At 43.2% G+C, this 72,089-nt stretch overlaps 3 protein-coding genes across 5 annotated transcripts in view; 1 reads left to right on the top strand and 2 right to left on the bottom strand.

Annotated features, from left to right (window-relative positions):
• Positions 1-16,137: 16,137 nt before the first annotated feature.
• Positions 16,138-47,712, bottom strand: LOC115109723 (1-acyl-sn-glycerol-3-phosphate acyltransferase gamma-like). 3 transcript variants are annotated; one of them, XM_029634994.2, is made up of 10 exons: positions 47,469-47,712; positions 26,276-26,335; positions 25,755-25,980; positions 25,399-25,568; positions 24,695-24,856; positions 21,581-21,734; positions 21,371-21,473; positions 19,877-19,952; positions 19,487-19,685; positions 16,138-19,270 (listed from the first exon to the last, which is right to left on the bottom strand). In XM_029634994.2, the coding sequence occupies exons 3-10, from the start codon at positions 25,930-25,932 to the stop codon at positions 19,179-19,181; spliced, it is 1,134 nt and encodes a 377-aa protein (XP_029490854.1). In that variant the 5' UTR covers positions 25,933-25,980; positions 26,276-26,335; positions 47,469-47,712; the 3' UTR covers positions 16,138-19,178. The 3 variants fall into 3 exon arrangements, with proteins under 3 accessions (XP_029490854.1, XP_029490863.1, XP_029490872.1); XM_029635003.2 differs by lacking the exon at positions 47,469-47,712 and adding an exon at positions 35,122-35,565; XM_029635012.2 differs by lacking the exons at positions 26,276-26,335; positions 47,469-47,712 and adding an exon at positions 26,179-26,269.
• Positions 47,713-50,063: 2,351 nt separating this feature from the next.
• Positions 50,064-59,943, bottom strand: pdxka (pyridoxal (pyridoxine, vitamin B6) kinase a). The gene is made up of 11 exons (XM_029634983.2): positions 59,387-59,943; positions 58,924-58,978; positions 53,176-53,280; positions 52,882-52,965; positions 52,731-52,765; positions 52,477-52,562; positions 51,963-52,008; positions 51,683-51,794; positions 51,413-51,549; positions 51,238-51,304; positions 50,064-51,150 (listed from the first exon to the last, which is right to left on the bottom strand). The coding sequence occupies exons 1-11, from the start codon at positions 59,465-59,467 to the stop codon at positions 51,038-51,040; spliced, it is 921 nt and encodes a 306-aa protein (XP_029490843.1). The 5' UTR covers positions 59,468-59,943; the 3' UTR covers positions 50,064-51,037.
• An 8,459-nt stretch (positions 59,944-68,402) lies between these two features.
• Positions 68,403-72,089, top strand: part of fgf9 (fibroblast growth factor 9) — a 6,215-nt gene continuing 2,528 nt past the window's right edge. Inside the window, exons 1-2 of the mRNA XM_065012968.1 lie at positions 68,403-70,020; positions 71,862-71,993. Of these exons, the coding sequence (XP_064869040.1) occupies positions 69,867-70,020; positions 71,862-71,993 (286 nt within the window). The 5' untranslated portion in view covers positions 68,403-69,866. The remainder of the gene's footprint in view (positions 70,021-71,861; positions 71,994-72,089) is intronic.

Raw genomic sequence — 72,089 nt, 5'->3', positions numbered from 1 at the left:
TCAAACACGGAAATGGTTCCAATAATTTTTCCAACATACATTTTTCCATAGAACATAAATTGTTCTAAAATCCCCTATGTTTCATGTAGGTTTTGATAACCATGTAAATCTCTCTCGGACAAGGTAGATTATATGAAGCTTATATGAAATCCTCTTTGCCCTCCGACGAACAATCAAACAGGCAAATTGTTATAACAGGACTAAGATCGAATCGTACTACACCGGCTCCGACGCTCGTCGGATGTGGCAGGGCTTGTAAACTATTACAGACTATAAAGAGAAGCACAACCGAGAGCTGCCCAGTGACACGAGCCTCCCAGACGTGCTAAAAAACGTCTATGCTCAATTAGAGGCATCAGCTGTTCCGGACGACTGTGTGATCATGCTCTCCGCAGCCGACTTGAGTAAGACCTTTAAACAGGTCAACATTCACAAGGCCGCAGGGCCAGAAGGATTACCAGGACATGTACTCAGAGCATGCATGGACCAACTGGCAAGTGTCTTCACTGACATTTTCAACCTCTCCCTGTCTGATTCTGTAAAACCAACATGTTTTCAAGCAGACCACCATAGGACCTGTGCCCAAGAATACTAAGGTAACCTGCCTAAATGACTACCAACCCGTAGCACTCAGGTCTGTAGCCATGAAATGCTTTGGAAGGCTGGTCATGGCTCACATCAGCACCACTATCCCAGAAACTCTAGACCCACTCCAATTTGCATACGTCACCAACAGATCCACAAATGATGCAATCTCTATTGCACTCCACACTGCCCTTTCACACCTGGACAAAAGGAACACCTATGTCATAATGCTATTCATGGACTACAGCTCAGCATTCAACACCATCGTGCCCTCAAAGCTCCTCAATAAGTTAACTTCTTGATGACTTGGGGGGCAGTATTGAGTAGCTTGGATGAATAAGGTGCCCAAAACTGCCTGCTACTCAGCCATAAAAGCTAGAATATGCATAGTATATTTGGATAGAAAACACTCTGAAGGTTCTAAAACTGTTTGAATGATGTCTGTGAGTATAACAGAACTCATATGGCAGGGGAAAACCTGAGAAAGAATCCAACCATGATGTGGGAATCCAACCATGAGGTTTGGTCGTTTTCCAACTCATTCATGGGATATTGGTCATGTTGCACTTCCTACGGCTTCCACTAGATGTCAACAGTCTTTAGAAACTTGTTTGAGGCTTCTACTGTGAAGGAGGGGCTCATAAGGGCTCTTTGAGTCAATGGTCTGGCAGAGTGCCACGGGCTCGTGACGTGCGGTCATGAGAGTTAGCTCGCGTTTCATTGCTTTTCTACAGACAAAGGAATTCTCCGGTTGGAACATTATTGAAGATTTATGTTAAAAAAAACATCCTAAAGATTGATTCTATACATCGATTGACATGTTTCTACGGACTGTAACGGAACTTTTTGACATTTTGTCTGCTCCTAGTGAACGCGCTTCGTGACTTTGGATTTGTTTAGAAAATGCGCTAACAAAAGCTATTTGGACATAAATGATGGACATTATCGAACAAATCAAACATTTATTGTGGAACTGGGATTCCTGGGAGTGCATTCTGATGAAGATCATCAAAGTTAAGGGAATATTTATAATGCTATTTCTGACTAATGTTGACTACACAACATGGCGGATATTTCTTTGGCTGGTTTGGGCTCTGAGCGCCGTACTCAGATTATTGCATGGTGTGCTTTTTCAGTAAAGTTTTTTTGAAATCTGACACAGCGGTTGCATTAAGGAGAAGTTTATCTAAAGTTCCATGTACAATAGTTGTATCTTTTATCAATGTTTAATACTGTGAATTGATGTGGCTCTCTGCAAAATCACCGGATGTTTTTGGAACTACTGAACATAAATATATATAAATATGAACTTTATCGAACAAAACAGATATGTATTGTGTAACATGAAGTCCTATGAGTGTCATCTGATGAAGATCATCAAAGGTTAGTGATTATTTTTTTATTTTACCCCTTTTTCTCCCTAATTTCGTGGTATCCAAATGTTAGTAGCTACTATCTTGTCTCATCGCTACAACTCTCGTACGGGCTCGGGAAAGACGAAGGTCGAAAGTCATGCGTCCTCCGAAACACAACTCAACCAAGCCGCACTGCTTCTTAACACAGCGTGCATCCAACCCGGAAACCAGCCGCACCAATGTGTCGGAGGAAACACCGTGCACCTGGCGACCTTGGTTAGCGTGCACTGCGCCTGGCCCGCCACAGGAGTCGCTGGTGCGCGATGTAACAAGGATATCCCTACCGGCCAAACCCTCCCTAAACCGGACGACACTAGGCCAATCGCGACAGAGCCTGGGCACGAACCCAGAGTCTCTGGTGGCACAGCTCTCCTCACCCGGGAGGCCCCTTTAGCGATTAGTTTTATCTCTATTTCTGATTATTCTGACTGGCTGTGTTTATTTTGGCTGTGTTTTTCTGTGACTTGGCTCTGACCTAACATAATCGTTTGTGGTGCTTTCGCTGTAAAGCCTTTTTGAAATCAGACACTGTGGAGGGATTAACGAGAATTTTATCTTTAAAATGATGTAAAATACTTGTATGCTTGAGGAATTTTAATTATGAGATTTTTGTTGTTTCGAATTTGGCGCCCTGCACGTTCACTGGCTGTTGCGGGGTGGGACGCTACTTTCCCAAATATACCAGAGAGGTTAAGGACCCGGGGACTAAACACCTCCCTCTATAACTGGATCCTGGACTTCCTGACGGGCCGCCCCAGATGGTAAGGGTAGTTAACAACACATCCGCCACACTGATCATCAACACGGGGGCCCCTCAGGTGTGCGTGCTCAGTCCCCTCCTGTACTCCCTGTTTACTCATGACTGCACGGTCAGGCACAACTCCAACAACATCATTAGGTTTGCTGATAACACAACAGTGGTAGGCCTGATCACCGACAATGATGAGACAGCCTATAAGGAGGTGGTCAGAGACCTGACCGTGTGGTGCAAGGACAACAAACTCTCCCTCAACGTGATCAAGACAAAGGAGATGATCGTGGACTACAGGAAAAGGAGGACCGAGCATGCCCCCATTCTCATCGACGGAGATGTAGTGGAGCAGGTTGAGAGCTTCAAGTTCCTTGGCATCCACATCACAAAGAAACTAAAATGCAGACCAGCTGGTGTGTTTACGGACATATTCTTCAGCAGTACTGTATCATTTTAATCATTTTAGTCAATAAGATTCTTGCTACATAAGCTTAACTTTCTGAACACTCGAGACGTGTAGTCCACTTGTCATTCCAATCTCCTTTGCATTAGCGTAGCCTCTTGTGTAGCCTGTCAACTATGTGTCTGTCTATCCCTGTTCTCTCCTCTCTGCACAGACCATACAAACGCTCCACACCGCGTGGCCGCGGCCACCCTAATCTGGTGGTCCCAGCGCGCACGACCCACGTGGAGTTCCAGGTCTCCGGTAGCCTCTGGAACTGCCGATCTGCGGCCAACAAGGCAGAGTTCATCTCAGCCTATGCCTCCCTCCAGTCCCTCGACTTCTTGGCACTGACGGAAACATGGATCACCACAGACAACACTGCTACTCCTACTGCTCTCTCTTCGTCTGCCCACGTGTTCGCCTCCTCGCACACCCCGAGAGCTTCTGGTCAGCGGGGTGGTGGCACCGATCCTCATCTCTCCCAAGTGGATCCTCATCTCTTTCAAGCTTAACATCCTTATCATTTATCGCCCTCCAGGTTCCCTCTGAGAGTTCATCAATGAGCTTGATGCCTTGATAAGCTCCTTTCCTGAGGACGGCTCACCTCTCACAGTTCTCGTCTACCTTTGACTCACACTCCTCTCCTCTTTTTCCCCCTACTCACAACTCACAAGGCAGGAAATACGCCGACCTCATCTTTACTAGATGCTGTTCTTCCACTAACCTCATTGCAACTCCCCTCCAAGTCTCCGACCACTACCTTGTATCCTTTTCCTTCTCGCTCTCATCCAACACTTCCCACACTGCCCCTACGGATGGTATGGTCCCAACCTTCGCTCTCTCCCCGCTACTCTCTCCTCTTCCATCCCATCATCTCTTCCCTCTGCTCAAACCTTCTCCAACCTATCTCCCTGCTTCCTCAACCCTCCTCTCTCCCTCCATCTTCCATCCTATCATCTCTTCCCTCTGCTCAAACCTTCTCCAACCTATCTCCTGATTCTGCCTCTAACCCTAGGAAGCTCTTTGCCACCTTCTCCTCCCTCCTGAATCCTCCTCCCTCTCCCCCCCCCTCCCTCTCTGCAGATGACTTCGTCAACCATTTTGAAAAGAAGGTCGACGACATCCGATCCTCGTTTGCTAAGTCAAACGACACCGCTGGTTCTGCTCACACTGCCCTACCCTGTGCTCTGACCTCTTTCTCCCCTCTCTCTCCAGATGGAATCTCACGTCTTGTGACGGCCGGCCGCCCAACAACCTGCCCGCTTGACCCTATCCCCTCCTCTCTTCTCCAGACCATTTCCGGAGACCTTCTCCCTTACCTCACCTCGCTCATCAACTCATCCCTGACCGCTGGCTACGTCCCTTCCGTCTTCAAGAGAGCGAGAGTTGCACCCCTTCTGAAAAAACCTACACTCGATCCCTCCGATGTCAGACCAGTATCCCTTCTTTCTTTTCTCTCCAAAACTCTTGAATGTGCCGTCCTTGGCCAGCTCTCCCGCTATCTCTCTCAGAATGACCTTCTTGATCCAAATCAGTCAGGTTTCAAGACTAGTCATTCAACTGAGACTGCTCTTCTCTGTATCACGGAGGCGCTCCGCACTGCTAAAGCTAACTCTCTCTCCTCTGCTCTCATCCTTCTAGACCTATCGGCTGCCTTCGATACTGTGAACCATCAGATCCTCCTCTCCACCCTCTCCGAGTTGGGCATCTCCGGCGCGGCCCACGCTTGGATTGCGTCCTACCTGACAGGTCGCTCCTACCAGGTGGCGTGGCGAGAATCCGTCTCCACACCACGTGCTCTCACCACTGGTGTCCCCCAGGGCTCTGTTCTTGGCCCTCTCCTATTCTCGCTATACACCAAGTCACTTGGCTCTGTCATAACCTCACATGGTCTCTCCTATCATTGCTATGCAGACGACACACAATGAATCTTCTCCTTTCCCCCTTCTGATGACCAGGTGGCGAATCGCATCTCTGCATGTCTGGCAGACATATCAGTGTGGATGACGGATCACCACCTCAAGCTGAACCTCGGCAAGACGGAGCTGCTCTTCCTCCCGGGGAAGGACTGCCCGTTCCATGATCTCGCCATCACGGTTGACAACTCCATTGTGTCCTCCTCCCAGAGCGCTAAGAACCTTGGCGTGATCCTGGACAACACCCTGTCGTTCTCAATTAACATCAAGGCGGTGGCCCGTTCCTGTAGGTTCATGCTCTACAACATCCGCAGAGTACGACCCTGCCTCACACAGGAAGCGGCGCAGGTCCTAATCCAGGCACTTGTCATCTCCCGTCTGGATTACTGCAACTCGCTGTTGGCTGGGCTCCCTGCCTGTGCCATTAAACCCCTACAACTCATCCAGAATGCCGCAGCCCGTCTGGTGTTCAACCTTCCCAAGTTCTCTCACGTCACCCCGCTCCTCCGCTCTCTCCACTGGCTTCCAGTTGAAGCTTGCATCCGCTACAAGACCATGGTGCTTGCCTACGGAGCTGTGAGGGGAACGGCACCTCAGTACCTCCAGGCTCTGATCAGGCCCTACACCCAAACAAGGGCACTGCGTTCATCCACCTCTGGCCTGCTCGCCTCCCTACCACTGAGGAAGTACAGTTCCCGCTCAGCCCAGTCAAAACTGTTCGCTGCTCTGGCCCCCCAATGGTGGAACAAACTCCCTCACGACGCCAGGACAGCGGAGTCAATCACCACCTTCCGGAGACACCTGAAACCCCACCTCTTTAAGGAATACCTAGGATAGGATAAAGTAATCCCTCTCACCCCCCCCCTTAAAAGATTTAGATGCACTACTGTTCCACTGGATGTCATAAGGTGAATGCACCAATTTGTAAGTCGCTCTGGATAAGAGCGTCTGCTAAATGACTTAAATGTAATGTAAATGTATATTCAATCAATCCTTATCCCAGTCTGCTGTTCCAACATGCTTCAAGAGGGCCACCATTGTTCCTGTTCCTAAGAAAGCCAAGGTAACTGAGCTAAACGACTACCGCCCCGTAGCACTCACTTCCGTCATCATGAAGTGCTTTGAGAGACTAGTCAAGGACCATATCACCTCCACCCTACCTGACACCCTAGACCCATTCCAATTTGCTTACTGCCCCAATAGGTCCACAGACTGGAAACCCAGTGTCAACAGGTGGGTTTGCAGCCGACATTTTCTTTTGGGAAAGAGAAATGGCCCTGCATTTACCAGAAAAGGTAGCTCATCCACCATGGCAGAAGAGGAGGGTCCAGAAACATCAACCACGGCAGAAAAAGTTCCAGGGTCCTTGGCCGCTGAAGGATGTAGGAGGCTGCTGTCTTCAGTTGCAAAATGTTCTACATGAGAATCAGATGTATACCCGCAACAGGTATTTAGCATCACAGCTGACTGATGAAGTACTTCCAGACAAAGGCATGTCCAACATCGTTGTTGAATACCTGGAATGTTGCAAGGACTGCGTTGTCTACTTTACCAAGTAGAGGGTCGAGGTGCAACCATTTGAGGATTAAGTGTTTATGGCGCTTATGAAGTTGCGTCACAGTTCCACCAACTTGCACCTGGCTCAACTTTTCCATTGTTGTGCAAACACTGTCAGCAATGTTACCATCACTTTCATTCACATGATCCACAAGCTTTTTTCAATAGCATCATGAAGACTGTTCCAAGTCAGAAGAACCTAACGTGCTTGCCTGTGTCTTTTCAGGGTTCCAGCAAAAACTTCAGAATGGTCATTGACAGTACTGACGTTGAAGTTGCTACTCCAAGTCAGATGGATCTGCAGAAGCAAATATTCTCTGTGTACCGTTCAATGAACTCCATCAAGCTGCTCCTGGGAGTTGCACCTAATGCTGTGATAACATACTGCTGTGATCTGCATGCAGGATCTGTGTCAGACAAAGCCATTGTCCAGAAGTCAGGGTTTGAGAAGATCTTCATGTCTGGAGATATGATTTTAGTAGGCAAATGCTTCTTGGTCGAGAGCTTGAGGCCTGCAGGAGTCACTGTAAACATCCCACCATTCCTGAACCACAGAAGGTTCAGAGAGTGTGAGATACATCTCACAGAAGAGAGAGAGAAACAGGATCCATGTTGAGGGCAAATGCTTGACTAAAAGATTCAAGAATCCTGAGATTCATCCCACCTTATTGTTAAGAGAATTATGTTCTCAATGTTCATAAACTGAACTTCAATTAACTACTCAGTCTGCAACCCAGAATTTGTAAGATACTGGTTGAAATGAAAACAGACAGAGGCCCAGCCTACAATAGTCAAATGTTTATTCACGAGAACGTTCTGAAGTCCACAATACAAAGACATCCATTTTATAGCGGCGCACGTACTTCCACACAAACAGTAGGTATCCCAAACACATACTGTATCATTACCCAGCCGACAAAGATTATGGGACCGTGAGAAGCACTCCCTGTCCTCCCCCAAGATTAGGGAGGCCGTGAGAAGTACTCCCTGCCCTCTCCCAAATCTCTCAGTGGCCCCTAGCCAAGGTTGGCACCAAATTTAGCTCAGACAGTCTGTGTTTAAGATACTATAGAGACATATTGTACAGATATATTGTTTTACCCTAATTCTGACTAATACTACACACATCATTTATTATAATTTTACTGACTAAAACTACACACATTATTCATAATAATTTTATGATTCTAATCAATTCCATACAATTATATGGTTTCAGGGTGGAATATTCGAATCATTCATTTAAACATGTAAATTCCATCAACACTTATCTACAATGTTATGGTAATGTACTGGTGCAGACTTGCTGTGCACATGTAAGCCTCCAAGACAAACTCATCAGAGAAGTAGCTGAAACAATAACAAACTTTGAGGCATGAGGATTGGGTGAGGGACCAATTGTCACATTGTCCAAGGTGGGTTTGTGTTATGATAAACTATGCATTTTCTGTCCAGATAAATATGGTGATATAGCATTGAAAAAGACCTACCACTGACCAAATGTCTCTTTCAAATGTTTCATCCCTTAGGCCATCCGGTGCATGGACATCCTGTGCCAGTGTGATCCGAGCACTTGTGGAGTGCCAGTTGTCCAGTTGTGGAGACTACAGCACATCGAGCCTGTGGATGGACAGGTCAGTGACTCATCAAATATGATACATTTTTGCGTAAAACATTAAATGCATCAACATGTTGACTTCATGTCACCTTTTCCACGTGTTTTTGACATAAGGTGTGACATGCGGAACATCAGGCTCACCCCATGAGCAGCAGTGCATGATCAACGCCACCCTCAGCAAGAAAATCTGCTGGAAGTGATGGCTCTCCCATCGTTAGATTTACTCTCTCTCTAGTTAAACAGTCCAGATTTACGTAGGGTGTGCCCTATCCAACTCTACTTACTACTCACTTGGACTTCAATGGAGACATTAGAGTTCCAGGCAACGTCAGTTAAATTGAAATATTATCCGTTAATCATTCCACTTAAACTGGCTGTCTAGTTAGCAGACAAACTAACATACTGTGCAGAGATGAACTACATTACTTTAGTTGTCTGCTTTGAGAAAAACTTGTATGTAATATAACCTTTTCTGGGAGCTTAGTGTGAGTGTATGCACTAAGCAATTGTCCCTTCCAGTGATGTGGAGCTACCCTGGACCTGGTGCCAGTAAGGATGGTCTTCACAGAGGCGATAAGACCCTCCCTCCTCCTGGATATAGAAATCCTTTGACTTCACTGCCTCTTCAATGGTAAGGTACCTGGCACCATAGGGACACTTGACCTCCACCACTGCTGTGGTGCCCTCCAGATCATCCGGTGAGGCACCCAGGATCCCAGACCCCGTGACCCAAAGCCCTGACTCCTGCACATCCATCCCTGTAGCCATTTTGATTACCTTTTTATTATCTGTGCCCCACTTTACAGACAACACCCCATCCAACAACTATGATCTGAGAACCCTTTTTAGCAGCAATGGTGTAATGCGTTTGGCCCTAACCACTGCTCCATAATTTCTGTCCGTCAACCTTCCTCTCCTCATGGTGTGCCAGTTTGGGTTGGTGCGCTGTCAAACTGTTGCCTGCCGTATAGCCTCTTGCTGTTCAGATTACAGCACCATGCCAGCCAGGATGCCTGCATGACCCAGGCACACTTTTTTAGAAGTCCTGAATGGCATGAAGCTTGGTACCAGTGATGTATTGGGCTTTACCCACAACCCTTTGTAGTGATTTGCGATCGGAGGCCGAGCAGTTGCCATAACAGGCAGTGATGCAACCAGTCAGGATGCTCTCGATGGTGCAGCTATAGAAGTTTTTGAGGATCTGAGGACCATTGCCCAATCTTTTCAGTTTCCTGAGGGGGAATAGGCTGTCATGCCCTCTTCACAACTGCCTTGGTGTGTTTGGACAATGATAGTTTGTTTTTATGGACACTTAGGAACTTGAAGCTCTCAACCTGCTCCACTACACCCCCGTTGATGAGAATGGGGGCGTGCTCGGTCCTCCTTTTCATGTAGTCCACAATAATCTCCTTTGTCTTGTTCACGTAGAGAGAACCTGCACCGGAGACGGTTCGTAAGACACTGAAGATCCTCCTCTGTGTGCTCTTGGGACAGAGACTTGTAGTCTTTGGCCGTTTCTCCACTAACTGCACCTGGCTGGGCACGGCTGGCTTCCTCCACTTGCATTCCCCATCGTGCATCCGATATTGTAATCCGATGCATGGCTAAACTTGTGACCTTCATGGGGGCATTTGCATGTGGGAATCACCTGGTCACCTATAGATACCTGTCAAAAGGAATGATGTTACAGTGCATTCGGAAAGTATTCAGACCCCTTGACTTTTTTCACATTTTGTTACATTCAATCTAACACAGATAAAAAATAAATAAAATCATCTATCTACACACAATACCCAATAATGACATAGCAAAAACAGGTTTATACATATTTTTCCAAATCTATTAAAGATATAAACAGTTACCTTATTTACATAAGTATCCAGAGCCTTTGCTATGAGACTCAAAATTGAGCTCAGGTGCATCCTGTTTCCATTGATCATCCTTGAGATGTTTCTACAACTTGTTTGGAGACCACCTGTGGTAAATTAAATTGATTGGACATGATTTGGAAAGGCACACACCTGTCTATATAAGTTCCCACAGTTGACAGTTCATGTCAGAGCAAATACCAAGCCATGAGGTTGAAGTAATTTTCCGTAGAGCTCCGGGACAGGAAGGGTACCAAAACATTTCTGTGGCATTGAAGGTCTCCAAGAACACAGTGGCCTCCATCGTCCTTAAATGGAAGATGTTTGGAACCAACAAGACTCTTAGAGCTGATCGCCCGGCCAATCTGAGCAATCGGGGGAGAAGGACCTTGGTCAGGGAGGTGATCAACAACCCAATGGCCACTCTCCAGATTTCCTCTGTGGCAATGGGAGAACCTTCCAGAAGGATAATCATCTTTGGAGCACTCCACCAATCAGGCGTTTATGGCATTGCCTAGACAGAAACCACTCCTCAGTAAAAGGCACAGGACAGCCTGGAGTTTGCAAAAAAGCACCTAAAGGACTCTCAGACCATGAGAAAAAAAGATTATCTGGTCTAGTGAAACCAAGATTGAACTCTTTGGCCTGAAGCCAAGCATCACACCAGGAAACCTGGCACCATCCTGATGGTGAAGCATGGTGGTGGCAGCATCATGCTGTGAGGATGTTTTTTAGAGGCAGGGACTGTGAGACTAGTCGGGAATGAAGGAAAGATGAACGGAACCAAGTACAGAGTTCCTTGATGAAAACCTGCTCCAGAAAGCTCAGGATCTCAGACCGGAACGAAAGTTCACCTTCCAACAGGACAACGACCCTAAGCACACAGCCAAGTCAACGCAGGTGTGGCTTCGGGACAAGTCTCTGAATGTCTTTGAGTGGCCCAGCCAGAGCCCGGACTTGAACCCGATCTAACATCTCTGGAGAGACCTGAAAATAGCTGTGTAGCGACGTTCCCCATCCAACCTGACAGAACTTGAGAAGAAGAATGAGGGAAACTCCCCAAATACAGGTATTCCAAGCTTGTAGCGTCATACCTAAGACGACCTGAGGCTGTAATCGCTGCCAAAGGTGCTTTAACAAAGAACTGAGTAAAGGGTCTGAATACTTATGTAAATGCCCTATTTTAGATTTTATTTTATTCATTTTTGCAAAAAATTCAAAACACCAGTTTTTGCTTTGTCATTATGGAGTATTGTATGTAGATTGATGAGGGCAAAACAGAATGTAATCAATTTTAGAATATGGCTGTAATTTATCAAAATGTGGAAAAGGGGTCTGAATATTTTTTGAATGCAATGGTATATAGTCAGAACTAGTGGGTCTAATGACTTGTCACGTCATTGAATACCAAATCTCAGAAATGTATCCGTGCAAAAATCCTAGTCTAACGTCAAGTAATTATTGGGATGGTGTGCCTTCATATCAAATGGACTGCAAGAAGAAAAAATATTCAGCTTCGTCAAAAAGCTTTTATTATTCAGATTCAAATTCAGAGTGAATGTAACAGCTGTGCCACTGCCAGGCTGTACAATAATCCCGGAGTGAGAATTAACTGATTGCATGCTGTGCAAAAAGTAATAGGGCCTTGGCTAGTTAACAAATCATGATTAATTACGGTCATTCTCGAAAAATGCTTAACAAGCTCTCTCCTCTCGCAAGAGTTATTGCAAGACTTTCTTGAGATACAGCTGAAGTTTGTACCAAAGCAGCATACCACCCTACATTCCCACTGCTAGTTTGCTTCTGAAGCTAAGCAGGATTGGTCTTGGTTGGTCCCTGGATGGGAGACCAGATGCTGCTGGAAGTGGTGTTGGAGGGCCAGTAGGAGGCACCCTTTCCTTTGGTCTAAAAATATATATCCCAAAGCCCCAGGGCAGTGATTGGGGACATTACCCTGTGTAGGATGCAGTCTTTCGGATGGGACGTTAACCCTGGTGTCCTGGCTAAATTCCCATTCTGGCCCTCATACCATCACATCATTCTGGCCTCCTAATCATCCCCAGCTTACAATTGTCTCATTCATCCCCTGTAATTATTCCCCAGGTTGTTGCTGCAAATGAGAACGGGTTCTCAGTCAACTTACCTGGTTAAATAAAAATAAAAACAAAAAGGCCCGCTCCCTTCAACCTGCTTGTGCAAGAGATCTGTTGTTTTCCCCCCTCCTTAGTGAAAAATGCCATTCAGTAAAATAACAGCATGAGAGTTGATTCTCAGCCTTGTCTTTCAAAAGGTGTATTATTGCCAAAATATGGAAGCAAAGGTTCTGCTAAATACAATTATAATTTAAGTCAATATAACATATTCAAAATGGATTCAATTTAATGTATTAAATTATTTATATTATATACAGCTTCTCAGAGTTTGGGACACACGTAAGTAGTCCAAGTCTATGGTAGGACTTGAAAATAAACCATGGGTATATGTAACACATGGGTGTTGCATTGTGATATGGCTGTATGAAGGGGGTGACTGATATGTATATGTACCTGGTTAGTATACGGTCCTGAGGATGGAAGGATGATGTTGGTGATTCAAAGAGCCTCCCCTGTGCATTGCAAAAAGGGAAATCTTAACAAGTCTACAGTTAATATCTTATATTTACGCAATAAGGTACGTCAGGGGTTTGTATAATATATGGCCAATAAACAACGACTAAGGGCTGTTCTTATAAACGACGCAACTCGAAGTGCCCAGATACAGCCCTAAGCCGTGGTACATTAGCCATATACCACAAACCCCAGAGGTGTCTTAGTGCTATTATAGACTGTTTACCAACGTATTTACAGCTTAGAAAATTATTGATCGGCCCAAACACCAATCTCAACGTCTACAATGAAGAGGCGACTCCGGGATGTTGGCCTTCAAGGTAGAATTGCAAAGAAAAAAACAGATCTCAGACTGGCCAATAAAAAGAAAAGATTAAGATGGGCAAAAGAACACAGACACTGGACAGAGGAACTCTGCCTAGAAGGCCAGCATCCCGGAGTCGCCTCTTCACTGTTGATGTTGAGACTGGTGTTTTGCGGGTACTATTTAATGAAGCTGTCAGTTGAGGACTTGTGAGGCTTCTGTTTCTCAAACTAGACACTCTTGCTCAGTTGGGCCTCGCACTCTTTCTATTCTGGTTAGAGCCAGATTACACTGTTCTGTGAAGGGAGTAGTACACAACGTTGTACAAGATCTTCAGTTTCTTGGCAATTTCTCACATGGAATAGCCTTCATTTCTCAGAACAAGAATAGACTGACGAGTTTCAGAAGAAAGGACTTCTGGCCATTCTGGCCATTTTGAGTCTGTAATCGAACCCACAAAATGCTGATGCTCAAGATACTCAACTTGTCTAAAGATGGCCAATTGTATTGCTTCTTTAATTAGCACAACAGTTTTCAGCCATGCTAACGTAATTGCAAAAGGGTTTTCTAATGATCAGTTAGCTAATCCAAGTTTATCATTTTAAAAGGCTAACACAACATGACATTGGAACACAGGAGTGATGGTTGCTGATAATGGGCCTCTGTACGCCTATGTAGATATTCCATAAAGAAATCTGCCGTTTCCAGCTACAATAGTCATGTACAACATTAGCAATGTCTAAACTGTGGTATATATATATATATATATATATATATATATATATACACACACACACATACACAGTATCAGTCAAAAGTTTGGACACCTACTCATTCAAGGGTTTTTCTTATTTTACAATTTTTTACATTGTAGAATGGTGAAGAAATCAAAACTATGAAATAACACATACAGTTGAAGTCAGAAGTTTACATTCACCTTAGCCAAATACATTTAAACTCAGTTTTTCACAATTCCTGACATTTAATCCTAGTAAATATTCCCTGTTTTAGGTCAGGTAGGATCACCACTTTATTTTAAGAATCTGAAATGTCAGAATAATAGTAGAGAGAATGATTTATTTCAGCTTTTATTTCTTTCATCACATTCCCAGTGGGTCAGAAGTTTACATACATTCAATTTGTATTTGGTAGCATTTGCCATTGATTTTTAATTTTTAACTTGGGTCAAATGTTTCAGGTAGCTTTCCACATGCTTCCCACCATAAATTGAGTGAATTTTGGCCCATTCCTCCTGACAGAGCTGGTGTAACTGAGTAAGGTTTGTAGGCCTCCTTGGTCGCACACGCTTTTTCAGTTCTGCCCACACATTTTCTAAAAGATTGAGGTCAGGGCTTTGTGATGGCCACTCCCAACACCTTGACTTTGTTGTCCTTAAGCCATTTTGCCACAACTTCGGAAGTTTGCTTGGGGTCATTGTCCATTTGGAAGACCCATTTGCAACCAAGCTTTACATTCCTGACTGATGTCTTGAGATGTTGTTTCAATACATCCACATAAGTTGCCATCCTCATGATGCCATCTATTTTGTGAAGTGCACCAGTCCTTCCTGCAGCAAAGCAGCCTTTCAGGTTTTGCCGATAGAGGACTCGTTTTACTGTGAATATAGATACTTTTGTACCCGTTTCCTCCAGCATCTTCACAAGGTCCTTTGCTGTTGTTCTGGGATTGATTTGCACTTTTCGCACCAAAGTACATTCATCTCTAGGAGACAGAACGCGTCTCCTTCCTGAGCGGTATGATGGCTGCATGGTCCATGGTGTTTATACTTGCGCACTATATGCGTTTGGAAATTGCTCCTAAGGTTGAAGCAGACTTGTGGAGGTCTACAATTTTTTATTCTGAGGTCTTGGCTGGTTTATTTTTATTTTCCCTTGATGTCAAGCAAAGAGGCACAGAGTTTGAAGGTAAGCCTTGAAATACATCCACAGGTACACCTCCAATTGACACAATTATGTAAATTATTCTATTAGAAGCTTCTAAAGCCATGACATAATTTTCTGGAATTTTCCAAGCTGTTTAAAGGCACAGTCAACTTAGTGTATGTAAACTTCTGACCCACTGGAATTGTGATAGTGAATTATAAGTGAAATAATCTGTAAACAATTGTTTGAAAAATGCAAAGCAGATGTCCTTAACTGACTTGCCAAAACTATAGTTTGTTAATAAATTTGCGGAGTGGTTGAAAAACTTGTTTTAATTACTCCAATTAAGTGTATGTAAGCTTATGACTTCAACTGAATGTCGTAACCCCCCAAAAAACTGTTAAACAAATCAAAATACATTGTTTATTTCAGATTCTTCAAAGTCGCCACCCTTTCCTTTGCCTTGATGACAGCTTTGCATACTTGGCATTCTCTCAACCAGCTCCTCGAGAAATGCTTTTCCAACAGTCTTGAAGGAGTTCCCACATATGCTGAGCACTTGTTGGCTGCTTTTCCTTCACTCTGCGGTCTCTCACAATTGGGTCGAGGTCAGGTGATTGTGGAGGCCAGGTCATCTGATGCAGCACTCCATCATTCTCCTTCTTGGTTAAATAGCTCTTAAACAGCCTGTAGGTGTGTTTTGGGTCATTGTCCTGTTGAAAAACAAATGATAGTCCCACTATGTGCAAACCAGATGGGATGGCGTATCGCTGCAGAACGGAATGAGTAGGTGTCCGTACTTTTTACAGGTACTGTAGGTATGTATATATATATATAACTACGTGAATTATTATTCAATACAATATATAGGCTTGCTTAGATGTAACTTTTTGCAGTGTGTGGTTGTGCCATTGTCTGTATTGATAGTTCATGACAACCACAGGTCGCACCTTAATTGGGGAGGACAAGCTCATAGTAATGGCTGGAATGGAGTGAATGGAAAAGTATCGTACACATTTAACATGGTTTCCATGTGTAGGATACCATTCCATTCATTCTATTCCAGCCATTATGAGCCAGCCTCCCCTCAGCACCCTCCTGTGATGACTTGGTCTCATTAGAATGACATCTGGATTCTGCTGCAAACTGAGAAATTCATTCAGACAAACTGACAGCATTAGAAATAAACTGTGATTAAATCCTTTAATATTCTTAATTGTTTAATTGAATAAACAGATATTTAGAAAAAGGACAAATAAGTGGCACATCTTGACTCAACTTTTAAGCCAAAAAGGGTCAGATTTCAGTGTCGTATTTCTAACGTTACCCAATTCTTAAGTTTCGAAAACTTGACCAAAAATGAGAAAAATTCAAAGTTAGTGGGATTTTTTTCCCCAAGTAAAAACCCACAGGTTAACTTCTCTGCATGTTCTGTTGCACTGAAATATATACACCTTATACACAGAGCTGGACTGATAGATACCTGAGGGAGAGGTGGTACTGTAGTTTGGAGTTATGGGAAGTAGACTGGAGATGAGAACATTATTCCCCAAAACTTAGAACATATATCTCCTAAGCTACTGTAACAGTTGTATTGACAGATGTAACAGGAGTTGTAACAGAGGTATCGAACACAGAAGCATCACGGGACAGTAAGTATTATTAAAATGGGGCCCTCTTAACTATTACTGTAACTAGGAGCAGATTCTCATGGGGCCCTCATCTCTTCAGCTTTACAAATAGCTATACTTTAACTAACCCTAACCCATTTTTTCTGGAGTGTGAAATAAAACACGAGTTCCTCGTCATTTTAACAGAGGGCAGATTTATGTGAATCTTACTGAGTCAGTGTCCCTCACTACTTGCCAATCAAAACCTAATACTACTGAGGAAGTGTTGTCTAAGTTCACACACACACACAATGCAATGAAGCTGCACTCTGTCTGTTAAGGCTTGCATGAATCTGTCCTGGTTAAAAAAAACATTTAACGAAAAAAAAGGGGGAAAAAAGAACGACAAAAGACACCAACATAGGGAGAAAAGATGGTGACGGTGAAACCGAATGGTGTTCTTTAGACTAGTGATGACGTGTTGCTATCATGTTTGCATGTTGCACTGACAATCCTAGTTATAAAGGAGTCATCCGCCTCCCTATACACCAACCCCTCAGACCACAGATGTGGCGGGTCACCATTAAGACTACCATCAGTGTAAATAATTGTCCAGTGTGTAGAGATAAACAATGTAACATGTTTTAAAAGCAAATGCAGTTGCAGTGCCTGAGCCTAGGGTGGCGCTGTGCCGTACAATGAATTGCAGCAAAATAAAATGAGAATAAAAAATAAGAACTATTCCTTCCTGTGCAATTCAGGACCCAAAAGTAGCTTTAGTAACATCATGTTACTCATAGGTGGCTACTGATAATAAGATCCTATTGATCCTCGCATCTCAACATATACCTTGGCATAATAAACCCATAAACATGTCAGTACTACCCCAGAGAGAACTCAACTACCCACAGTGCACCATTATGGATGAAGGGTTGGTGGAGTGTGTCTGAATAGAAGACTGTAGTGGAGGGAGAGATGAGGTGGGGAGGGAACCTAGCAACCAATCAAACAATCACCCTAGCCTAAGCAAACTTGAATTAAGGCAAACATTACTACAGTCTAGAGCTGAAGAGCAGAATCAAATGTCCTTCCAGTAATGAGGTTACAAGTGGACAGTAGTAAGTGCTGGGTTTCCGTACACTAATGCCACTACCAACCCCATCACTGTTTTAGGAGAGAAGGGGTTGGCAGTGAGACCAGCAGCTCTCAGCTTCATTAGAAAAACTCATTCATTCAGTAAGTACTGCATTTCAATTATAAAGGGTGGCTGGGGGTTATCATTGTCTGTTCTGACTGGAATTGGTGGTTAAGGTTATTATAAGAGGTCACACTAACACCGGGGGTGGTTTAGCATGTTTAAACCAGAGCAGAGATGGCAGGAGAACAAGTTCATAGTTCACTCGGGAACTGGCATGGTAATATGTGTGCAGATATCTACTGGTGAGCAAGCAATGGAGAATGCTGTAAAAACCTACATACATAAAATAATTAGGGTCAGACCCCGGGGGCGTTGGAATAGTGGTGTGGAATATCATGGCAATGTTAATAAGTTACCATGAAGTTAATGAATACAGAGCCCTTGCTGTAGTCTTAACACACAGAACCCGGACTCAGTATTTAAAACACTGGAAGTCCCATCTCTGCTGTTGAACATAGCTCTGTTAAAAATAAGTCCCTAAGTAATATTCAACAGCAGCCAAACTCTAGCTGACTGTCTTGGTAAGAATGCATAGACTTGTAGAATCATAGAACCACCCCATTATATTTGCTCATGAATAAAAATGGTTCCCACAACAGAGAGATGAAGCACAGTGGAAATAAACACCTTTTTTGCTCAGAGGTAAAAAAGCAACGTGGAAACCTGGCAGGGCTCTACACTGACCTTTTTGTACAGGGAGCATACGTGTGCCTAAGTTGAAGAAAGTACACAAAGAAGGAGCACAATGAAAAATATTTGGAGGTAACAAGCGGTTTTCTTTGTAGTAATGGTGCAATTACAACGGTCATGAATTTGCGCTCGGTGTATTCCCCATGGCACTCAGGGGCTGCGGTACAGTGAAATCATTGCAACAATTTTTTTTTCTAGGCGGACAGCAACATATTTAGGCGCGTAGGCGAGGAAAATGGTCGCATTGTAGAGCTCTGCCCGGCTTTTCGGTAGAACGAGGGGGAGATATACTGTACTGTATGTTACAAGGTGAACACTGAAGTAACACCTCAACCTCAAATCAAAAACTAGATTCAAAAGAAAGTTATGGAAAGGAGAGCTGCTGATAGGCTTGGTTCCTAGGGTCAAAGGAGTCGAAGAGTGCGAGGTGGCGGGGGGGTTGACGGGGTTGGATAGTCCACAACAGTACCTCCTGTTCTCAGTCCTGCCCTCTCCTACCCCACATAGAGCTGGCTGCAGATGGTCTCCTTTCTCTCTACACTCCTCCCATGGTCAAACCCCTCCTTCTCTTTCTTCCTTCCCTCATCGTCCAGATCCATCTCCGGTGTAAATCGGTTTGACCCCCCGTCCCCGGAGTGCTTGCTCGCACACACCTCAGGACAACAGAATAGGTGGAAGGGGACCGCAGGAGGACCGTACGAGAGCGACCAACCGCGGTCGGGAGGGAGAGTTCTAGTTCTGTTTCTTAGCCCCCTCGTCGCCGTAACTGGAGCCCGTCTTCTTTATCTCGGTGACACCGATCAGGCGCCGGATGGCTATGGAGGCTGAGGAGGACCAAAAAGATAACAGACAGAGATTATGGACCAAATCTCAATGGAGGCAGAAAACATTAGTTGTCAGGTACTACGCACATTAGTCAACATCTCAGTCACATTCCCATGTGTTAAGAGTTAGCTATAAACCTCATGGTTATTGGATCGACGTCCCAGCCCCAGCCTAAGGTAAGAGTAACGAGGAGGCATTATGTACCCTGTACTCACCAATGATAAGGAAGAGGCTGAAGCCGAGGATGAGGAGGGGGGAGCCACTGACCACCACACCGCAGGCGAAGTTTATGAGGGGCGAGAGCAGCAGGGTCGCCCAGAACAAGAAGTTAAGTAGCGTCCACAACCGGCGAGGAGGGGTGATGGTAGGACCTGGGAAAGTGCCCTCTTTATGATAGTGTTCTTGCAGAGCATCCTGGAGAGGGACACAGAATGAATGTCAAGGTACTACCAAACCTGGTTAAACATATTTTGTTGTTACTTCCAAATAAGGTATGTGTCAGTAACTCATCTCACATGGGAGTTTATCTGTGTGTGAAACTTGTACAGGGAACAAAACTGCATTTAACCATATGCAGTTACAACTCAAGCACTGAAGAGCCCTACCTTCTCCTGGTAAAGCTTATGAAGCCAGTTGGCACACTCCTTCTCATCTTCTGGGATCTCATCTACAGGGAACCGTCTGTAGGGAGAAGGAGCAGGGGACAAGCAGTCAACACAAAATCAGGAGATAGCAGGCTCCCCCTGCTATGGAGTGCAGGCTCCCCCTGCTATGGAGTGCAGGCGAGCACCCCCTGCTATGGAGTGCAGTAGAGCACCCCCTGCTATGGAGTGCAGTAGAGCACCCCCTGCTATGGAGTGCAGTAGAGCACCCCCTGCTATGGAGTGCAGTAGAGCACCCCCTGCTATGGAGTGCAGTAGAGCACCCCCTGCTATGGAGTGCAGGCGGGCTCCCCCTGCTATGGAGTGCAGGCGGGCTCCCCCTGCTATGGAGTGCAGGCGGGCTCCCCCTGCTATGGAGTGCAGGCGGGCTCCCCCTGCTATGGAGTGCAGGCTCCCCCTGCTATGGAGTGCAGGCTCCCCCTGCTATGGAGTGCAGGCTCCCCCTGCTATGGAGTGCAGGCTCCCCCTGCTATGGAGTGCAGGCTCCCCCTGCTATGGAGTGCAGTAGAGCAGGGTTTCCCCAAACTCGGTCCAGCCCCCCCGGGTGCACGTTGTGGTTTTTGCCCTATCACAAACCAGCTGACTTCAAAAAATTTTAAACTCACCATCAAGCGTTGATTATTTGAGTCAGCTGTGTAGTGCTAGGACAAACACCAAAACGTTCACTCAGGTCCACGTTTGGGAAACCATGGAGTAGAGAATGAGTCTGGTACTGCAGCATCTAACCACCAGGGGGCAAACTCACCCAAAGTCCAGATGGGGCACCTCAGACAGTGTTCATCTACAGTAAAACAGGGCCGTAAAACAGCCTTGGGATGTATAGCATTATGTATCATTTGCCACAAGCACCTGTTTTTGCCACTCCAGGCTACTCTCCCCGTTTAGACTCACAGGGGGCTCATTCACGCAGTGGAGCTGTTTTGATATGCCTCTCCGTGTAATCTAATTTAAAGGAAAGGCTCTGAAGGTCTCTCAATGTTCTCATTCAAATGGTCATTATGATTTGAAAAGAAACAGCCCATGTCGTCATTGACAAATGGCTCCCTGTAATCTTATGGTTTTACTCACCTCTCCCTAAGAGTTCGTTTTTTTTTTTTTTTTACTGAAGGCTGGTACTGTAACTCGTGATTGACTTATGGGCTCAAGGCCATAAGGCCGCCGAGTCCTGTTTTTCACCGCAGGGCAAACCGTGATCTCTGTTGATGCCTTTCTCCCTTTACCTCTGCGGGTTGGGTAGGACAGGACTACCCCAGCAACACAAAGGAGTGTTAGGTAAGATTCTGGTTCAGTTCTGAGAAGTCCACTGTCCCGTTTACCATTAAAAGAAATAGCGATGTGCTTGGAAGAAAAGCCAAGAGGCTAACAGAACGTCATGGCTTTTCGCTTGAAACGGCTCAAGTAATAACCACAGGGTCACACATATTGATTAGTACCCACCTGATTCTCATATCTGCCATGTATTTCTTGCCGTTGATTATGCCCAACAGAGTGGGGACTTGGTGGTCTTTGAAATTCAGTGTGACATCATACACGGCAGACACTAAAAACAATGAAAGACAGAAGAGAAAACCTATAATAAATACGAGACCTTATTTTGAACTGCGTGGGTATGTGTGTGTGCGCGCGACACGTGCATGCATGCCCCACCTGTGCCCTTGAGGCATTTCAGTGTTGTGGTGAAGCCTTTGGTCCTGGGCAGCAGGTGGTATTTGAGCTTGGGCAGGCCTTTACTCTCTGCCACTTCCATACTGATCTGGTGTTTCTTCTCTGTGAAGCGAGTGCCTTCGCAGTACAGCAGGAACTTCGGAGACAGGGAAAGGAGCGTCAACAAACATGCCCTCACAAGGGATTCACAGACGCGCGCAAAACGTTGAGCTTAGAGAAACACACGCAAAGATAAAAAAAACAGCAGGTTTAGAAACACACAAGATACACTACTGGTTCAGACAGGCACACATCAGCTGAGGTGACCTCTGTTCCCCTATCCTCTTAAGACTCCCCAGCAGGGCCAGCTTGTGTTACAGATCAAGTGCACCTCCAGGAAACGTTACTCTAAATAAAGTTCTCATCATACCTCAAGGACTTCCATTTAGAGTGGGTGCAGCGTCAACAAACTATACATCCTCAGACAGACAGAAGACTGTTTAAAAGGAAACACTGCACATCTTGTTGTCCCCCTGTCCCCGAGGCGAGTTGGTCAGTCATGCGATTCCTAGGTGTTGCTTAAATCAGATCAGACGACCTGATTAGCCAAATCTCTTTTGTTCCCGGTAACCGTAACGAGAGGTGGAAGTGGAAACTTGCAGCCTGAGCAACAACATGTCTAAAGATCGTTAGGGAGGGCTATTAGGAGCCAGACCAGAATCTCAATGACCTAGATTGCCCTGTGGCATTTCAGCTTGATGAATAACACTAACCAGACCTACTCCAGACAAGACCAAACTCCTGGACCTAGACCAATGAGTTACAGCAGACTGAAGCTGGGAGCTCAAGGATCAGTCCTGTGTGTAGATTCACTGTACGAGCTGTCTGGGCCTAATGTGCGCTGCCAACAGAATGACAAGAAATGTAGTCATGTGGCCCAGGATAGAAAAATTTTAGGCCTTAGCCCTTTACACTCGTACCCGTATTCGGGTAGGAATGTGCACATTTGGGCACTGATAAGAACTCAAATTGGAACGCAGTGGCTGTACAGTTCAGGCGCTACACTTTACAGCGCTGTATGGTTTTTGACTGACAAGACGTTCTGAACTTGAGCAACACACGTGACAAGAAGTTGCCCCCATCCCTCCCGCTAAATTGGGCAACTTTTTTTTGTCGTCTGACTGAGGGAAATGCTGTAAATTACGAGGACTCAATGTATTTTGAAAGATGAGATGTTGAGGATTATAATAAAATACCGCTTTGATGTCACAGAGGCAAGTAAAAACAGTCCAAATGTGCACTTCACATTTCCATGTCATACACAGTGTCAACGTTTATGGTCAATATGTTTGATTCAGAGTTCCAAGATCACACGGCGTCATACCCTGGGTAGTCCTGAACAATAAATGGGCCCGTTTGTCTATTGTGAAGAAAATGTGCCGCGGAACACGCACCTGAAAGCACTCATGACTAGGGCTGTGGCGGTCACCACATTTTGCCGGTTATTGTCAAGCAAACGTGCCATTATTTTATATGATTTCATAGTAAGAAGAATATAATTTAACTGAGCTGAATAAAATAATAAATAATATACACACACACAATACGTTTTGATGTAGAATGGCCCGTTGTCAAATGGGCAGGAACAGGGGTAGGGAGGACAAAAAAGAAGCATCATACGTGTGCACTCGAATAGCGAATGGAGGCCGCTTTCCACAGTTCGGTTTTTAATAATCATGCAGGGTAGGCTATTCCAGTTTTATAGTGGAGCAGGTGCTTAATACTAGCAGCTGAGAAATAAAGTCGCAGCTGGGATCATCCTCTTTTTAGTGGCAACCATCAAAACTCTTTCATAAGGGACTACATATAGAAGTGTCTGGGCTGATCAGAACCCTTATTTCACTCCATGCATCAACCATTGAGAAGCATGCAGCCTTAACTTTGGAAACCAACTGGAATCTGTTCGGTAACATCAAAAAATACAAAACTAATTCTCAACAAAACATATTTCATTAAAACTGTTGACAGCCCCCGTCTCTGCACGGGGGTGGGGGCTTGGGCTGAGACTTTATTAAGGCCTATCCATATTTTGAAAGCACTGTCCATTTCCTTGTGTTTGGCTTTGAAACAACATCCACAACCACCATGTTTTCCACTCAGTCTTGAACTTTTCAAAAGCATGATACTGACAAGTGTTTGATGTGATTTTCTATTGCATTTGCATTGCTGTCAGAGTGGTTAGAGGGACAATAGAGCCCTGAGAACCAGACCATTAGCGACCTGATGGCCGTTAGCGAGTTGGGTACTAGTACCAACGCACGTACAGAGTGCACTAAATGAGATGACCGTGATTCAACGGTCACGTGGAATTTGACTGCGATCATGACTCACGATGACTGGTGTGGCGGTAATATGGTCACTGCAACAACCCTACTCGTGATTCATTTCTATGCGCACCAGAATGATGATCCTTTTGTTGGCAAGAGAACAAGCTTTCAAAGTATATGCCCACCTGACCCAGATAGCGATTTAAAAATGGGCTGCTTTTGGATTGCGTAAAGAACAGTAATTGTGTGACGGCGGGGATGCAGGGTTGTGTTCCAAACAAAACGACTACTAGTGTGCTTTGCTCTATTTCCTCAACGGCACAGCTAGGAGAGCTCAACAACAAAAAAACACCCTATAGTTTAAGACCCTTCTGTGAGCCTGGCAATTACTTAGAAACGGCACACTTTGGAGAGGTGTGTTGCCACTTGGAGACACCAGTTAGTCCTCTCACTCAAACTCTCGTTGCACCTACCCCACATTTTCTTATGCTACTGAATGTAATCCAAAGAATCGTCAGATTCTGTTATCAACAAATGCGGTTGAAAAGTACAGTATATGTCAAATGCACATAAAATCAAGCATAATGTTCAGATTCAGTCTTGTGTCAGGTGAAATGTCCCCTCAACTTCAGGTGTAATAATTTCCCCATAATCTCCAAACTGTTTCAATTGCTACTATTCTTATGTATTTGCTTTTCATAGGTCTTCTGTAAGAAACATTGTAATTTAGCCCTCTCCATATAGGCCAATTCCCATGAGTGTAAAGGTTAACCAAAGGAGACACACTCACCCACATAAACTCTGGGTAGTCTTTGAGTCTGTCCAGACATCTGAACACAGTGTCTCTGTCCTCCTCCCACTTCCTCTTACAGAACACAATTTCCAGAAAGTACCAGGTCCATCCAATCAGAGGCACTTTCAGCAGCTCATGTTTGGCCAGCACCTTGGAACTCTGGGCAGGAAAAGAAAGCGTGGGAACGGTAAGAGTCCTGAAGTGTATCTCTAGGATCAACCTCATCTACTTCTCTTTATCGCTACAGAATCCGAGAATGCACAACATTTGAGAGTAATATGGGAAGGCGTCATTTGGTTTCACATGTCTGATTCTTTCAGATCGGGGCTGATAATAGAAAGGCGGCAAAGTACGACACAGAGTTACACATGGAGTAAAACAAACATACAGTCAATAATACAGTATAAACAAGTCTATATACAATGTGAGCAATGAGGTGAGAAGGGAGGTAAAGGCAAAAAAGGCCATGGTGGCAAAGTAAATACAATATAGCAAGTAAAACCCTGGAATGGTAGTTTTGCAATGGAAGAATGTGCAAAGTAGAAATACAAATAATGGGGTGCAAAGGAGCAAAATAAATAAATAAATTAAATACAGTTGGGAAAGAGGTAGTTGTTTGGGCTAAATTATAGGTGGGCTATGTACAGGTGCAGTAATCTGTGAGCTGCTCTGACAGTTGGTGCTTAAAGCTATATACTGACCCCTAGGACTCCGTATCGCTCACACATCGTCCAGCCGCAGAGGAAGTCAATCTCGTAGTTGTGGTTGAGGATGATGATGACGTGCTCCGTGCCAAACTTTTCCACCGTGGCCTGGTCTGTATAAAGGGTGCATTCGGTGCCCGACCACCACTCTAGCAGCATCACCAGCTCTGCAACAAGTCCAAATATAGAAATGAAAATCAACTACTCAACTACTGTCCACGGAGTCAAAATGATCAATATCGAAGCACCATATTCATTATTTCACAAGATCCCCTTTTGAGGTGTGACACAAGGTCTTATAATGCACACAGGATCTCACACACACACACACAATTCTAGCGTGGGGGACTCACGGCTCCAGAGGGAGTAGGAGAGCCTGGTGTTGATCCTGCGGTAGAGCTGCTTGTTGAAGGGCCACAGGACACAGGTGAGGAGCTGGATGAAGTTGATGATGAGGCCGCTCACCACGAACACAAAGCCCAGGAGGAGCTGCAGAACAAACTGGGTCTTCAGATAGGCTAACAGACCCATGGCTGCTGCTACTGAGGAGCCTCCTCTCCTCTGCACACTACTAAGGACCTGTGGGAAAAGGGAGAGAGAAGAGAGAGTGGGAGTGTGCAGGAGGAAGGGGGGGGAAGCGAGGCAGGAAGGTGAAAGTAGGTAAGATAACAAGAGGGGTGGTGACGAGAGGAAGAGAAGAGGGAGATTTAAAAGGACAGAGCAGTAAAAAGGGGAGAGGAGAAAGAGTAAAAGGAGAAACAATGAACATGTTGTTACATTAGATGCGTTTGCGCAGAGAGAAGATCAAATAAATCCATTTCAAACGACGTGTGCGGTTGAGCGAGCCGAGAAGACATCAATGTTTCATTCTCACCACGGTGGACTCCCTCTCTATAAGCCCCTCCTGCACGGCCCTTCACTCAGTATTACGGACCTGGGAAACCGAGAGAGAGACAGGTCAACACAGGCAGAAAACAGAAAAGACTACTGTAAACCATAGTGTATGGTTGCACAAAAGTGTAGTCAAGAAGAAGTGGTAGAGTAGAAGCTGGTCTGCCTCATTAACAACCAGAACCTACTAAACTCTAAGCTAGCAGACAGAGGGGGGGGACCTCTAGCATTTGTCTAGATTCTGTATTACTGTGTGTGCCTGTCACAGAAAATAATGAATAAAGTCACAGACCGAATGAGCGTGACAGACGAGGAGGCTTACATGTGTTGTTACAGAAGGTGTGTCAGAGCACAGGGACTATAAGTGGGTCTCTGTGATGCATTTTCACTCACACGGACCAGTGAGTCACAAGACAGCCCTCCAGTCCACTGTGACCTTCAACCCCATGCAGGAGCATTTTTAAATGTATTTATTTCATTTCACCTTTATTTAACCAGGTCGGCTAGTTGAGAACAAGTTCTCATTTGCAACTGTGACCTGGCCAAGATAAAGCAAAGCAGTTCGACACATACAACAGAGTTACACATGGAATAAACAAACATACAATCAATAATACAGTATAAAAAGTCTATATACAGCATGTGCAAATGAGGTAAGGCAATAAATAGGCCACGGTGGCGAAGTAATTACAATATAGTAATTAAACACTGGAATGGTAGAATGTGCAGGTAGAGATACTGGGGTGCAAAAGAGCAAAAAATTATAATAATATGAGGATGAGGTAGTTGGGTGGGCTATTTACAGATGGGCTGTGTACAGGTGCAGTGATCGGTAAGCTGCTCTGACAGCTGACGCTTAAAGTTAGTGAGGGAGATCAGTCTCCAGCTTCAGTGGTTTTTGCAATTCGTTCCAGTCTTGGCAGCAGAGAACTGGAAGGAAAGGTGGCTAAAGGAGGAGTTGGCTTTGGGGGTGAACAGTGAAATATACCTGCTGGAGCACGTGCTACGGGTGGGTGTTGCTATGGTGACCAGTGAGCTGAGATAAGGCGGGGCTTTACCTAGCAAAGACTTATAGATGACCTGGAGCCAGTGGATTTGGGACGAATATGTAGCGAGGGCCAGTCAACGAGAGCATACAGGTCGCAGTGGTGGGTAGTATATGGGGCTTTGGTGACAAAACGGATGGCACTGTGATAGCCAATTGGATGCAGTCTGAGTAGAATGTTGGAGGCTATTTTGTAAATGACATCGCCAAAGTTATTAATAATAATTAAGATTGCACGCATGACTAAATTGATTTAGGATAAAAGCATCTGCTAAATGGCATCTCTCAAAAAGGAGGCAATGGGTTGCAAAGTGTGTATTTGTGAGAGGAATAAGATGCGTTTTGTTCACTCTCAGAACAGGCCAACCATGTCTCCATTGTTCGGGGCAAATGACCAGCGTTCCAGAGAGGGAGGAAGACAGACAGAGAGAGATTGTGTGCAAGTGCAATGATGTGTGCAATGTGTACGTGTGTAGAATCGTTTGGCAGAAAGGCAGCAGTGCAGACTACATTTCAAATACTACCTTCCTATGTGCAAAACATTCTTAGTATCTCGTCTTGCACAGTTCTGAGAAGTCAAGTCTGTGTGCTGTATTGAACATCACTGAATGGGTGTTAAGCCAGCTCCATTTTGATGTTTGTCCACTACACAGCAGGTGATGGGGATATTTTAATCCAGACTGTAGCCTATAAACGAGATCAAACACCCATGGAAGCTCAAGGCTTATTCTATTCTCTGATTTAAAAGGACTGGAGGAGATTTTGCCTAAGTGTTGCCCTCACAATTGGCTTAGCTTAAATCATGGTGATTTAAGGCATAGATACAGTCAAATGTACAGTAAAATGGCATTGTCATATTAGTAGTGTGTGTGCTCTTTCCAGAAGTGGCTGCTCTTTGTTTAAACCATGGATGGGCAACTGGTGGCCTCCCTTTTGTCGGCCCACGGATCAATTTCACACAAAAAAATAGATACTTTTGAGAGTTAGAATAATATAATACACAACCAAATTTAGAAATTGCACTTTGTGTATCAGTCACTCAGACCATGTCAGTAAAAAATGTTTTAAATGGTAAATTAGTCTAGCGACCAGCTGTCTAAACTTGTAATAAGCATGGTCGAATTACCGACTGGGGTGGGGCCCATTGATCATCAGTTATCATATAAAAAACTGCAAACATTTTCCTCCACCCCATGGCAATTTGTTTTTAAATTGCATGAAATTAGCAAAAAATAAAATAAAATTCTCTGCACCAAGGCAAAAAGTGTAGAATTTCAGCAAACTTATTTTAAAAACAGCTACATTTTCTATATGCCTCATGGCAAAATGTGCAGAAAATTAACTGAGGGGCCAATACAAATAGTGATTGTTTTTGGATATAAATTACACACCCTGCCTAGCTGTAAACTTTTCTAAGAGAAGGAGCCTGTGTGGTTTTGAATTGCTTTCATGGAGGACTGGCTGAAATGTTAAGGATCCATAAAATATTATTTTCACCATGAGCAAAAGTTATTGGCTTTCTACCCAGTTGCAAAGGGCTCATTTAATAAACACAACAGGCCATAGATCATTTGCCAGGAACACCTGCATCTAGTGAGCAAAACCTGGGACTTTCAAACTAATTTATGTGCGAAAATGCAAGTGACTTCAATGTCTAATTTCTCCATTGGTGTCTTTTGACCATTTATTTCCTCACGTCTTAGTCTTTGTGACTGTGTTGTAATATTCCAGACCGGTCTCAGGACCACATTTTCAGTGTCTCGTGTCAGATACATTTGTAGTCTGTCTTGTCTCGGACATTGAGGACTTAATTTCTTCCAGAAACCAGCCGAGACCAGCGGATTAAAAAAACCTCAAGATTATCAGCCTCCATTCAGTAAAACGCACAAAACCACTTCGACAAGGCCAAATATACACACATTACTACCTTATTACAAGATGGTGTTGACAGATATGGCAGCTCTGCTTCTAGCTTGCAAAAACATCTGCATGTGACCAATAAAATGTGATATGTATTATAGACATGTTTGCGCAGTGGCAAACCTATTGGACATAGGCTCAGTGTGGAGCATTGCATATACTCACTTCTTAATCCCCACTGATGTGTATCAAAGTAGCCTACATAAATCACAAAGCACGTCAAATATATTCACATGCATGCCCCACACAGCCTAGTTTCAGCGGAATACCATCTGCAGGCAGCAAGAGCGCGCAGCTCTCAGCTGGTTTAAGGCATGGAGCAGCTCACAGATTAATGTCATTGGCAGCTGGAAGGAAAGACATTTCAATGTATGTGATCTACCAGTAAACGGTAACTAAGGCAACAATGGGTATTCTAATCAGGTTTTGAAAAAGTTTACTCCGAAAGTCTTAGTTAGTAGGCTATTTATGAAGCTCAATACAGTCATCTTGCACCGTTTGCATCAGGGGCGTATGCATGAGTGGGCCTGGGTGGACACAAGCCCACCCCCTGGGGAGCCAGGACGTGGCAGACCCACCCAATCAGATTGATATTTTTTTTTTTTAAATAACACATTAACATTACAAAAGAATACAGTTCCAATCAACAGATCATTTGAAACAATCATTTCCTGCAGTCAATGACCCAAAGCACCCTCTTGGACTCATGGGAAGAATGTTGTTAATATTTTTCATAATTTGAACATTCCATGTTTCTATGTCAAACTGTTTGTTTGTTTTGTTTTTTTATATTTCAGTCTTCTGTGATGTATATAAAGTGTAATATTAGATTGCAAAAACAAAAATGTAATACATTTCAACTCTGTCTGACACGGTACAGGAGTCTTTTTTTTAAATAACCATGCATGTGAGGTGTATACTTTTGTTTCAAAGTAGATTTGTTTAAGACTACCAAGAATCACTGTGGGACCCTGATTTAGCCCACCGCAGCAAAAACGTATTCTTGTTGAAAGTTATTGAAAGGGGAGAAGCTAACAAATTAGCAACAGCATTCTCTTCGATTACACCTGCTGCAGCCGCTGCAAAACTAGCCTACAACAAAAGATAGCTAGCTAGACCGTGGGAAAACTACTGCTCGCTATTGCAGTGACCTGTTAGCCTTTGTAAAAAAGGATCCACCCATTACAAGTGAAAATGTGATTGATTCCGCTGTCACTCAATAGTTTTGCCCTAATACAGTTCTGAATACTAGCTTCTGATGGCCTAGCCAATGTCTGACTTAGCTAGCTAGATTTCTCCCCCCAGAGACCACCCACATTTTTTTCTGGTTGGATCTTTTTTTCTTCAGCGTTAACCCTTTCCAATGAACTGAATAGATTAAATCAGATCATTGAAAATAATATAATTAGAATGATCATGATTATTTTATAAATCCTTAGCCCTTCTCTCAAGGCGTAGAAGGCACTCATTGTTGCCCACTGTATTTGGGTTCGTAATCATTTGTAGTGTGGCTCCAGAGAGCCTACATTTTGACCATCAGAATCCATATGTTGTTCTGAAACATGAACACAGAAATACTGGACATTTTCAACTCTTATTATGGTGGTGATTTGACTAAATTACAATCATGGTCTTGAAGTGGGCTCTCGCTGTTCTGGTCTCGGTCTAGACTGTCTCGGACCCCTTGTCCTCCTCCCGATCTTGACTGTTTGGCCCTCCCTCCGATCTTGGTCTAGACTTGGATTCGATTTGCTCCAGTCTCGAGTCGGTCTTACTTTAGGTAGTTTCGAACTAGAGGTTGACCGATTAATAGGGCCGATTTCAAGTTTTCATAACAATCGGAAATCAGTATTTTTGGACGCCGATTTTGCAGATAAAATTAAAAAAATATATACATTTTTTTACACCTTTAACTAGGCAAGTCAGTAAAGAACACATTCTTATTTTCAATGACGGCCTAGGAACGGTGGGTTAACTGCCTTGTTCAAGGGCAGAACGACAGATTTTTACCTTGTCAGCTTAGGGATTCAATCTTGCAACCTTACGGTTAACTAGTCCAACGCTCTAACCACCTTCCACACGAGGAGCCTGCCTGTTACGCGAATGCAGTAAGAAGCCAAGGTAAGTTGCTAGCTAGAATTAAACTTACCTTATGGAAAAACAAGCAATCAATAATAATAACTAGTTATAACTACACATGGTTGATTATATTACTAGTTTATCTAGCATGTCCTGCGTTGCATTTAATCGATGTGGTGCGCATTCGCGAAAAAGGACTGTCGTTGCTCCAACGTGTACCTAACCATAAACATCAATGCCCTTCTTAAAATCAATACACAGAAGTATATATTTTTAAACCTGCATATTTAGCTAAAAGAAATCCAGGTTAGCAGGCAATATTAACCAGGTGAAATTGTGTCACTTCTCTTGCATTCAATGAACGTAGAGTCGGGGTATATGCAACAGTTTGGGCAGCCTGGCTCGTTGTGAACTAATTTGCCAGAATTTTACATAATTATGACATAACATCGAAGGTTGTGCAATGTAACAGGAATATTTAGACTTATGGATGCCACCCGTTAGATAAAATACGGAACAGTTCGGTATTTCACTGAAAGAATAAACGTTTTGTTTTCGAGATGATAGTTTCCGGATTCTACGATGTTAATGACCTAAGGCTCGTATTTCTGTGTGTTATTATGTTATAATTAAGTCTATGATTTGATAGAGCAGTCTGACTGAGTGATGGTAGGCACCAGCAGGCTTGTAAGCATTAATTCAAACAGCACTTTCGTGCGTTTGCCAGCAGCTCTTCGCTGTGCTTCAAGCATTGAGCTGTTTATGAATTCAAGCCTATCAACTCCCGAGATTAGGCTGGTGTAGCTGATGTGAAATGGCTAGCTAGTTAGCGGGGTGCGCACTAATAGCGTTTCAAACATCATTCGCTCTGAGAATTGGAGTAGTTGTTCCCCTTGCTCTGCATGGGTAACGCTGCTTCGAGGGTGGCTGTTGTCGATGTGTTCCTGGTTCGAGCCCAGGTAGGGGCGAGGAGAGGGATGGAAGCTATACTGTTACACTGGCAATACTAAAGTGCCTATAAGAACATCCAATAGTCAAAGGTATATGAAATACAAATCGTAGAGAGAAATAGTCCTATAATACCTACAACCTAAAACTTCTTAACTGGGAATATTGAAGACTCATGTTAAAAGGAACCACCAGCTTTCATATGTTCTCATGTTCTGAGCAAGGAACTTAAACGTTAGCTTTCTTACATGGCACATATTGCACTTTTACTTTCTTCTCCAACACTTTGTTTTTGCATTAATTAAACCAAATTGAACATGTTTCATTATTTATTTGAGGCTAAATTGATTTTATTGATGTATTATATTATATTAAAATAAGTGTTCATTCAGTATTGTTGTAATTGTCATTATTACAAAGAAATAAAAAATACAATTTAAAAAAATAGGCTTTTTTTGGTCCTCCAATAATCGGTACCGGCGTTGAAAAATCATAAATCGGTCGACCTCTATTTCGAACACACCACTACTTTGTTAAGAAGTTGTTTGGTCCAAATCAGATGTTGGGTATTATATTTAATGAATATTATATGAATAGAATGGCCAATTTGGGTGCAATCAGTTACACTTTTTTTTTTTTTTGATGTCCAAATTAAGCTAGCCTATTGGTTACGCCTACCCCTTATCCAGTTCTCTCAGACCTACAAGAAGTGTCTAGACCAGAGGGGGCAAAACGTTTGGATTGTATGTGTGTGGGGCTGGCCTAGTATATTTCGTATTGGCAAAATGCATTCCAACGTGTTGCACAACCTGTGAGACAAACAGGCAATCAAACCCAGGGACGAGAAAGCAGTATGTTGGGAGTAGAGACATGTCTGGTACCACGTTGCCAAACTGCACTGGAAGGTTGCCCAATAATTCTTCCACCCATTGCTCAAGTAGTGCCCTGAGAGCATCTGAGAATACAGAGGAGAGGGCTACCAATCGGGGTTATACACCATTGGGGGAATATTCCCATGTCATAATCAGTTAAAAATGGAAAGGCATTCTGCATTGTAGATTATTCAGAGTAATCCCCTACATTTAGACCATTAACCTGACTATCAGAATGACATATTGCAGTGTACCTTTGTAGTCAAAGCTTCAAACAGGAGCCCCAAAAAAATGTTTCCAACTGAGGTAAAGAGCACGTACACACTTTCTCTCCCACATGCACAGCCTGTTCAGATGTGACCACGGGATCAATTTATTTTCCAGCTCACTGCAATAAATATTGGAAGAAAATGCTTTCGGTGTGCATCTGTACAGTAGCAGAAGCGGTGGCAGAAATATTTTGTAATTTTTTTGGAACAATTGGATCAACTGGGAGTCCTAAAAGAATTCTCCGCTTTAACATCCTCAAAGAAACATATGTTCAAAGTAGCCATGGTAACAGACCCAGATGTAACACACTAGGTAATGGGTATTATAGGTGCTCCTTCCGCATCCAGTTCCTCTCTTACTTTTCTAACCATCTTAAAAAGCGACAATCCTTAGTTGAAACAATAACAAAACATGCCCCAGTTTCAGTAAAAAGCGGAGGGATGGGGCTAGAGAAATGTAACCACCCAAATTCATAGAAAGATCTCTGGGTGCAAGGACTGACCATCCATGTTTTGAGGCTATATAGTGTTTACAATTTACAGTGGTTACAATTTACAGTGGTTACAATTTACAGTGGTTACAAACATTGTTTTACTTCAATCATATTTTTGGTTCTGATAGTGTACGACGGTTGAACTAAGCTCATGAGGCATTTAGAAGATAAATTCTTCAAGAATCAAATGGGTACATATAAATTCTACAAGTCCAGAAATGGATGTAGCAACTGCAGATTGCCCCTTTAAAGGCTTTCCAGACAAGCAGGAGTGTCCCATTCATTTCCAATGGAGCTAGGTGGGGAACAGAATTACATCCAAAAACAATAATCGTATTCTAATCTATTTTTGGGTTAATAATTGTGGTTGCCAGTAAATCATTTTTTATGCATGCTTACGGTATTACAGCAATTCACTTTTCAGAAGTCAAAAATGTTGTTTGCTTTGTTGCTATGGTCACCGGCGGTCAGCTGTTGCCCTCATTGTGTGAAGGCAGTAGCTGCTTTGACAAGAGGGGTAAACCAGGCGAACCCCACTCTGCCCAGCGTTTTACTCTCTCCCGCTCCATCCCTTTCAACCAGGATCACCTCCAAGACCAAGGTTGGTGAGCATTACCTCAGACTAGCCCTCAAAGAATCATATAGTAGTTGCTTCTCCATGGGAAACAAGACCTGAGGGACCCAACTCAAGTAAACAGGCAGTGTAAGCAGAGCTCCAGCCTAGCCCCAGGAGCCTGAGAAAGAAAGCAAGGCCCACCTGTGGCCTCACACATTCCTGGGAGAGGATTACAGAGTACAGACACTGGGTTAAAGCTGCTTAGGAAAGGAACAGCTGCCTCTTCTCAATCACCTGGTTGCAGGTTCACTGGGGGATATGGTTATGTATGGCCATAGGAGCCATCTATTCTACAAACACCAGGAAAGGTCAAATTAGGATGAGAAAACCATTAGCCCACATCCGGCCAAAAAGGGACAAGATTCTCAAAGTCCATTTGATACAACTGCCTGGGTCATAACAAACATGTAGAACATACCAACGAGGGGATTAAAGATGGGATATGAGCTGACTACTCTTGAAGCTCCCCAAGCAAAATGCCAGGCACCCATTGAAGTCACAGAACTGGTCCAGATATCTACTGGAGGCCATCTGAACGGCCCTGGTTAGTGGTTGGTCCACCCCCCTCCTTCCCAGTATGACTTACCAGTAGACGTAGTAGCCCATAGCCAGGACCACCAACGCCCCACAGATCCCGGTGAAGATCATCACCGCACTCTGATTCAGCATATTGACCTTTTGTGTATCCCACCAAAATAAAATGAAAAAGTTGAATAAAACCGATCGGGAAGACAGCGGATTGTCACTCACGGCCTATTCTGCTGCACAGCCATGGTAATCCCTCAGAAGGAACTAAGGAGAATATGATGAAAGTTGTAACTCAACCAGATCCCACTGGATGAGGTGTAGGTAGGAGGGGGGAGATCCCACGGAAAACTGCCCACCCAGCGCAAGAGACGACACTGCCCTCTACAATGGGCCAAAATAACTGAATTCCAACAAAGATGACCCAGAGGAACAGTGCACCTCCAGCTACCAGTCCACTTCAATTCAGACTCACTGGATGATGCTAATGAGAGCTAGGTAGGCAAGAATGGCCAGCGTCTCCCTACTAGAGGACAGGCATACATGTAAGCAGTATCTTACATGCCTTGCTCATCTCTAATCCTCGGTGGATCAGATTAGCACTGATTAGGGAGCTACAGGCACCCTGGATAAGTCACTTCACATTTCCATCAAACTGGAAGGGGCTGCTGCATTCTCTTGGAAAGGGGTGGAGTTAGCATGGCAGAACGGTTTGACTACAAGTTGTTGGTTCTGGCTTTACTCTGCCGTTGGCTACCAACCAGTGCCACTCAAGAAAGGGCTGGAGAAATGACCTCAGAGCTAGGTTAACAGCTAGCTCCTTAACCCATTTTCAGCAAGTGTCTTCTTGGTTTCTTGTTGCGGTTTGTTTTGTTTTTTGAAGACATGGTGGGCTAAATAAACACTTGTCCAGATGGCAGCTATTTCAGCCACAACATTAAAATGTAAAGGCGGCTCATTCTCCTCACAAATATCCCGACCAAGAAGAGAAGGCAAAACTGGCCGCCGAGGAAGCTAACATGAGCCCTTGAGTTGGACATACAGTACACCAGCAGTGCTCGACAATAATGGTAGTCCGGTTACCCAGGGAAAGTTAAAAAAAAAATGTTGGACAAGCAGATTATAGATGTAAATTGTCCGAATAGACGAGTACATTTTTATTTAAAAAGTCACGCAAAAATCACAATATCAAACAATTAGGCTGCTCCGATCGGAATTGGATCAAAGGGTATTTCAATCATGCAGTTAAGATCAAAGCAAGGTTCGCTAACTCCTATGCTTTCAAGATCTCCCCTGAACATTTTACCCTTACATATAGATAAACATCTTAGGTACCTCACCAAACTTAGCAATTTGATACCTGGCTCATTGAATGGAATTATTTTACAAAAAGTTGTTGGTTGTAATTGTAATGTTGCAGGGTGGCCGACCATCCCTCAGGACAGCCCAGGAGAGCTACTAGGTGTAATTGTAATGTTGCAGGGTGGCCGACCATCCTCCAGGACAGTCCAGGAGAGCTACTAGGTGTAATTGTAATGTTGCAGGGTGGCCGACCATCCACCAGGACAGTCCAGGAGAGCTACTAGGTGTAATTGTAATGTTGCATGACCATCCTCCAGGCAGGGTGGCCGACCATCCTCCAGGACAGCTACTAGGTGTAATTGTAATGTTGCAGGGTGGCCGACCATCCTCCAGGACAGCTACCATCATCCTCCAGGACAGTCCAGGAGAGCTACTAGGTGTAATTGTAATGTTGCAGGGTGGCCGACCATCCTCCAGGACAGTCCAGGAGAGCTACTAGGTGTAATTGTAATGTTGCAGGGTGGCCGACCATCCTCCAGGACAGTCCAGGAGAGCTACTAGGTGTAATTGTAATGTTGCAGGGTGGCCGACCATCCTCCAGGACAGTCCAGGAGAGCTACTAGGTGTAATTGTAATGTTGCAGGGTGGCCGACCATCCTCCAGGACAGTCCAGGAGAGCTACTAGGTGCTCAAACACACCACATTGTAATAAATTCAGCTACTGACTGGTGTTTGACAAGGTTGGGTCAAAAGCCTGCACACTCAGTAGCTCTCCAGGTGGTGAGTTGATGAACCACATGTTTTATACAGTTGCCTAACAGTGCAGTATTTTACTTTGTGGGGGGTTAAATGCCTTGCTCAAAGCCACAACGGCAGATGATATACTGTAATACATGGGATGAGAGACCAGCAGCCTTCCATTGTGAACATTCATTATTATCACTGGTATTATTTTGTAAAGTGGTCCCTTGCATCATACAACACAATTGTCAGTCTCCTTTTGGCTCATGGTGTTAACCATTTTTATTTTTGGACAAATGACTTGAGATTTCAGGCAAGTAAAAAGTCAAACAAAGTGGCTATAAAAGTTCAGTGTAGCCATAGATTCTGAGCTGTAAGGGAGAGATGACTGATAAGACATGAGGATCCAAGAGGTACTTCTTCCTGCAATCAGCAGAACGGGGATGGTCGTTAGGGAACGGGGATGTGTGATATGGCGCCGACAGAGATGGTCGCCGCGCTTCGCGTTTTTAGGAAACTATGCAGTATTTGTTTTTTTTATGTACCATTTCTTACACTGTTACCACAGGAAATCTTAAGTCTTATTACATACAGCCGGGAAGAACTATTGGATATAAGAGCAATGTCAACTAACCAACATTACGACCAGGAATACGACTTTCCCGAAGTGGATCCTCTGTTTGGACCACCACCCAGGACAATGGATCGGGTCCCAGTAGGCGACCCAAAACAATGGCGCCACAGAAGGGGCAGACGGCGCAGTCTTCTGGTCAGGCTCTGTAGACGTGCACATCGCCCCCCGCTCCAGAGTATACTACTCGCCGATGTCCAGTCTCTTGACAACAAGGTAGACGAAATTCGAGCAAGGATTGCCTTCCAGAGAGACATCAGAGATTGTAACATTCTCTGTTTCACGGAAACATGGCTCACTCTTTATACATTATCAGGGTCGGTACAGCCACCCAGTTTCTTCACGCATCACGCCGACAGAAACAAACATCTCTCTGGTAAAAGAAAGGTGGGGGCTGATTAACGAGTCGTGGTGTGATCATAACAACATATAGGAAGTCAAGTACTTTTGTTCACCTGACCTAGAATTCCTTACAATCAAATGCCGACTGCATTATCTACCAAGATAATTCTCTTCGATTATAATCACAACCGTGTATACCCCCAAGCAGACACCCCGACAGCCCTTAAAGAACTTCATTGGACTCTATGTAAACTGGAAACCACATATCCTGAGGCTGCATTTATTGTAGCTGGGGATTTTTAACAAGGTTAATCTGAAAACAAGGCTCCCTAAATTGTATTAGCATATCAAATGCGCAACCCGGGCTGGCAAAATTCTGGAACATTGCTACTCTAACTTCCGTGACGCATACAAAGCCCTCCTTCGCCCTTCTTTCAGAAAATCTGACCACAACTCAATTTTGTTGCTCCCAGTCTATAGACAGAAACTAAAACAGGAAACGCCCGTGCTCAGGTCTGTCCAACGCTGGTCTGACCAATCTGATTCCACTCTTCAAGATTGCTTCTATCACGTGGACTGGGATATGTTCCCGAATAGCCTCAGACAACAACATTGATGTATACACCGATTCGGTGAGCGAGTTTATTAGCAAGTGCATATGTGATGTTGTACTCACGGTGACTATTAAAACCTTCCCATATTAGAAATCATGGATTGATGGCAGCATTCGTGCTAAACTGAAAGCGCGACCCACTGCTTTTAATCATGGCAAAGTGACCTGAAACATGACCGAATACAAACAGTATAGCTATTCCCTCCGCAAGGCAATCAAACAAGCTAAGCGTCAGTATAGAGACAAAGTAGAGTCGGAATTCAAAGGCTCAGACACAAGACGTAAGTGGCAGGGTCTACAGTCAATCATGGATTACAAAAAGGAAACCAGCCCTGTCGCATACACAGACGTCTTGCTCCCAGACAAACTAAACAACTTCTTTGCTCGCTTTGAGGACAATAGTGCCACTGACACGGCCCGCTACCGAAACCTGCGGGCTCTCCTTCACCTCGGCCAATGTGAGTAGAACATTTAAACGTGTTAACCCCCGCAGGGCTGCTGGCCCGCCATGTGCAACTGGGTCCTAGACTTTCTGACAGGCCGCCCCCAGGTGGTGAGGGAAGAAAACAACATCTCCACCCCGTTGATCCTCAACACTGGGGCCCCACAAGGGTGCGTTCTGAGCCCTCTCCTGTACCCTCCAAGCTCGTCATCAAGCTCGAGACCCTGGGTCTCGACCCCACCCTGTGCAACTGGGTACACCCCCCTATCCACATCGATGGAACAGTAGTGGAGAGGGTAGCAAGTTAAGTTCCTCGGCATACACATCACAGACAAACTGAACTGGTCCACTCACACAGACAGCATCGTGAAGAAGGCACAGCAGCGCCTCTTCAACCTCAGGAGGCTGAAGAAATTCAGCTTGTCACCAAAAGCACTCACAAACTTCTACAGATGCACAATTGAGAGCATCCTGGCGGGCTGTATCACCGCCTGGTATGGCAACTGCTCCGCCCTCAAGGCTCTCCAGAGGGTAGTGAGGTCTGCACAACGCATCACCGGGGGCAAACTACCTGCCCTCCAGGACACCTACACCACCCGATGTTACAGGAAGGCCATAAAGATCATCAAAGACATCAACCACCCGAGCCACTGCCTGTTCACCCCGCTATCATCCAGAAGGCGAGGTCAGTACAGGTGCATCAAAGCTGGGACCGAGAGACTGAAAAACAGCTTCTATCTCAAGGCCATCAGACTGTTAACCTCTTACCTCTACCTGGGACGCTTGCGTCCCAACTAGAGCTCTGGAAATGCAAATGCGCTACGCTAAATGCTAATAGTATTAGTTAAAACTCAAAAGTTCATTAAAATACACATGCAGGGTATCAAATTAAAGCTACACTCGTTGTGAATCCAGGCAACAAGTCAGATTTTTAAAATGCTTTTCGGCGACAGCATGAGAAGCTATTATCTGATAGCATGCACCAATACACTACAACAGAAAAGCACAGCAGGGGACGTAAACAAAATAATTAGCATTTCGGCGTTACACAAACCGCACAATAAAATAGAAAACAGTCATTACCTTTCACCATCTTCTTTGTTGGCACTCCTAGATGTCCCATAAACACTATTGGGTCTTTATTTCGATTAAATCGGGCCATATAAAGCCAAGATATCGTTATATGTAGACTGTGTGATAAACGAAAAAAACAGCGATTTCACAACGTAACGTCATTTTTTAAAATTCAAAAAGTAGACGATAAACTTTCACAAAACACTTCGAAATACGTTTGTAATGCTACTTTAGGTATTAGTAAACGTTAATAAGCGATAAAAATCATCCGTAGGCGATGTACATTCATTTGCTGTCGTCTTGGAAAAAATTTCAGGAGAGAGCTCTTCCGGAATGATCTGGGCGGAGACCGGAGGTACGTCGTGCCCCTCTTTCGGTTCAACCAAGAATCAAAGAGGATTAAATTCACAAGATACTCGACTGCATGGGGATGCTGTGGGAGTTGAATGCTCGGTCTTATCTAATTCGGCTCACTGTTAACAATTGCTGGAAGTGGCGCAAGGATATTTATTTCCATTTTCTGTGATCAGGTTTTCCTGCGCTTTCCGATGTAACGCACGTTATGTAATAGCCACAGTCGTGATTTAACCAGTTTTAAAAACGTCCGAGGGTTTCCTATACACACATTTTAACCATATGAACGTACTATATTCCTGGCATGAGTAGCAGGGCGCTGAAATGTTGCGCGATTTTTAACAAAATGTTCAAAAAAGTAGAGGGTAGGAGCAACTAGTTAAACAGCCACCACTAACATTGAGTGGCTGCTGCCAACACACTGACACTGACTCAACTCCAGCCACTTTAATAATGGGAATTGATGGGAAATGATGTAAAATATATCACTAGCCACTTTAAACAACGCTACCTTATATAAATGTTACCTACCCTACATTATTCATCTCATATGCATACGTATATACTGTACCCTATATCATCGACTGCATCCTTATGTAATACATGTATCACTAACCACTTTAAATGTGTCACTTTGTTTACATACTCATCTCATATGTATATACTGTACTCGATACCATCTACTGTATCTTGCCTATGCTGCTCTGTACCATCACTCATTCATATATCCTTATGTACATATTCTTTATCCCCTTACACTGTGTATAAGACAGTAGTTTTGGAATTGTTAGTTAGATTACTTGTTGGTTATTACTGCATTGTCGGAACTAGAAGCACAAGCATTTCGCTACACTCGCATTAACATCTGCTAACCATGTGTGTATGTGACAAATAAAATTTGATTTGATTTGAAATGAGGGAACATTGCTTTAGACTTTAACCTCTTCAACCTATGGGGGCGCTATGTCATTATTGGATAAAAAAACGTGCCCGTTTTAAGCGCAATATTTTGTCACAAAAAAAGATGCTCGACTATGCATATAATTGGCAGCTTTGGAAAGAAAACACTGACGTTTTCAAAACTGCAAAGATATTATCTGTGAGTGTCCCAGAACAGATGCTACAGACGAAACCTCAAACAGGAAATGAGCTGAATTTTTGAAGCTCTGTTTTACTATTGTCTCCTTATATGGCTGTGAATGTGCCGTGAACGAGCTTATGCTCTCTGCCGTTCGTCCAAGATGTCTGCAGAATTGTGACGTATTTGTAGGCATATCATTGGAAGATTGGCCATAAGAGACTACATTTGCCAGGTGTCCGCCCGGTGTCCTTTGTCTAAATTGGTGCGCGATTCTCAGTGGCAATCATTTTACCATGCCATTCAGAGGGAGAAGCACACTTCCATGAACGATACATCATTGAAGAGATATGTAGAAAAACACCTTGAGGATTGATTCTAAACAACATTTGCCATGTTTCAGTCGATATTATGGAGTTATTTTGGAAAAAGTTCGGCGTTTTTATAACTGAATTTTCGTTTTTTTTTTGGTAGCCAAACATGACGCAGAAAACGGACCGATTTCTACTGCACAAATAATCTTTCAGGAAAACTGAACATTTGCTATCTAACTGAGAGTCTCCTCATTGAAAACATCCGAAGTTCTTCAAAGGTAAATGATTTATTGAATATTTTTGCTGTTTTTTGTGAAAATGTTGCCTGCTAATGCTAAAGCTAAATGCTAACGCTAAATGCTAGTTTGCTATGGTTGAGAAGCATATTTTTTAAAATCTGAGATGACAGTGTTGTTAACAAAAGGCTAAGCTTGAGAGCTAGCATATTGATTTCATTTCATTTGCGATTTTCATGAATAGTTAACGTTGCGTTATGGTAATGGACTTGAGGCTGTAGTCATGATCCCGGATCCGGGTTGACTCGACGCAAGAAGTTAACAAGAAGAGACTTGCCAGTCTTCCATCCCATTTTCCCCACTAAGGCAGCACTCACAATGACGAACAAGCACATGGTATACAAACACGAGAGAGAGGGATCTATAAACAGGACCAGTCAAAAGTTTGGACACACCTACTAATTCAAGGTTTTTCTCTTTTTTACTATTTTCTACATTGTATAATAATAGTGAAGACATCCAAACTATGAAGTAACACATATGGAATCATGTAGTACGCAAAAAAGTGTTAAACAAATCAAACTAAATAATAATAAATATTAAACGGTAGTGTATATAATGGTTCTACGGTGGACAGTGCACATCAGAGCAAAAACCAAACCATGAGGTCAAAGGTGCACCGATATGACATTTTTGTCCGATACCAATGTTGGATATTTAACTTGCCCCCCCAAAAAACTATACCGAGAACCGAATTTGAGCGGCCTTTTAAGCATTCTAGTACAGTTAAATAGTTAACACGCACATGGACGCAGCAGTCTAAGGCACTGCATCTCAGTGCAAGAGACGTCACTACAGTGCTTTGTCATTAAGGGGTATTGTGTGCAGATATAGATTTTTTTTAATGATATATATATATATACATACACATATATACATACACATACACACACATTTTAGAATAAGGCTTGAACGTAACAGAACGTGGAAAAAGTCAAGGGGTCTTAATACTTCCCGAGTTCACTTTGACTACCTCTCTGGACAGGAAAATGTGCACCATATAACATAACGGTGAAACATATCTGTAAAGGCGTCCACAAACTTCTGAAACAGTTCACAACAGTTTGTGCATATATTATGACATTGTGATATTTTTGTTTGTTTTGGTCTTCGGAAAGGTATTTTTTTTCAGCTGTTCATGCAGAAGTCTATGCCACTTCAGAGATTTTTCAGTTAAGTGTTTGTTGTCATTCAACAAGGGATAAATCGTTTTTATGCACATTTTTACAGTTGCGAAATACAAAAAAAAAAACATCTTAGCTAAATGTACAATTGCGCGACTAAGATCTCAGCAAAAACGTGAAAAATTATAGACTTCTTGAGTTCTTACGTTAATTCTGACTAATTTGAGGAAGTGTGTACTGGCTACGGCATCTCAAGATGGACAAACAGTACCATTGCCGCTTTCTAGTTATTCAAGCGAGGGTATTTTAGGAAGTATGTGAGCACACTTGTCCAGTCAAACCGAAGCATGCAAACGGCTTAAGTCAGAGCTCCCAGGGGTGTCATGCACCCCAAAAATCTGAGGGGGCACAAAGTACTTGGCTGTGGGGTAAGGCCCAAGTCTGTAAATTGGAGAATTTTGCCATGTCTATTTTTCTGTATACCTAAGCATACCTCTTGAGCGGTCTGTCGTCTTGACTGGTGGTTCTGTTTAAAATAAAATAAATATGCTTCTCTGCTAAAATCTGATATGAGTCGTATTTAGTTATTGCTTGCTTTTTTTTTTTTAAGTCCACCAACCTTGCCAGCAGGCTTTCCAGCAAAGATAGTTGGCGAAGCTAGCTACTCTAACTTGATTGACAGCCTTGTGAGAACAGAAATGACAAGATTATGTTATGATACTGTTATTGCATCAAATGGTTGTTTTATGCAACAGAATAGTATTTTTTTTTACTCATCTGTGTGTAGACTGAAAGAGGGCCCCATGGAAGATTTAACACTGACAGTAGATTTACGATGGATTGATGATAAGACAACATTCCATTCCATGATTAGTGTCTGTGTGTATGTCTGTCCATAACAGGGAGAACCAATCTCCAGCTTCTTTAAAGAAAGAATTTAGTACTATAGGTTGCGTTAGTATTTTGTATAAGCAAGCAGTAAATTAACCAGACAGATATTTGGCACCATGTAGGACTGGGCGATATGGCCAAAATCTCATATCCCGATATAGCTAATTTCATATCCCGATAACGATACATATCACAATATAGCAAATTTTCTGTAAACTCAATGAATAAATAGTTTATAAAAAATTACCACATGTAAAGGCCTATTTCTTCTTACATTATACTCAAAAAATAAAAAAGGTACTTACACATAATTTACTATTTATTTAGAACCTGTGCAAATTTTCAATTAAGCATGTAACAAAATATGAATGTATAAAATCTAAAAAAGGTAAATAGAAAACACAAAATAAATAGGTCTAAAGGAAAATTTATATATTTGGGGGCTTAATACATTAATACGTGTCACATATCAATTAGCATATTGTACCTTGGGTCGAGTGTAAGCACCATCTCACGGCCGTGTAAACTGGGGCCATGTCTTTGCAGATGTAAGTTGTAACGGCAGCTGTTATTTCCTTCCATCTTCGTGATTCTTTGCCATAGATTGTGTCAGGGGTTTGTTTTGAGCACTCAACTGTACTTTTTTGGGTCTCACCCGTAGACTCTCTCCGTACTGTTTCACATGATTCTTGCGTAGGTGGTAAGGTTAGTGGTGTTTGGACCTGTTGTCGGGACCGGCCTGTTTCACATGATTCTTGCGTAGGTGGTAAGAGGTTAGTGGTGTTTGGACCTGTTGTCAGGACCGGCCTGTTTCACATGATTCTTGCGTAGGTGGTAAGAGGTTAGTGGTGTTTGGACCTGTTGTCAGGACCGGCCTGTTTCACATGATTCTTGCGTAGGTGGTAAGAGGTTAGTGGTGTTTGGACCTGTTGTCAGGACCGGACTGTTTCACATGATTCTTGCGTAGGTGGTAAGAGGTTAGTGGTGTTTGGACCTGTTGTCAGGACCGGCCTGTTTCACATGATTCTTGCGTAGGTGGTAAGAGGTTAGTGGTGTTTGGACCTGTTGTCGGGGCCTGTGCCATATTTTGCAGTGGACGGTTTTCTGGTCCGTGTCAGACTTTTCATACCCAAACCACGTCCATGCGACCGAAGTTGCCCCTCTTTTAGGGACGAGTTCCGTGTCTCCGTCCTCTGTCTCACGTTCACTCTCTTCCATGTTTGTTTGTGTTGCAAATATCCTTCCACAACACAAAGCGTTGTCCAATTGATGAAAAATATTGCCGTAGAGTGATTTGCGACAACAAAATAAACAGAGCATAATATGAAATGATAGACGTTTTTCTATCGTCACACGATATATATCGTCATATCGCCCATCCATGTAAATTTGAATGTACATTTTGCTCTCATGCAACAGACCTTTGTATAAATTCTATCATCTGTGATTTGTCATGAACATCCAGGAGGATGGACGTTGCTATAAAATGCTGTGGCTTAGTCCTGCTGGTTGGGCTCTCAACGAATCCCCTACGGGTGGGTCCATTACTGCAGTAATTAAATAATAAAGTTGACTTGTTTTGAAGAAATGTAAAAAGTCTCCTTTTGATTAGAATAATTCCACGACAGCATGAAATGGCTTATTGGTAGCTAGTTATGAGTTTGGGAAACTATTTTGGCTAGCTAAAGCAAACTTTATAAAATTGCTATGCGGCTAGTAGTATTAGAGAGAAACAAAAAAAAATACATGTCTTTTTGTTAAACAGGATAAATCTGGACACATGCCCCTTGGTTCATGTTAAGTCTCTGCCTTAACACTACACAGCTGGCTAAATTCCCAATCTGGCCCTCATACCATCACGGCCACCTAATAGACATCACGGCCCCTGCTTCCACACCCCTTCTCTCCGCTGTACCTATTTCCCAGGACAATGCCGTAAATGAGAATGCATTCTCAGTCAGCTTACCTGGTAAAATAATGGTTTAAAAATGAAATATCAAAGCTTGATGATTAATTGATTATGGTATGTAGTGCTAGGGGGAAGAAAAAAAAAACATACACCCCTTGAGGTCCCCAGGACCGAGTTAGGGAAACCCTGCCCTAAATTGAACAAAAAGACAAAGTGAGCATGTGCAAAAGGTAACATCACGAAGATCAAACATGCACATCATCCAGGTAGCTAGCGACATCTCAAAGATAGGCTTTAAATGATTAATTTTAGTACTGGTGCAATTTAATAAACTGTACAGTACAGAATCGACAAGGCACGCAGAGTCTGTCATCCCATCGGGTTACTTTAGTGCAATGTACACATGCCAAGTCAACTATACTTGCCTCGATCTGACCGATAGCTTGATTGCATGAATGCTGCATAATACATTCTGCAGTCAAACTTTTTTTCATTATGTAATCATAAATGTTGTGTTGCACACAAATCCACTAAAGTTCGACATTTACCATCTGTTTATATTTATATAAGGTCTACACATACGGTTTAATCACATTTTCAATTAAATGTATTTATAAAGCCCTTTTAACATCAGCCGATGTGGATAAATCCAACGTATGCATCACACAGAACTATATCCCAAATGCTGCAAGGCAAACGCAGCGTTCCATTGGAAATGTATGGACTTCTGGTGTACCAAAACGTAAGTACGCTCTGTCTGATCGAGGCATGACAGAGAAACACATGCGGTGTCAACGTCCAAAAGTGAGCGATACCCACATTTTCCAATGTAACGTTACAATTCCTGAAAATAGAAATCACAAAACCAAGCTAAATGTGCATCAGGAATTGCATATTACTTTTTTTTTTACACAAGATAGCTACTGTATGTTTGTGATATTAATTTTGCTAGCAACTACCTAACAAGATTGAAGCTAACTACATAGTTTTCCCAATAAATACGTTGATTGCTCATTAAACTTACTGTTAGCGAAATACTGTTGGATAACCAATTACACAAACACAATAGATGGGACCAATCCAGCTAGCTATTCGTCTGGAAAACGAATACGTGATTGTAATTACCTAAATTAGCATGTAAGGTATAACACTTAGCAATCAAGCTTTCTGTTACCTACCTAGCTAATTGGTAGTTAGCACACAACATCAGAAGATTCGTGCTTACTAGCACTAGCCAGAAAGCTAACGTTACCCCATGCTGTCACTCGCCGTGATAATGCTAACGTGTTAACGTTACCTGATTTCTGTGTGTGATGAGTCTCCGGATTTGTTCCAGTTTTGAAGATGCAAGCTTCTTAACTAGTTCAAAACTAGTGCAGTCACTTTGGATTCTTCTGGATTCCAAGCTAAATTATGATCAGTTGCTAGCTAGCCAGCTAATTCAGTCATCAGAGTGGTTGCTATGCTATTGTTTGTCGCTGGTAGGACCAATTGAGGTATGAAAGAGCAGAGCTGAGACGATATCAAACTTCCGGTCCGGCCCCTCACCCATATTCGGAATGAAACAGTTCATGTCATTTGGTGGTTCCCATGAATAGATTTTTTGATTGAGTTTTATTAGGATTCCCGTTACCCGACGCCAATGTCGACAGCTAGTCTTACTGGGGTTCGACACATAACGAAAAATACAATACAAACATTAACATGTAGTCGGTGCTTAATTTGTGCCGGATACAGCACCTCTCAGTTTTGGACTGTTTCGTTCCGGAACCCATTTTCTAGGATCCGATACCTCTCGTGGCATGAACAATACTTTTCACTGTTTGCAATGTAAACAATACATTAATATAATAAAAGCAATCAGAGTTAGGCCAATTCAAGTTGACTCCTCTGTACTTCTCCTGGCTGCCCCATACAAATATAATGTGAAAATATGACAGATAATTGATTCGTGTTGGGCCGGCCCGGGATTATAATTTGCGCAACATTGTAGACTATATAGACCAACGCGTGGACATTGATGTGGTGAGAGAGAGAAGCGTGCCTGTATCTTGCACATAACTAGAATGATATTCACGCTCTGTGATTTATCTCCCTCTACTCTGATAGACATGAGCCTGCAACTCTCATCTCCCCATCATTTATTTCCTCATAGAATCATAGACACGGTTCTGGAGCTACGAGGGGGTACGAAGTAGTTGAGGTAATCTTCATAAAAGTATTCACACCACTTGACTTTTTCCACATTTTGCAGTGTTACAAAGTCGGATTAATATGGATTACATTGTAATTTGTCAATGATCTGCACAAAATACTCAAGGTGGAAGGAACATTTTAACATTTGTAAACAAAATACAAAATAAAACATCACATATTTTTTAATTAACCCTTATTTATATGAATTTGTCTCCCAGTGTCTGTTGGAAAGTAGACTGAACCATGTTTTTCTCTAGGATTTTGCCTGTGAGCTCTATTCTGTTTATTTTTATCCCCCCCAAAAAACTCCCTAGCACTTGTTGATGACAAGCATACCCATAACATGATCCATGCTTGAAAATATGAAGTGGTACTCACTGATGTGTCGGATTTGCCCTAAACATAATGCTTTGTATTCCGGACAAAAAGTACATTTCTTTGCCACAGTTTTTACAGTATTACTTTAGTGCCTTATTGCAAAAAAGAATGCATGTTTTGGAATGTTTTTATTCTGTACAGACTTCCTTCTTTTCACTCTGTCTTTTATGTTGGTATTGTGGAGTAACTACAATGTTGTTGATCCATCCACAGTTATCTCCTTTCACAGCCATTAAACTCTGTAACTGTTTTAAAGTCACCATTGGCCTCATGGTGAAAACCCTGAGCGGTTTCGTTCCTCTCCGGCAAGTAAGTTAGGAAGGTGCCTGTTTCTTTGTAGTGACTTGGTATACTGATACACCATCCAAAGTGTAGTTAATAACTGCACCATGATCAAAGGGATATTCAATGTCTGCTTCTGTTTTTTACCGATCTACCAATAGGCGCCCTTCTTTGCGAACCATTGGAAAACGTCCCTGGTCTTTGTGGTTGAATGTGTGCCTGAAATTCACTACTCGACTGAGCGACCTTACAGATAATTCATTGTATGTGACTGCCAATATTCACACATGCCAAATAAAGTGCTTTTCTAAATACCCATTCCAACAATCAATAAGATTCATGCTATCCCCTTATGGTTATTGATGGTCCTCTGTACAGTCATGTACAGCATGGGATGGGTCAGGGATAACTGTCTTTGACGCCCTCTGCTGGTTACTGTAACTAACCACTGCCTCCTAGACCTCCAGTTGAGCTCCGGTGTTGTTGCTGGGCGGACAGGCATGGCAGTTACGGTCAGACACCCCAAACAAAAAGCATGATTTATCAACACAGCGTGAGCTTCTTTACTCAGCCTGCCTGTTAATTTGGGTTAATGAAAACTATCCATACTGGGATTACGGCTGTGTTACCTGACCCTAATCTCACCAGAATACAACAGGCCCCTAGGCCCCCAGCCAGCCAGTAATTTAAGTATCTGTAATATTCCACCAATCTATTTATATAACCTCTAACATTCACCTTCTGTGGCATATTATATCAACTATTTCAAGCACCAACACAAAAATACAGAAAATAGAAATTCACTGCTGGCAGAAATAATTTATTTCCAGGTACCAGGCTCCAATACCTGTGGGATCAATTAATACTCCAATGAGAATGTCACTTAAAGCTACAGTGTGGCCCTAGGACTCGAAGCGTAGAACAGAAAGAAAAAAAACTACTGATCTCATTGTAATCCCACCCAAGGGAGCAATAGCAACAGGTGCAGAAGGCCCTCACTTTAGAGACACTTGAAGAAACTACAGAGACCCATAGATTAATTAAAATACGAATATTTTATTATTCCTCATCATTTATTATAGTCACTCCATCTCAGAGCTACAGCTTCAAGTTTGGCACTTATCTTTCTAACATTGTGTAAAGATGTAATTAATTACTTTTGCAGGCACAGACACAAAACACATTCCTCTAACAGACTCTGCTAAGGCCAATTTGTACTTTTTCATACCGACATAGGCCTGTGTTCTAGTAAGGATATGAAAATAGTGAGACAATCAAGACCATGAAAAACATTTAATGATTACAATTAATGATAAACATGTTTATCAAGACTATCTGTGCAAATATTGGTACCTCAATTTGAAATGTGTTAGACATTTAGGAATTATATAACAAGTATTAGGACAGACAAAGCACATTAATAGTACAAGTAAAATGAACATCTATTAATCATTTACATAATAAAAAATAAAAACATCTAGAATTGTCAAACTATCAAATTATATACTTTTTGCCGAAAATGAAACATTGACAATTGAAAATCCAACAATCAAATGTGCACAGATTAGTATTGCATAACATGATCATGGTAGCACAACTCATGTTGATGCATCAATGTATCTGATAAAAGCCTATGATCTATCCCCAACCCATAACTGAGGCTCAGAGAATTCCCTGGTCAGCTCACATTGTCAGTGGAAACTCAGGGCCCATGCCATGCCAATGCCAAATTGAGGGCCAATCAGGTATCCATACCTCCACTTCTGTATTTTGATGTACGGTAATACCCACACCCTGTTTTCGGTCCTCTAATACCATCTACCATGTTTCCAATGGGTGACAATGCTCAGGTCATAGTAAAGACAAATGGCAGTGATTAGGTATAAGAGTGTGTGCGGTGCGCAGGGCAAATACCCAGACTGAAAACATAGTGCTCTCGAGATCCTATAAGGCAAAGTCAAATGACATTTCATGGTGTAAAAATCCTATGTCTATTTATGAGGCATTGGGTTATAAGACGATGGCCTCCACTACAATGGCCGGGTACTCAATGTCCTTTTTGCTCTGGACCATCCTCAGCTCCAACTGAGCAGGGCTGGGTATCTTACCAGGGCCGGCCATCTCTGATGGGAGAGGAGAGATATTAGAAAGACGAATATAAATTAGACAGCCATACAGACAGGCAGGCAGAGACTTCTATATCATCTTACTGTTGGCATAGGTAATGGTCCTCTTGATAACATGGTGCAAGACAGAGACAGTCTTCTCACAGGCAGCCTAAGAGAGATGACAAAGTAGGTAAGAAAAGAGACTAGTTCATCCAAACCACATTTATTACATTAGTAAATGATAATGGAACTTGGTTGTTATCTCTGCATTACTGACCTTCAGGTCTTTGGGGTGGTGGTGGGTCCAGGCCAGCAGCATGGCAGCGAACAGGTCTCCTGTTCCCACAAACACTGCATCCACCTTGGGCATTTCCATCCGAATCTTCTGGGTGGACGTAGTCCCATCTGCTCTCACTGAAGGACACAGTGCGAGTATGAGTCTGTTACCTTTTAACATGTCAAGTTAAACATTCACATATAATATCCAAATCCTACAGGGACACATTTCTTTACCAGTCAGAGCCCTTCCTTCCGACCCTTGCCTTACCCATCTTCTGGCTTCCAAGGGCCACTAGGAACTGGTCCCCGTGAGGAGAGATCAGGTCTGTGCTAGTGAGGACTACCATATCAGGGCCCATCTGGTGGAGCAGGTCCATCACCTGAGAGAGCAAGGACCCCTCATCAACATAATCATCATCTTCACCATCAGTCAAGATTAAAACCATCATCTTCATCACCACCATCATCATCCTAACCATTACAACCATCATCATCATCTTAATGTGTATTAGCTCTACAAGATTTAAGTGATGGACAATGGAACCCACCTCAAGAGCGTCTTTTTCTGTGCTGATCTTCCTCCCCGTCAGCAGCCTAAGAGACACATTCTCATAGGTTATGCACACATAGTACATGCACAGAGGTTCAAGACCTAAGTGCATAAATACACACATCAAAATGCTCTGTGTAAAAAATGGCCCCTTCTTTTGGCCAATGTTATTTTACATTTGTCCAGAGGGTGAACTCATATGCAGGGCAAATCAAGTCAAGCGTAATGACGAACGCATAAACCAGGGCAGTGTTCACTTAACGGGCTGGGGAAAGGTTTGGTCTGCTGCTCTACAAATAAAACCTAAGGGATCAAAGGTTTTTTTGACGAATAAGGGTTATTTTGCAAAGGGCTAAGAACAGCTACCATGATTTCTTTCTTGGGTAGTAATATTGCAGTAGGCATTCATTCTGTCGTTACTGTGATAACTACATTATGGCATGTTGTGTGGCACATTGACATAGCAACTTAATATATGCAACCCAATGTGTCCTAGTAGCAAGTGTACTCACTCTGCCTCAAACTGGTTGGGTGTGAGGATATCAGCCACTGCTACGACTTTGTCTCTGTAAACAGGCAGTATATTCTCAGGCACATACTGGAAAAGAAGAGGGTAGTAGGTTCACGAGTGCACATATTACATATTGCACATATTGTGAACATGTTTGAAGAATAACAGAACTATATAATAATACAAGTAAAATGACTATAATAAGCAAGGATAAGAAATACTATAATAAAATGACTATAAGCATGGTATACTTACCATAGATCCTTGGTCTCCCATCACTGGATCACACACTGATAACACAAAGCAAACATGTAAGAGCACACAAACATCCAAGCTCTACATTCCTCCCGAGCCTTACTGTGTGTAGCTATATGGGATACACGTCTGTGTAGCAATGGTTACTCACCGTACACCAGTTTTGGGTTCAACCTCTTCAGCTCCTGAACAATGTCCACCACCGTCTCTAGGAAAGATGTGTCCCTGGTGTACCCTTGGGGAAGAGAAGATCTATGGGTAATGCAAAGGTCACACACCTCATGTGTAAACATGAAAGAAAACTAACTGATTAGAATCTTTACAGAACATAGGTTAAAGGTCAACACAGTTGTAATACTCCTACATACATAATTTTTTTTTTTTTTTTTTTAACTGCTCAACTGGCAGAATCAATATTGACAATGGAAACTGGAATCTGTCTCACCTGTGAGGACGTAGTCATAATGGTTGACGTTATTGAGTTTGATACCCTCATAGAGAACGTTCAGCTCATCTGCCGTCAGCACTTGCCCTTTCCAATGAGCGTAACCTTGGAAACAAGAGGTCAATGGTCAGAGGTAACGGAAAACCTTAAGACTTCACTCAGATTGACAAGTCTGCAAGTGCCTGCTAATACCCGGAATGAAGAGTTCAGGGTATTAGCAGGCTATTGTTTATGGAAGGATAGTGTGGACTGGTAAATTGGCCAGACTGGGTTCTTTGAAGGTATTCCAGGGAGGATGACTTGGTTGCTAAGGTGATTATAGAAAACACTGATCTGCCAGTCATCAATCATTATAGTCCATGGCTACAGATACAACGTTTTCACCCACACCCCCCTCCAGGAACCGCTTTCTTAAAGCTAAGGATCCAGAACATGTTCTGTGCATGTGTTATTTTACACACACATTAGTTTTGTGCACAACATGCAGTTTGTAGGCAACACCATTGACCAGACAAAGGCGATCAAGGAAGGGGTAGCGGCAACGGAACACTCAGCACCGCAGCTACATATGCAGCCGGAGTGGGCACTCAGTAATGTAATAAAAATAAAAATCTAAAAAACCTGCACTTGCACAGAAACATACATGTTTTTTTAGAGCTTGAGTGATATGTTTTTTTAAGTCAGATTCAGATTTTTGTGGGGACAAAATTGAACTATACCAATATACAGTATATATTGCCAGCAGCATACCACCCTGAAGTCTTTGGCCAGAATGCCAAGAGTCACATCTGGAGGAAACCTGGCACTATCCCTACAGTGAAGCATGGTGGTGGCAGCATCATGCTGTGGGGATGTTTTTCAGTGGCAGGGACTGAGAGACTAGTCAGGGTTGAGGGAAAGATGAATGGAGCAAAGTACAGAGGGATCCTTGATGAAAACCTGCTCCAGAGCGCTCACGACCTCAGAATGGGGCCAAGATTCACCTTCCAACAGGACAACAACCCTAAGCACACAGCCAAGACAAGACAGGAGTGGCTTCGGGACAAGTCTCTGAATGTCCTTGTGTGGCCCAGCCAGAGCCCGGACTTGAACCCAATCTAACATTTTTGGAGAGACCTGAAAATAGCTGTGCAGCGACGCTCCCTATCCAACCTGACAGAGCTTGAGAGGATCTGCAAAGAAGAACAGGAGAAACTCCCCAAATACAGGTGTGACAAGCTTGTAGCCTCATACCCAAGAAGACTTGAGGATGTAATAGCTGCCAAAGGTGCTTAAACACAGTACTGAGTAAAGGGTCTGAAAACTTATGTAAATGTGTTATTTCAGTTATTTTCCATACATTTGCAAACATTTCTAAAAACCTGTTTTTGCTTGATCAATATTGGGCATTGTGTGTAAATGGATAAATTGTTTTTTTTCCTCATCAATTTTAGAATAAGGCTGTAACATAACAAAATGTGAAAAAAGTAAAGGGGTCTGAATTCTTTACAAATAATTTTTGAATCTGCCGATATACTGTTTTACAGCAGGGAAATGAAAAAGTGTCATTTTTCCAAATTGAATTCCCATAAATTGCCATCCAAAAGAGCAATTGTCCAATAACTGTGCTTCAAATGTTAATTTTATACATTGTGACAATAATGACATAATGAGAATGGCCTCAAGTGGTCAGATAAGCACAAGAGTCCATTTTTTCATCCTATTTATTGAAAATCGGTTATTGTTGGAATTATTGGCCGACACAGTGGTAAAAAGGCCAATATCGGTGAACCAATATATCGGTCGGGCTCTACTATTTGTCTACTACTCTACTATAGCCTGGGAAATTGTAGTACAGAACTATCTGTAGCCATTTGATTCATTATATAGTCTAGTTGTGTTCTTCTTATGACCAGCAGAAGGAAAAGTTAAGTGGAAGTTGTCGAGCAGTTAATCAGGGTTTGGATTTGGGAGATTGTTGGGAGAGAAGAATGGAGGCTGAGACAACCAAACATTCCGACAGAGAAAGACTGATTACAATCTCCATTGTTAGAATTCATCAATCATTCCTCTAGCATCTGTCTCTCTGACATTGGGCTGAGGACATAGCAGCTCATTTAAATTGTTTAAAATGTTTTAAAAACATTCACAACCGAGCAAGAAACAGGCTAGCAACGATTATAATCTCTAAACATATTCCAATAAACCACCTGCAGGGGAAGAAAGAGTATAGTCTTGGGTTTTTAGAGCTCAAACGTCTAAGGAATGTGTTTATTCACTTCTAACCCGGAACGTGAGTTGAACACATTCAAGGGAAATTATAGTAGGTCATGAGCATGGGCTAGTACTCAATAAACAATTGGTCAGTAATGTGATAGGGTGTGGACACAGTGGGCTGAACTCCAAGGTAACGCTGCACATGCACTTGAAGCATCACATCATTAATTTCCATCAACAAATAATTTATATGCACAAAAACTCTATGCACGGGCATAGACCTTATTGAGGCCAGAGTGAAGTTATCGGGCTACAAAATGTCTGTCTGCTTTTTTCCCCACAGTATCTCTCCCCTATCTACAGTCACTCCTTCCTTGTCCTCCCCACCAGCACTCGGTGTTAGTCTTCCCTGTAGGTAGTGAACATTCAGGTTTCACTTTAGAGAGATAACCTGATTACTCTTAACACTAACAGACAGGAGAGCAAATCACTGAACTTTTTTTAAACTGCACTGTATTTTCCTGTAAGTCAGATAACAAATATGGTGAATACAACCTTATACAGTTGAAGTCGGAAGTTTACATACATTTAGGTTGGAGTCATTATCAACCACTCCACAAATTTTTTGTTAACAAACTATAGTTTTGGCAAGTCGGTTAGGACATCTACTTTGTGCATGACACAAGTCATTTTTCCAACAATTGTTTACAGACAGATTATTTCACTGTACCACAATTCCAGTGGGTCAGAAGTGTACATACACTAAGTTAACTGTGCCTTTAAACAGCTTGGAAAATTCCAGAAAATTATGTCATGGCTTTAGAAGCTTCTGATTAATTCTGGCTAATTGACATCATTTGAGTCAATTGGAGGTGTACCTGTGGATGTATTTCAAGGCTTACCTTCAAACTCAGTGCCTCTTTGCTTGACATCAAGGGAAAATAAAAATAAACCAGCCAAGACCTCAGAAAAAAAATTGTAGACCTCCACAAGTCTGGTTCATCCTTGGGAGCAATTTCCAAATGCCTGAAGGTACCACGTTCATCTGTACAAACAATAGTACGCAAGTATAAACACCATGGGACCATGCAGCCGTTATACCACTCAGAAAGGAGACGCATTCTGTCTCCTAGAGATGAACGTACTTTGGTGCGAAAAGTGCAAATCAATCCCAGAACAACAGCAAAGGACCTTGTGAAGACGCTGGAGGAAACCGGTACAAAAGTCTCTATATCCACAGTAAAACGAGTCCAATATCGACATAACCTGAAAGGCCGCTCAACAAGGAAGAAGCCACAGCTCCAAAACCACCATAAAAAAGCCAGACTACGGTTTGCAACTGCACATGGGACAAAGATCCTACTTTTTGGAGAAATCTCCTCTGGTCTGATGAAACAAAAATAGAACTGTTTGGCCATAATGACCATCATTATGATTGGAGGAAAAAGGGGGAGGATTGCAAGCCGAAGAACACCATCCCAACCACGGGGGTGGTAGCATCATGTGTGCTTTGCTGCAGGAGGGACTGGTGCACTTCACAAAATCGATGGCATCATGAGTATGGCAACTCATGTGGATCTATTGAAGCAACATCTCAAGACATCAGTCAGGAAGTTGAAGCTTGGTCGCAAATGGGTCTTCCAAATGGACAATGACCCCAAGCATACTTGCAAAGTTGTGGCAAAATTACACCGACTCAGTTACACCAGCTCTGTCAGGAGGAATGGGCCAAAATTCACCCAATGTCACGACTTCCGCCGAAGTCGGTCCCTCTCCTTGTTCGGGCGGCGTTCGAAGTCACGGACCTTCTAGCCATTGCTGATCCACTTTTCATTGGTTTTGTCTCATCTTCCATCACACCTGGTTCCAATTCCATCAATTACATGTTGTTTATTTAACCCTCTGTCCCTCCCCTCCATGTCCTTGTCCTTGTCTGTAATTTCTTCTTGTAGTGCTTATGCACGGTATGCTGGTATGTACCGGGTTTTGTTTGACCCATTTATTGTATTATTCTGTTTACGGTGGTTTATGGATATTAAAACAACACCCTTTTAAATCAGTTTTCGCTCTCCTGCGCCCGACTTCTCTGCCGCCAGTACGCACCTCACTACACCCAACTTATTGTGGGAAGCTTGTGGAAGGCTACCTGAAACATTTGACGAAAGTTAAAGAATTTAAAGGCAATTCTACCAAATACTAATTTAGTGTAAATAAACTTCTGACCCACTGGGAACGTGATGAAGGATATAAAAGCTGAACCATCTCAACTATTATTCTGACATTTCACATTCTTAAAATAAAGTAGTGATCCTAACTGACCTAAAACAGGGAGTTCTTACTAGGATTATGTGTCAGGAATTGTGAAAAACTGAGTTTAAATTTATTTGGCTAAGGTGTATGTAAACTTCCGATTTCAACTGTATGTTAAATTATGAAGACATTCCAGGATCAAGAATGAATGAGGGGAATACATTTCCAACCAGGCAACACAGGCTTCCCACTGAGTTTAGAGGAGGCCCTCTTGGCCCAGACCCAAGATCAGAGAGAAAGGGGACTCTGGGGGTGATGGGGAAAAGTAAAGGAAAAACAGAGCTCCGCTGTAGTAAAGGAAGATATCTAATTGGGCACCATAGTCCGTTCCTATAGCTTGTTTAATTAAACAGATTGGGCTGAGATCTGTAGGCTGTAGGTGTAACTTGTTTCACGGCAGAACATTTTGTCCACTTCATCCACTGCCATCCCCCATATTGAAAGGTGAAGCATGAGCTACCATAGCTACTGCAGCCTACTAGAAGTTAAAAAACAACCATCCCAGTGTTCAATCTCTGAATGAATAGTATGCACTCTACGAACCCGTTACTTAACAGTTCAGGATCTCCCTTTGTTCCGTACAGTTGCATTTAATTGATGGACTATCAATCGTTACCTGTAGGCCTATTTCCAACACCTTACAGAGAACTTGGATTTCATGTAATGTATGAGATCCTTGTATCATCATTTACTCCAAAAGTTCAGTATTTTACAACCTAACTTTAGAAAAAGTGTTTTGGGAGACACAGTGGGTTTGTGAATTGCACAAGTTTGAGCCAAAAACTCATTTTGGATAAGCACAAAGGCTTGATTATTCTTCTCTGAGTGAAAGTGGGACACTGTTGAGCTTTACAACAGAAGGGTATTCACCCTACAATTGGGGGAGGAGAGGTTAAAAGAAAAAAGAGCTCCCCAAAAAGTAGAGGATGAGACTAGTGTTACAGACCACTATAGCTAGGCTACACACTGTGCTTACTAAACACATTTACTGAAATCTTGAATGTGGGCCAAGACGATATTGGCTACTGATACGGACCTAAAAGGATCCAAAGACATTCTTCCATTCCACATGGGTATATCCTATGGGGTTAATGGTCTGTGGGGTGGGATAGGATTTGATTCTTGATTTCATTTTCTTCTGGTGTGCTTTATATAAGTAGCCGATTGTTGCCTCTGGTTACCAATTGTTTTTGTAAAATTGTATATTAGCGCATGGAATTACTGCACTGTAGGCCTACATACCTGTGTGATTGGAGAATTGCACAGAGTTGATGGAGTCCACTTCAAACCCCAGCACCTGACAGGAGACAAACAGCTCATAACAATGCTTCACTTTTGTGGTCTTATGCCATTTTCTTAATGAACACACACACAATCATTTGAGTACAACATCATAAAATTCATTGTATTGATTATGCCTGAATGAACAGGTTGCGTACACTGTATCCTCTGTTATTCTGCATTACTATTTTGAGCTTTTCCTACCTCTTCTATTCTTCTATTCGAATACACTAACTGAATGCTAAAACACAATACTGTATGCACATGTGACTGTTATTCTGCTAATCTGACCAGTTCTGCGAATCTCTCCTGTACTCTCTCCCCTTTCTCAGAATCTTCAGTAGCCAGGCTAGTCGAGCAGAGCTGTCAAACGTGCACACATTGCAAACCCCCTGCAAGCAACGTAAACATATTAATTTCTTACCTGCAATGGGAATGTTGCCGATTTATTCCCGACGTATCCCCTGACCACATGACTCTGAACAGACAACACACGGCACTCCATTTCAATAATTAAATTTTAAAGATACGAGGACTGTGGAATAAGATTTAATTCGTGTCCGAGCCAACTAACTACGCTTGAGCAATTTTTTTATATATATTTTTTTATCCGATACACGAACGTTTAGCTACACGAAAAAACTCAATGCAAATGAGAAAACTCCAGCAATATTCATTCCACTGGGCTGTGTAAACTACAAAAAACTAACACGATACCACATTGACACACTTCCAGAAGACTGACTGGCTGCAATATCTCAGGCAAATATATGGACACCTAAGTCAACGGCGCCTCAAGTGGATAATGATTTACAAGTTTATAATACAATAAATTAATCAATCAGACTATCCCAATGTAAACTGACATTCAAATTGATTCATGCATGGGTTGCATATGGTCGGAGTTAGACAAACACAGTTTGTTTAAACACATTCAACTTTAAAGGCGGTGATACGGAAGTGAGATCCTTTGAACTTGCTTGTGAAATTCACTGAGGTTGCAAGCTATGCAAAGAGCATAGAGATAGTTAGAGGACGCAATATTGAATGTGTCCCATTATGGAGTATGTGAGAGCATGGGCAGCAAGTATAGGTAATGGGAGAGCTACAGTATATGGGGTAGGGTGTCTTAACTGTTCTACATTCTTTCAATATGGGTGACATGTGATACACCTGCCCGTGAAGCAACTGCTACCCAGTTGCAACGGCCAGAAACACCTCGATACAACACCATTTCACTGGTCATTCACTCCGCCTTGTCATTACGTTAACGCATTTTTTCACGGTGACATCCAGATTCCAAGTGGTGACGAATAACTTACTAAAAGTAATTTCTCCCTTGCCCATATAAATAAACACACGTTATTTTACAAGGTTTAACTAGCAACATGCTGCTGTTGTTGCCAGCAGCATAAAACAGGATGACTGACTGAACCAAATATATTAATCTCCACTTGATTCTCAGCAGCACGACATACTTCATAATTTTGGGCACCAGGAATGTTCTTTAAGCCTCCCCCATGGGTAACTGCATACTCAGTCTGGTTTCATAGACTAGACGAAACATCGTAAATGTAAATTTGTAACATATCATGTTTCGCAATTATTATTTTTTACATATTTTACAAATTGCAATTGTAAAAAATAGAATTGCATTTTTTTTTTTAAATATATCATACAAATTGTATTTGGTAACATATCAAATGAAATGGATGATGGCCATCCACATATTAATACTTGGAGCTAAAACAGAATGATAGAATCCTCGATCTCAATTGTAGGTGATGGCATGGAGACGTTGGCTAGATAAACTCATGCACATTATCGGGTCTAACGGTCGCCTTGTGCCAAACTGCGCATGTGCATGTCGTCAAGTCAATGGCACTCCTTTGATATAAAGTTGATTTTGAGAAAATGTTCAACGTATCACATTCACAAGGTTGGAATAATAACATGTTCAACTACTTAAGAAATTGGCTCGAATCTAGGTTGTGCCTTTAGATTTCAAGAAAATAAAAACTAACTTGACTTCTCAAACCCCAAACTCCGGCCTGGTCTGTTTGGTGTGTTTCGCAAGCGTTCCCGGAAGTCTCGCGATGTTGCGCCTCTGGGTTTAGAAGCTCTGTATTCGGAGTGGGCCTGAAAGTGGGTGTGGCGAAAGAAGTGGGTGAATCAATAGCGATAGGTGTGACATCAGCACTCCGTTATTGGTTAGACGGTTACAGTATATGGGGTAGGGTGTCTTAACTGTTCTACATTCTTTCAATATGGGTGACTCTCTTAAAATAGCCTGTTTTGTTTTTGTGCAGGCATCACCCTTACTTAAACAAGCCCTCACCTGAGAAGTAGAAATTAAATGGAGAGAAACTGGGAATTGAATAACTGTAGTTGACATAGTTAAGTAAATAGAATAATACTCTTATTGCAATGTGGGTGGCTCTTGTGGGTGTGCATAGTGTAGTCTATGGCACAAGGTGTTGCCAGGGCACAGCACCCTCTTGAAGAAGCAGGAGGTGAAGTTCTCCCGCACCTGGATTTCCTCCCATGCTGTGTTGTTGGCCCCCATCTGTGCAACATCCTGCATAGCAGACCTTGCACTCGCAAACAATGCACCCAACCGTGCAGTGCCCTACACAGTAACTGTGGGCAATCGTTTTGAAGGAATCTCCCTCCAGTTGCAAGGTATCTGTAAGAATATGCAAGGTAATGCCATTATTAGACTTTACATCACCAGGCCATTGTGTATTACTAAAGAATAATATATCTTATAACAATTACATTTAAAAAAAATTTAACTAGGCAAGTCAGTTAAAAACAAATTCTTATTTACAATGACAGCCTACCATGGAACAGTGGGTTAACTGCCTTGTTCAGCAGCAGAACAACAGATTTGTACCTTGTTAGCGCTGGGATTCGATCCAGCAACCTTTCAGTAACTGGCCCAACACTCTAACCACTAGGCTACCTTCCGCCCCAAATCGTGATAACACTGGATCGATGGATGCATGTGAGTACATGTGTAGCATGTGACAACAGCAGGTTCATATCAAGGATAGCATCACAAATTATGTGAACCGCTTTGAGTCCGCAGGACCAAGACTGAGAACCACTGCTCTTCATTCGGGACCTGTTCCTCTGCAAACACACTGTCACAGCTCTTTATCTGAGGACATAAAACATCACAAGACACATTACACTCAAATTAGACATCACTGAAAATTATGAATATTATGTTGCTATTATCTCAGTCCTCAGTTATTATTTCTACGGACTGGAACTACACAAAAGTTTCCAGAGTAGCCTACTCTCTCCCTTCTTTGACAGCTAATGCTGCTATCCTTTCACACTCTTCCATGGCTGTTAGCTAGCTACCTACAAATGCATTTGGAGTTTGTGTTTAGCTAGTTAATATGAAGTTAGGTAGCTGGTGATATTTAATTCACCTACTGTAGCTAGTGTAACAGTATAACTTTAAATCAAAATCAAATCAAATGTATTTGTCACATACACATGGTTAGCAGATGTTAATGCGAGTGTAGTGAAATGCTTGTGCTTCTAGTTCCGACAATGCAGTAATAACCAATGAGTAATCTAACCTAACAATTCCAAAACTACTACCTTATACACACAAGTGTAAAGGGATAAAGAATATGTACATAAAGATATGAATGAGTGATGGTACAGAACGGCATAGGCAAGATGCAGTAGATGGTATCGAGTACAGTATATATATATATATATGAGATGAGTAATGTAGGGTATGTAAACAAAGTGGCATAGTTTAAAGTGGCTAGCGATACATGTATTACATAAAGATGCAGTAGATGATATAGAGTACAGTATATACTGTACATATACATATGAGATGAGTAATATAGGGTATGTAAACATTTTATTAACTAGCATTGTTTAAAGTGGCTAGTGATATATTTTACATCAATTTCCATCAATTCCCATTATTAAAGTGGCTGGAGTTGAGTTAGTGTGTTGGCAGCAGCCACTCAATGTTAGTGGTGACTGTTTAACAGTCTGATGGCCTTGAGATAGAAGCTGTTTTTCAGTCTCTCGGTCCCTGCTTTAATGCACCTGTACTGACCTCGCCTTCTGGATGATAGCGGGGTGAACAGGCAGTGGCTCGGGTGGTTGTTGTCCTTGATGATCTTTATGGCCTTTCTGTGACATCGGGTGGTGTAGGGGTCCTGGAGGGCAGGTAGTTTGCCCCCGGTGATGCGTTGTGGAGACCTCACTACCCTCTGGAGAGCCTTACGGTTGAGGGCGGAGCAGTTGCCGTACCAGGCGGTGATACAGCCCGCCAGGATGCTCTCGATTGTGCATCTGTAGAAGTTTGTGAGTGCTTTTGGTGACAAGCCGAATTTCTTCAGCCTCCTGAGGTTGAAGAGGCGCTGCTGCGCCTTCTTCACGACGCTGTCAGTGTGAGTGGACCAATTCAGTTTGTCTGTGATGTGTATGCCGAGGAACTTAAAACTTGCTACCCTCTCCACTACTGTTCCATCGATGTGGATAGGGGGGTCCACTCACACTGACAGCATTAACTATATCTACACTGTATTTCTGATCAATTTGATGTTATTTTAATGGACAAAAATGTAGCTTTTCTTTCAAAAAGAAGGACATTTCTAAGTGACCCCAAACTTTTGAACGGTAGTGTATACTCCAAGTCACAATTCACATCATTAACAAGTGGTTCAACCATCTGCACCCATTCAATTTATCCTAGATGTACGTAGTTATTACTTCTAAACAAAAAACATTTTTGGGGTTCTCATATACTTCCAATTTTTGATTATTGCTTGAAAGGTCGCTAGGATAATAATATTTGGTTGTGATCATTGCACAATACATATTTTGGATGCAGCAGTAGCAAAGACTGTAGCAAAGCTACTTAAAGAGCCATTTTACTGGTTGAAGTTGATGCATTGTTTAAGTATAATGCAGTTGATTTGCGACGATAACACTACCATTATATTAAGCAGGACATTCATACTAGCCGTACAATCTAATTATTATCAAATAGTAGTGTGAAATTCACTCCTAGCAACATGTAAAAAAAAATTGATGGCAGTCTCAATCAATCAAATGTATTTATAAAGCCCTTTTTACATCAGCCAATGTCACAAAGTGCTATACAGAAACCCAGCCTAAAACCCCAAACAGCAAGCAATGCAGATGTAGAAGCACGGTGGCTAGGAAAAACTCCCTAGAAAGGCAGAAACCTTGGAAGAAACCTAGAGAGGAACCAGGCTATGAGGGGTGGCCAGTCCTCTTATGGCTGTGCCGGGTGGAGATTATAACAGTACATGGCCAAGATGTTCAAATATTCATAGATGACCAGCAGGGTCAAATAATAGTAATCACAGTGTTTGTGGAGGGTGCAACAGGTCAGCACCTCAGGAGTAAATGTCAGTTGGCTTCTCATAGCCGATCATTCAGAGTTAGAGACAGCAGGTGCGGTAGAGAGAGAGAGAGAAAGAGTCAAAAACAGCAGGTCTGGGACAAAGTAGTACGTCCGGTGAAGAGGTCAGGGTTCCATAGCCGCAGGCAGAACAGTTGAAACTGGAGCAGCAGCACGACCAAGTGGACTGGGGACAGCAAGGAGTCATCAGGCCAGGTAGTCCTGAGGCATGGTCCTCCTAGAGAAGAGAGGAAAGAGAGAAAGAGAGAAAGAGAGTTAGAGGGATCATACTTAAATTCACACAGGACACCAGATACGACAGGCCCCCCAACACATAAACTATGGCAGCATAAATACTGGAGGCTGAGACAGGAGGGGTCGGGAGACAAATCAAATCAAATTGTATTAGTCACATTTGCCGAATACAACAGGTGTAGACCTTACAGTGAAATGCTTACTTACGAGCCCCTAACCGACAGTGCAGTTACGGATAAGTGCAAATACGTGCAAATACGGATAAGAATAAGAGATAAAAGTAACAAGTAATTAAAGAGCAGCAGTAAAAAATAACAATATATACAGGGGGGTGCCGGTACAGAGTCAAAGTGGGGGTGAACCAGTTAGTAGAGGTAGTATGTACATGTAAGTAGAGTTAATTAAAGTTATTTTGCACAGATGACAACAGAGAGTGGCAGTGGTGTGGAGAGGGGAGGGGAGGGGAAATGCAAATAGTCTGGGTAGCCATTTGACTCGATGTTCAGGAGTCTTATGGCTTGAGGGTAGAAGCTGTTTAGAAGCATCTTGGACCGAGACTCCGATACCGCCTGTCGTGTGGTAGCAGAGAGAACAGTCTATGACTAGGGTGGCTGGAGTCTTTGACAATTCTTAGGCCCTTCCTCTGACACCGCCTGGTATAGAAGTCCTCGATGGCAGGAAGCTTGGCCCCAATGTACTGGGCCTTTCACACTACCCCCTGTAGTGCCTTGCGGTCAGAGGCCGAGCGGTTGCCAAACCAGGCAGTGATGCAACCATGCTCTCGATTGTACAGCTGTAGAACCTTCTGAGGGTCTGAGGACCCATGCCAAATCTTTTCAGTCGCCTGAGGGGAAATAGGGTATGTCGTGCCCGCTTAACGACTGTCATGGTGTGCTTAGACCATGTTAGTTTGTTGGTGATGTGGACACCAAGGAACTTGAAGCGCTCAACCTGCATCACTGCAGCCCCGTCAATGAGAATGGGGGCATGCTCTGTCCTCTTTTTCCTGTAGTCCACAATCATCTCCTTTGTCTTGATCACGTTGAGGGAGAGGTTGTTGTCCTGGCACCAGACGGCCAGGTCTCTGACCTCCATCCTATAGGCTGTCTCGTTGTTGTCGGTGATCAGGCCTACCACTGTTGTGTCATCTGCAAATTTAATGATGGTGTTGGAGTCGTGCCTGGCCGTGCAGTCATGAGTGAACATGGAGTACAGTAGGGCCAGAGCACGCATCCCTTTGGAGCCCCTGTGTTAAGGATCAGCGTGGCGGATGTGTTGTTACCTACCCTTACCACCTGGGGGCGGCCCGTCAAGATATCCAGGATCCAGTAGCAGAGGGAGGTGTTTAGTCCCCGGGTCCTTAGCTTATTGATGAGCTTTGAGGGCACTGTGGTGTTGAACCCTGAGCTGTAGTCAATGAATAGCATTCTGACATAGGTGTTCCTTTTGTCCAGGTGGGAAAAGGCAGTGCAATAGAGACTGCATCATCTGCAGATTTTTTGGGTGGTATGCAATTTCGAGTGGGTCTAGGATTTCTGGGATAATGGTGTTGATGTGAGCCATGACCAGACTTTCAAAGCACTTCATGGCTACAGACATGAGTGCTACAGGTCTGTAGTCATTTAGGCAGGTTACCTTAGTGTTCTTGGGCTCAGGCACTATGTTGGTCAGTGCATGCTCGCAGTACACATCCTGGTAATCCGTCTGGCCCTGCGGCCTTGTGAATGTTGACCTGTCTAAAAGTCTTACCCGCATCAGTTGTGGAGTGCGTGATCACACAGTCTTCTGGTACAGCTGGTGCTCTCATGCATGTTTCAGTGTTATTTGCCTCGAAGCGAGCATAGAAGTAGTTTAGCTCATCCTGTAAGCTTGTGTCACTGGGCAGCTCTCGGCTGGGCTTCCCTTTGTAGTCTGTAATGGTTTGCAGGCCCTGCCATATCCGACAAGCGTCAGAGCCGGTGTAGTGCGACTCAATCTTAATCCTGTATTGACGCTTTGCCTGTTTGATGGTTCGTCGGGGGGCATAAACGATTTAGTTAGAGTCCCACTCCTTAAAAGCTCTAGCCTTTAGCTCAGTGCGGATGCTGCCTGTAATCCATGGCTTCTGTTAGGGAATGTACGTACGGTCATTGTGGGGACGACATCATCGATGCACTTATTGATGAAGCCGATGACAGATGTGGTGTACTCCTCAATGCCATTGGAGGAATCCTGGAACACATTCCAGTCTGTGCTAACAAAACAGTCCTGTAGCTTAGCATCTGTTTCATCTGACCACTTTTTTTTATTGATCTAGTCACTGGTGCTTTCTGCTTTAATTTTTGATTGTAAGCAGGAATTAGGAGGGTGAAATTATGGTCAGAACTGTGGCCCCGTCCGACGATACCCCCGGACAAGGCCAACCAGGCAGGATATAACTCCACCCACTTTGCCAAAGCACAGCTCCCACACTACTAGAGGGATATCTTCAACCACCAACTGAGACAAAGCCGAGTATTGCCCACGAAGATCTCCCCCACGGTATTAACACGAGCGGGGTGCCAATCCGGACAGGATGATCACGTCAGTGACTCAACCCACTCAAGTGACGCACCCCTCCTAGGGACGGCATGGAAGAGCACCAGTAAGCCAGTGACTCGTAATAGGGTTAGAGGCAGAGAATCTCAGTGGAGAGAGGGTAACCGGCCAGGCAGAGACAGTCGCTCCAGTGCCTTTCCGTTCACCTTCACACCCCTGGACTAGACGACTCTCTATCATAGGACCTACTGAAGAGATGAGTATTCAATAAAGACTTAAAGGTCGAGACCGAGTCTGCGTCTCTCACATGGGTAGGCAGACCATTCCATAAAAATGTAACTCTATAGAAGAAAGCCCTGCCTCCAGCTGTTTGCTGAGAAATTCTAGGGACAGTAAGGAGGCCTGCATCTTGTGACCGTAGCGTACGTGTAGTTACAGTATGTACGGCAGGACCAAATCGGAAACATAGATAGGAGCAAGCCATGTAATGCTTTGTAGGTTAGCAGTCTTTGAGAACTCCCCCGTGTTTTCCCAGAAGGTGGGGAAATTGTGGGTGTACTTATGTGGGTGAACTTATTTGAATGACATTATTTCATATGATTTAATATATGTTATTACTGATATTAAGTCTGCTCCATTTGAAGTAGAAATCGAATATAAAGTTTATTACATGACACAAAACATTTAATAATTTTTAGACTACAGGAAATAGGCTGAATTCTGTGTTAAACAACTGCAGTCAGGCTGCTTTGATTGTCAACAGCCTTGTGGCTATTGTAGTTTTTGACTGTAGAAAAACAGGAATCTCTATTGTTGCCCCAGTTGAAGCAGGCATGCGAGAGAGGGGCATCTGTGATGGTGCAATGAACTGTCTGAGCAGGGGAACATTCAGTGTAACATTTTCATGATGATGATGAGGATCATCGTTTTGATCATTTTTATTGATAACAAAAAGCTAAATGGTACATAATTGTTTATCATCAGTAATTATTTCACCTGCTATTTAAAATGACAATAATTCAAAGAATGATCACAGGACCACCTGTTTACTTTTCTTTATCAATCGACCTTTCACTTATCTGAACGATACGATTTGGCTCACAGACAGACGTCAGTCTCATAAAGATAAAGACGAGATGGGGTTTTCCTTGCTTTATCTCAATGATCAGTCTCACATTTTTTCAGACTCAAAGGTCAGGTGAGGGTCTACGCAACAAACGTCCTGTATCACCACCAGTTTTGAATCTTGTTTGAGACGTGTGTGATAACCAGCCTAAATGCACTTAATCACACTCTCTCTCTCTCTGTGTCTTTGATTGCAGACCAGCACAGACCAGTGATTAGGCCTGCCATGCAATCTCACCGATACTGTAGGGTACAGTAGCCTTACGCATGTCTGGTGGGCAGAGAATGAGGATGAGTTTTTATTTAGTTTTTATCTGATAAAGCCCTCAAACTCAACTCTGGACCTCGAAGCTAGTTCCACTGCATTTTTCTAATCAGGGACCGATTAAGACCCGGGACACCCGCTGTGTGCAATTAATTATCAGGTAGAAGAGAAAACCAACAGGCTCCGGACCTCGTAGATGAAGTGTTGAGTACCCCTGTGATAAAGCATGCATATTTTTTGTCAGAAGCAATATTGTTGTTTATTATAATGCCTATGTGTCTTAGAATCTCCAACACTGTATGTCAAAAGACTGTCAAAGACACACGCGCATACCCAAACAACAACGTCATTAGGTTTATCTGTGTCTGTACTTTTCCCTGATAAACTTATTCAAAATAGTGATAGTATACCAACTCTTCATCAGGTTAGTGTTACAGCATTCTAATGGTATATCTTTTAGAACAAAACTCTTCATCAGGTTAATCTGTATTTGAACAATTAGTGACATGGGAAGGGCATGTACTGTAAGTCTAACCAGGGCCACCTCTCAAAAGAGACATAGAGCAAAGTGTATATTATAAATGTGATGGCATACGGACAGTGGTGTGTGTGTGTGTGTGTGTGTGTGTGTGTGTGTGTGTGTGCAGTGTCAAAGCAAAGTGAGAGGGGAGGAAGTGGATAGGGCAGAGAGAAGGCACACTGACCATGAGGAGCAGGGGTGTTTATTTTGACTGGAGTACATCTCGTTCAGCAGCATTGGTTGAAGGAGGATTAGGAAAAGTATCAAGGGTTGGGTGCACTTTGACAGCCGCAACACCACAACTTGACTGGTGGGTCTGGTGACAGAGTGGGTCGAATGGAAGGACTGTGTTCTTAACGTCACTGTATTAGCCTTTGCAGTCAACATGGCAGAATGGAACTGGTGCCCATTGATTTGTATCTAACAGACCAGGGTTCAAGTACTATTTCAAATATCGCAATTACTTTCACATACATTCAAAGTAAGTATTCAGATCTATTTTATTTGAATAGGCAAGTAGTTGAATGTTTCAATGTATTTGGAAATACACTTGGAGAGTATTTGAAAATAGTCAAATACACTGACTCAAATACACTCCCATGCATATTACCCAGGTATTTGAAATAAGTATTAGAAAATAATCTCAAATACATTTTGGTAGACGATTTGGTTTTTACAAATAACCATTCACTCAAATAAAAGTTATTGTTTTGGGCTGTGTATTTGAACATAATCAAATACACAAAGAAAAGTATTTGACATAACAGATACTCAAATACACATGTATTTGAACCCAGGTCTGGCATCTAATGCTGATCACTATGGATGCCTACCTGCTGTTCCCGTGCCTGATGATGCTACTGGCTATGTGTATGGATTATCACTGTGCAGATGCAAATGAAGACCAGGGCAATCAACTGCGAGGCCTCTGGAGGTTGTCAATGAAAGACCCAAAGCAGAAAGGTGAGAACAACATGAGAGGAAATGTTGTGTCTTCTTGCATCATGCTGATATAATATTACTAGGGCCCAGAGGTTTTCCTATAAACTGTTGGCCCTACATACTGTAACATAATGACCTCCCAACCGGCTGCTGGTGTTTGTTGGATGTTTGTTCATTAGGAAGTTAAAGGTAAAAAAAAACACCTGTTGTGAAGTTCCTATGCCAGACCGCTTTAAACTGTTGTGACTGAGGTTCTGGCAGCTCCTGACAGACGTGTGGCTCTGGCAGCTCCTGACAGACAGGCGGCTCTGGCAGCTCCGGACAGACGGGCGGCTCTGGCAGCTCCGGACAGACGGGCGGCTCTGGCAGCTCCGGACATACGGGCGGCTCTGGCAGCTCCGGACAGACGGGAGGGAGGAGACGGAAAGACAGCCTGGTGCGTGGGGCTGCCACAGAACCTGGGGAGACCTACAGGAGGCCTGGTGCGTGGGGGAGGCACCGGATGGACCTGGCTGTGGGGGAGCACTGGAGCTCTGGTGCGCAGCCTTGGCACCACTCCTCCAGGCTGGATGACCACTTTAGCCCGGACCCTCCAGAGTGCAGGCACAGCTTGAACCGGGCTGTGGGTGAGCACTGGAGTTCTGGTGCATACCACTCACACCTCTCCCTTCGGCTCAATACCCACATTCGCCCGGAACGGGCGGAGCGCAGGCATAGGACGCACTGCACCCTCCCAGCGCCCCGGAGACACAGCACGCAGAGCCGGCGCAGGATACCCTGGGCCAAAACGGCATACCGGAGACCAAACACGCTGGGCCGGCACAATACGCCCTGGCTGGATGCCCACTCTCGCATGGCACTTGTGGGGGGCTGGCCTATAGCGCACCGGGCTATGAGGTGTACTGGCGACACCGTGCGCTTGACCGCATAACACAGTGCCTGACCAGACCACTTCTTCTGGTAAGCACGGGGAGTTGGCTCAGTTCTATCGCCTGACTCCGCCAATCTCCCTGTGTGCCGCCCCCAAAAAACGTTTTGGGGGCTGCCTCTCGTGCATGTTGCGCTGCCTTACCTCATATCACCACCGCTCAGCTCTCGCTGCCTCCAGATCTTCCTTGGGATGGCGATATTCCCCAGCCTGTGCCCAGGGTCCCTTGCCTTCCAGTATCTCCTCCCAAGTCCAGGAGTCCAGAACCCTCTGCTCCTGGTTACCACCCTGCTTGGTCCTTTTTTGGTGGGTAGTTCTGTAACGGTTTTCCTCCTCTTCTGAGGAGGAGTAGGAAAGATCAGACCAATGCGCAGCGTGGTAAGTGTCCATATTTTAATGAAATGTAACCGAACACTGAATACAAAAGAACAAGAGAAATAAATGAAAACCGAAACAGTTCTGTATGGTTAAAAACAGACACAGAAAACAACTACCCACAAATCATAGTGGGAAAACAGGCTGTCTAAGGATGGTTCTCAATCAGAGACAACGATTGACAGCTGCCTCTGATTGGGAACCATACCAGACCAAAATCAGAAATACAAAACATAGAACAAAAACATAGAATGCCCACCCCAACTCACGCCCTGACCAAACTAAAACAGAGACATAAAAAAGGAACTACGGTCAGTACGTGACAAGACCTTTAGCTCCACTGATAAGATGCACGTGTCTACAGTTTTGTTTCTTACACCCACTCTCTCTCTCCCTCTCTCTCTCTCTCTCTCTCTCTCCTCTATCTCTCTCTCTTTCTCTCTCTCCCTCTCTCTCTCGCTCCCCCTCTATCTATCTATCTCTCTCTCTCTCACACCCCCTCTATCTATCTCCCTCTCTCTCTCTCTCTCTCTCTCTCTCTCTCTCTCTCTCTCTGCAGGTGTGCCACCTCCTCATCCAATCAGAGGATTGGTTAAACAACAGCTGCTGTACTGCCGTGTTGGGATAGGATACCATCTCCAGGTCCTGTCCAATGGAACTGTAGGAGGAGTGCATGAACCAACTGAACATAGTAAGTTCTGCTGAACTCCCTTTAATTGATGACAACAATATACAGTATATCAGTTGTTCTGTATATCAGTTGTGTCAGAGGAACTGTCCATTTCAG

Source organism: Oncorhynchus nerka, linkage group LG3 (assembly GCF_034236695.1).
Source record: "Oncorhynchus nerka isolate Pitt River linkage group LG3, Oner_Uvic_2.0, whole genome shotgun sequence".
Taxonomy (NCBI): Eukaryota; Metazoa; Chordata; class Actinopteri; order Salmoniformes; family Salmonidae; genus Oncorhynchus; species Oncorhynchus nerka.
The sequence above is the reverse complement of the archived record's forward strand: the minus strand, read 5'-3'. Positions and strand labels throughout refer to the sequence as shown.

What these genes read in the sequence shown, in the direction of transcription:
- pdxka (XM_029634983.2), bottom strand. Translation starts at nt 59,467, where the DNA reads ATGGAGTGCCGTGTGTTGTCTGTTCAGAGTCATGTGGTCAGGGGATAC. An exon ending in CAGAAAAAGACGCTCTTGAG is followed by an intron (nt 51,795 to 51,962) that starts GTGGGTTCCATT and finishes TTGCTCTCTCAG; the next exon opens with GTGATGGACCTGCTCCACCA. An exon ending in GACCATTACCTATGCCAACA is followed by an intron (nt 51,151 to 51,237) that starts GTAAGATGATAT and finishes CTCTCCCATCAG; the next exon opens with AGATGGCCGGCCCTGGTAAG.
- LOC115109723 (XM_029634994.2), bottom strand. Translation starts at nt 25,932, where the DNA reads ATGGGTCTGTTAGCCTATCTGAAGACCCAGTTTGTTCTGCAGCTCCTC. An exon ending in AGCGATACGGAGTCCTAGGG is followed by an intron (nt 24,857 to 25,398) that starts GTCAGTATATAG and finishes TTTCCTGCCCAG; the next exon opens with AGTTCCAAGGTGCTGGCCAA. An exon ending in CAGCCTCTTCCTTATCATTG is followed by an intron (nt 19,271 to 19,486) that starts GTGAGTACAGGG and finishes GGTCCTCCTCAG; the next exon opens with CCTCCATAGCCATCCGGCGC.